The sequence below is a fragment of the Triticum urartu genome, chromosome 6A (genome assembly GCF_056163025.1).
Source record: "Triticum urartu cultivar PI428250 chromosome 6A, HENAU_Tu73, whole genome shotgun sequence".
Classification (NCBI taxonomy): domain Eukaryota; kingdom Viridiplantae; phylum Streptophyta; class Magnoliopsida; order Poales; family Poaceae; genus Triticum; species Triticum urartu.
This window is the reverse complement of record NC_141878.1, coordinates 420,318,333-420,390,421: the sequence shown is the minus strand read 5'-3', so window position 1 is coordinate 420,390,421 and position 72,089 is coordinate 420,318,333. Positions and strand designations below refer to the sequence as shown.

At 45.2% G+C, this 72,089-nt stretch overlaps 1 protein-coding gene across 3 annotated transcripts; it reads right to left on the bottom strand.

Moving 5' to 3' along the window:
• Nucleotides 1-35,493: 35,493 nt before the first annotated feature.
• Nucleotides 35,494-51,673, bottom strand: LOC125513788 (uncharacterized). 3 transcript variants are annotated; one of them, XM_087528178.1, is made up of 5 exons: nucleotides 51,444-51,671; nucleotides 46,667-49,329; nucleotides 45,734-46,255; nucleotides 44,984-45,194; nucleotides 35,494-36,093 (listed from the first exon to the last, which is right to left on the bottom strand). In XM_087528178.1, exons 2-5 carry the CDS (start codon nucleotides 49,115-49,117, stop codon nucleotides 35,903-35,905), a joined length of 3,375 nt encoding a protein of 1,124 aa, XP_087384304.1. In that variant the 5' UTR covers nucleotides 49,118-49,329; nucleotides 51,444-51,671; the 3' UTR covers nucleotides 35,494-35,902. The 3 variants fall into 3 exon arrangements, with proteins under 3 accessions (XP_087384304.1, XP_087384306.1, XP_087384305.1); XM_087528179.1 differs by lacking the exon at nucleotides 35,494-36,093 and adding an exon at nucleotides 37,298-42,933 and having other exon boundaries at nucleotides 51,444-51,673; XM_087528180.1 differs by lacking the exon at nucleotides 44,984-45,194 and having other exon boundaries at nucleotides 51,444-51,672.
• Between the last annotated feature and the right edge of the window lie 20,416 nt (nucleotides 51,674-72,089).

The window sequence follows — 72,089 nt, the reverse complement described above, 5'->3', positions numbered from 1 at the left end:
TTATACTATGCTTTCACAACTTGACTTTAAAATATTTGGTTTGGAGACCATCAAAGATCAATATGTGCATGATGCTGAATTTAAAGATGTATTGCAGAATTGTAAGGAAGGGAGAACTTGGAACAAGTTCATTCTTAACGATGGATTTGTGTTTCGTGCTAACAAGCTATGCATTCCAGCTAGCTCCGTTCATCTTTTGTTGTTGCAGGAGGCGCATGGAGGAGGACTAATGGGACACTTTTGCGTCAAGAAGACGGAGGATATACTTGCTACACATTTATTTTGGCCAAAGATGAGACGGGATGTTGAGCGTTTTGTTGCTCGCTGCACTACATGTCAAAAAGCGAAGTCACGACTCAATCCTCATGGTTTATATATGCCTTTGCCTGTACCTAGTGTTCCTTGGGAGGATATATTTATGGACTTTGTTTTAGGTTTACCTCGAACAAAGAAGGGAGGGATAGCATATTTGTTGTCGTGGATGGGTTCTCAAAAATGGCACACTTTATACCATGTCATAAAACCGATGATGTTGTTAATGTTGCTGATTTGTTCTTTCATGAAATTATTCGCTTGCATGGTGTGCAAAATACTATTGTTTCAGATCGTGATACTAAATTTCTAGCCACTTTTGGAGATGTTTATGGCCTAGTTGGGGACTAAACTGCTTTTTAGTACTACTTGTCACCCCCAAACTGATGGACAAACTGAAGTAGTCAATAGAACATTGTCTACTATGCTTAGGGCTGTTTTGAAGACTAACAAGAAAATGTGGGAAGAATGTTTGCCTCATATTGAATTTGCTTATAATCGTTCATTGCATTCTACAACTAAGATGTGCCCTTTTGAAATTGTGTATGGTTTCCTACCTCGTGCACCTATTGATTTTTTGCCTCTTCCATCTTCGGAGAAGGTTAATTTTGATGCTAAAGAACATGTTGAATTGATTTTAAAAATGCATGAGTTAACTAAGGAAAACATTGAGCGTATGAATGCTAAATATAAATTTGTTGGAGATAAGGGTAGAAAACATGTTGTGTTTGCACCTGGAGATCTTGTTTGGTTACATTTGCGTAAGGATTTCCTAATTTGCGCAAATCAAAGCTAATGCCACGTGCTGATGGTCCTTTGAAGGTGTTAGAGAAAATAAATGATAATGCATATAAACTTGAGCTGCCTGCAGATTTTGGGGTTAGTCCCACTTTTAACATTGCAGATTTGAAGCCTTATTTGGGTGAGTAGGATGAGCTTTCGTCGAGGACGACTTCATTTCAAGAAGGGGAGGATGATGAGGACATCAATACCATTGTTACACCCACAGCCCCTGCTGCTATACATACTGGACCAATTACTAGAGCTCGTGCACGCCAATTGAATTATCAGGTACTTTCGTTTCTTGGTAACGATTCTAATGTTCTTGAGAATATGATGCAACCTAAATTGGATACATTTGTTTTTCTTACAAATGAAGGGCCTAGTTTGGACAAGAAAAATGAACCTTGGAGCAAGTTCAAGCCTGGAGATGATGGCATGCACAAGCGGATCAAGAACGGAGTTACAAGTGATGATTTCAGGACTTTGAAGCCACCATAAGGAGTGCATGAAGCCTTGGACGAAATATACAAGATGCCATTTCATAAATTTCATCCAGAGGCTATTCTAGGTGCTGCATCACCTTATTATTGGGCCAAGCCCATGTATTTTGGAAATACTTAAGTATAGGCTATTTTTAGAGTCCATATGTGTGGGGAAACAAGAGTTAGGGTTGGTTTCGGACCCCCCCCCCTCCAAGGGCCACGAAATTCCCCCCTCTTCCTCCATATATACAGTCCTTAGGGCATCGTTTAGACTTTGGGTTTTGTTTAGATTAAAAGTTCGCCATAGCTGCAACTTCGCGTACTTTGTTTGTGTCCAACGACCAGACCAAGACGTCACAGAACCCCACCTTGATCAATAAAGCTTTCATCTTATATTCACAATATCCAGATTGTAATCTCAGTTTCTTGCTTGTTCTTCTTTGCTCGCAGGAAATAGACCCTCGTGGTCAGGTTGATCATGCTCCGGCGTGGTCAATAACCCCTCGAAAGTTGGTTTAGCGATTGCTAAGGCGCGACGTATCGCACGTTCGTAGTCGGATCATCAAGGTCGACTCCCACAGAAAACGATAGCCACCATCTCATCGAAACATCGAGGCACCTTTGCCTCAATCAAGTGGACTTTATTTTGACTCGATGATAGTAGGGGCCCACTAGGGCCATAGCCGTACGTACGCAAGTGCCTCCTTATTATGTACAACTATATTTGTTTTGCTTCCTCCTAGTTTCCTGACATCACGGTCCCACACCATTGTCAACCTATGTAGTCAATATAAACAAGAGAATTGCACAAGGTGCGGCCGACAGCTGGGACCAAGCAGCTCGAGCAGTATTTGTGTTTTTGAGGCATGAGCACTGTAGAGTTTTTCTTGGCGATATTTCCATTGTTGTTCACAGGAGAGCAGGGTATTAACTGGGCGGGCTGTGGCCCGTCTAGCCCAGGACAGATATCCAGCCCAGATATTATTTTTTTTTCAAGATGAAAATGGCTAGCCCAGCTATACGTTTTTTTGAGGAATACCCAGGCAAGATCAACTTGTTATTCTCTGCCCCGTTGGCTGCAAATCTTTCCTAAGAGGGATGCATTAGGCTTAACAGGAAAATGGGCTTTAAAAAATGATAAATGGGATGTAATTATAAAAACTGGGCAGTAACTATAAAAAATGCACCAAGCACGAAATTAGTTTATAAAATATTATTTATGGATTTTGAAAATCTTAATTTTTAATTGTTGCGCGCGCAATGTTTCGTTAGATTTTTATGTAATACAAATTTATATTTAATATGACTATAAATTTCGGGATAAAAATATTTCGGATCCCATCAAAATGTGGGAAATTTTATTGAATTTTGTCTTGAACAGTTGGTTGAAATTATTAATCGTTGCCCTAGCTAGAAAATGGGTTGTACTTTTAACAAACTGTAAATGGGCTGTAGTAAATTCCATTAGAATTCAAAAATGGGTTGTACATTCTTACAAATCGCAAATGGGCTATAAGTTCTCTACCACACACTTGTGGGCCTACTAAGTTGATGTGTCCCCTAAAAAAGAAGTTGACGCGTATGCAAGGCTTTGTCAGCTTATTATAGTCAACACACGGTTCTAGCAGCAGTGGCCGTTGGATGTCCATCCAACGGATGTTGTGCTTCTTCTTCAATCTCGGATATTCTAGCTTCACCCGCCCAAAAAAGATTCCTCCCCCTGACATCTGGGGCGCACCGTTTCGGAAGTTGACCTGTGGGCCTACTAAGTTGACGCGTACCAAGGGCTTTGTCAACTTAGTCAATATAAACGATTCTAGCTGAAGTGACCGTACGATGTCCATCCAACGGCGGTAGTGCTTCTTCAACCTCTGGTCTTCTTGCTCCAGCCTCCCAAAGCAGCGACGGTCGTGCCGCCTGCTCCTGCCTCCCGTGGCCGGCTGTGCTGCCGCAGAGGCCTCACCGCCCCCTACTACTCCCACCGTTGGCCAGGCCATCCCTCCACTCACCCACACCCCCTGTTATTCTGCGGCGATGGCAGCCTCACACCGCAGCCGAATCAGTGAACCCTCGTACTCCTCTTCGCGCGGGCTTCCACTGCCGCGTCTTCCCCGGCTCCGCGTCGTCCCCTTCCTAGGCCTCGCCGCTTGCCGTCATCCACCGCCCTGGTGCTCTCGGTGCAGCATGGTCAACGTGGTCAAGGAACGACTTCCATCGGAAGAGTACTGTATGTGGAGAGGCTGACAGCTGAGTCCACGGCAGCTGCAAGGAAGTGCCTCCTTATTACGCGGAAAATAATTATTCCTCCACCTGACAGCAGGGACCCACCGGACGGGCCACCGTATTTGGCGAAAAAACGTTTCCCCCTGACTACTGGGACCCACCGAACGGGCCACCGTATTTCATGAAAAAAACGTTCCCCCCGCTGTCAGCTCGGACCCACCAGAAGTGCCTCCTTATTACGCACAAAAAAATGGATACTCCCCCTACTAGTTGGGACCCACCTTGGTGGGAGGTTGACTTGTGGGCCTACTAAGTTGACGGGGACGGAGTGCTTTGACAACTTAGTCAATATGAATGATTCTAGCTCCAGTGACCGTACGATGTCTATCTAATGGCGGTAGTGCTTCTTCAACCTCTGGTCTTCTTGCTCCAGCCGCCCAAAGCAGCGCCGGTCGTGCCGCATTCTCCCGCCTCCTGTGGTCGGCTGTGCTACCGCGGAGGCCTCACCGCCCCCTACAATTCCCACCGCTGGCCAGGCCCTGCGGCGACGACATCCTCACACCGCAGCCGAACCAGTGAACCCTCGTACTCCTCTCCGCGCGGGCTTCCACTGTCGTGTCTTCCCCATCTCCGCGTCATCCCCTTCCTAGGCCTCGCCGCTCGCTGTCGTCCACCGCCCTAGTGCTCTCGGCGCGGCGTGGTTAACATGGTCAAGGAACGACTTCCATCGGAAGAGTACTATACGTCGAGAGGCTGACAGCTGGGTCCACGGCGGCCGCAAGGAAGTGCCTTCTTATTACGCGCAAAATAATTATTCCTCTACCTGACAGCAGGGACCCACCGGACGGGCCACCGTATTTCGCGAAAAAAACGTTTCCCCTTGATTGCTGGGACCCACCAGCTACATCTTCCCACGCAAGGAAGTGCGTCCGGGAAAAAAAAATGATTCGCCCCCTGACTACTGGGACCTACCAGCTACATCTTCGCACGCAAGGAAGTGCGTCCGGGCAAAAAAAATGATTGGCCCCCCTGACTGCTGGGACCCACCAGCTACATCTTCGCACGCAAGGAAGTGCCTGACAGTCGGGACCCACCTGGTCGAAGCGTACGTAGCATTGTCATTCTAGTCGCGAACGTGTACGTACATACTGGTCGATGTAGAGGCGCGCACGTGTCGTAGTAGAGGTGCGCATGTAGCATGTACACATACGTACAGTGGCCAGTGTGCAAAAAAGAAAATATGGCCATGTATGTACATACGGGCAGGCTATCGAAAGCCTACTCGCGCATACGTATGGCCAGGGCTCGTGTACATGGCTGGGTCAGAACGGAGAAACAACATTGTCGTCATGTTCATGGGGAGCTAATCGGCTGGGTCGGAACGGAATGCGTCATCGTGTTCATCGGGAGGGCTTGGACGGAACAGCCGATGGAAACGAGGCCTGGTGTACCACAGAACGGAGGAAACGGCCTTGTGTTCGACCGGCCACGGTCGAAACGGGATCCTGTTCATCGGGAGGGGTCTGGCGTACCGCAAAACGGAGGAAACGGACCTCATACGATCGAAACGGGGGTCCTGTTGATCGGGAGGGGTGTGGTGTACTGCAAAACGGAGGAAACGGACTTGTGTTGAAGCGCTACGGTTGAAACGGGGGTCCTGTTCATCGGGAGGGGTGTGGCGTACTGCAAAACGGGACTCCACGGGATACTGTTCATCTCCACCGTCGACCCCCTCCAGCCTCCACGGGCTACTGTTCATCCACCGTCGACCTCCTCCAGCCTCCACCTATGACTGTTCATCCACGTGCTCCTGTTCATCCAGCCTCCACCGCGCGCTACTCCACAAGTATAGGGGAATGTAATAAGAATTATTTTAAGTGTAAAACTTGCGGAGGATATCCACGTTCCAAGCTTTGGGATGATCTATTCCTTTGGCGAAGTTGTAGAGTCTATATGCTCCATTACGTAGGACCTTCGATATGGCAAATGGCCCCTCCCAGGGGGGCGCCAGCTTGTGAGGCTTCTGTTAATCCACTCGGAGGACTAGGTCTCCTTCTTGGAAGGCGTGCCCTCTGATGTGCTTGTCGGGGCAGTGACGCAAGTCTTGTTGGTACAACGTTGACCTTATAAGCGCTAGCTCATGCTCCTTTTCCAAAAGGTCGATACCATCTTGCCTTGCCTCTTCAGCCTCGGCTTCCGAATAAAGATCCAGTTGGAGAGAATTGTGGAGCAACTCACTCGGTAAAACTATTTCTAACCCGTGCACCATAAAGAAAGGGGTGCGATTGGTAGAGCGGTTTGGGGTCATCCGTAGGCCCCAGAGGACCGATGGTAGCTCGGTCACCCAGGCCCCTGCCGCGTGAGTTAGGTCGCGCATGAGGCGAGGTTTCAGTCCTTGAAAGATGAGCCCATTCGTTCGCTCGGCTTGCCCGTTCGACTGCGGGTGCGCCATAGAGGCGTAATCGACCCGAGTGCCTTGGGTGTAGCAAAAATCACAGAACTCATCCGAATTGAATTTAGACCCGTTGTCGGTGATGATGCTGTGAGGGACTCCGAACCTAAAGATTATCTCCTTGATGAACTGAATGGCAGTGGCCAAGTCCAACTTATTTATTGGTTTGGCCTCGATCCACTTGGTGAACTTGTCCACTGCCACCAACAGGTGTGTGAAGCCACACGCCCCGGTCCGAAGAGGGCCAACCATGTCAAGTCCCCAAACGACAAATGGCCAAGTGAGGGGGTAGTATTCAGAGCGGATGCTGGCTTGTGCGACTGATTCGCGTAAAACTGGCACCCAACGCATTAATCCACTATATCCCCGAGCAGCCTCATTTTCCCAGGGCCAATAGAACCCAGCTCTGAATGCTTTGGCGACTAGGGTCCGAGAGGATGCATGGTGTCCACAAGTTCCTGAGTGAATCTCTTACAGAATTTGTTGCCCTTCCTCCAGTGATATGCATCGTTGAGTGACTCCGACCGTGCTTTTCCTGTACAGTTGGTCTCCCATGACGGTAAAAGCCTTGGATTGGCGAATGATCTAGCGAGCTTCATCTTCATCTACCAGGAGCTCCTGCCAGAGCAGGTACGCCATGTATGGTTTAGTCCACTCGGGGTGATAACAAGAATCTCTTGGACCAGGAAAATTACTGCAGGGACGTCAACTTCAATCGGATTGGAAGGTCCGACTGGTTGCGGGGGATCTTCCACAAAGGGATCTTCCTTAATTGTGGGCGGGTGCAGGTGTTCCAGGAACACATTATTGGGTACTATCTCCGGGGTTGAACCCATCTTGGCCAAATCATCAGCTGCTTGATTCTTGAGGCGTGGCCCGTGATGGAGTTCCAGCCCTTCAAAGTGCTTCTCCAGTTTTCTGACGGCATTGCAATAGCCAGTCATCACCAGATAGCGGATATCCCACTCCTTCATGACTTGGTTGACCACCAGATCTGAGTCACCATAGACCATCAGTCGGCGAATTCCCAGAGAAATTTCCATTCGTAGCTCATACATGAGAGCTTCAAATTTGACTTCGTTGTTGGAGTCGAAGTGAATCTGAAGCACATAGCTGAGTCGGTCACCTTTAGGAGACACCAAGACCACTCCAGCCCCGGAGCCATGGAGCATCTTGGAGCCATCAAAGAACATCGTCTAGTGTTCGGGGACACTCAGGACGGGTTGCTCTTGCTCAATACATTCGGCAAGGAAATCTACTAGGGCTTGTGACTTGATGGCTTTCTTGGCTTCAAACTTGATGTCCAGCGGAAGGAGCTCGATGGCCCATTTAGCCAGTCGGCCCGTGGCATCTCTGTTGTTCATGATCTCAGACAAAGGGGCATCACTTATCACAATGGCCGAGTGTTCCTGGAAGTAGTGCGCCACCTTCTTTGTAGTTAGGTAGATTCCATATACTAGCTTCTGATAATGCTTGGAAGGGGTCGGACTTTGGAGATGTAGTAGACTGGTCGTTGGAGCTTGAAGGTTTTGCCTTGTTCTTCCTGTTCCACAGTGGGACCGTGCTAACAACTCGGCCTGTGGCCACGATGTATAAGAGCAAAGGATCTTTGCTGCTCGGAACAGCTAGCACCGGCTGGGTGGAATGTAGGGCTTTAAGTTCCTGGAACGCGGCCTACGCTTTGGGAGTCCACTCGAACCTGTCAGACTTGTTCATCAATCGGTAAAGCGGGAGGGATTTTTTGCCGAGTCTTGAGATGAATCTGCTCAAGGCTGCCAGGCAGCCTGTGAGGTGTTGTATGTCATGGAGATGCACTGGTTGCTTCATTCGGATGATGGCTTCGATCTTCTCAGGATTAGCATCGATCCCACGTTTCAAAACGAGGAAAACAAGCAATTTGCCTACGGGTATGCCGAATGTACACTTAGCTGGGTTGAGCTTGTTGGGGAATGTAGCATTCAATTTCAAAAAAATTCCTACGATCACACAAGATCTATCTAGGAGATGCATAGCAACGAGAAGGGGAGAGTGTGTCCACGTACCCTCGTAGACCGCAAGAGGAAGCGTTAGGTTAACGTGGTTGATGTAGTTGAACGTCTTCGCGATCCAACCGATCAAGTACCGGACGTACGGCACCTTCGAGTTCAGCACACATTCAGCTCGATGACGTCCCTCAAACTCTTGATCCAGCAGAGGGTCGAGGGAGAGTTCCGTCAGCACGACGGTGTGATGACGGTGATGGTGATGTGATCCGCGCAGGGCTTCGCCTAAGCACTACGACGCTATGACCAGAGGAGTAAACTGTTGAGGGGGCACCGCACACGGCTAAGAGAACAATTGATGTGCTATGGGGTGCCCCCTGCCCCCGTATATAAAGGAGGGGAGGAGGCGTGTCATGGGGGGAGTCCTACTAGGACTCCACTCCTAGTAGGATTCGCCCCACCCTTTCCTTTGTTCACCGGAGGGGAAAAGGAAGAAGGAGGAGAGGGAGAGGGAAAGAGGGGCGCCGCCCCCTCCCCTAGTCCAATTCGGAATGCCATGGGGGGCGCGGCCACCCCTTGCGGCCCTCCTCTCTCTCCACTAAGGCCCATCTAGGCCCAATACTTCCCCCGGGGGTTTCCGGTAACCCACTGGTACTCCGGTAAAATACCCGAACCACTTGGAACCATTACGATGTCCGAATACTACCTTCCAATATATGAATCTTTACCTCTCGACCATTTCAAGACTCCTCGTCATGTCCGTGATCTCATCTGGGACTCCGAACAAACTTCGGTCACCAAAACACATAACTCATAATACAAATCATCATTGAACGTTAAGCGTCCGGACCCTACGGGTTCGACAACTATGTAGACATGACCGAGACACATCTCCGGTCAATAACCAACAGCGGAACCTAGATTCTCATATTGGTTCCTACATATTGTATGAAGATCTTTATCGGTCAAACCGTAATAACAACATACATTATTCCCTTTGTCATCGGTATGTTACTTGCCCAAGATTCGATCGTTGGTATCATCATACCTAGTTCAACATCCTTACCGGCAAGTCTCTTTAATCATTTTGTAATGCATCATCCCATAACTAACTCATTAGTCACATTGCTTGCAAGGCTTATAGTGATGTGCATTACCGAGAGGGCCCAGAGATACCTCTCCGATACTTAGAGTGACAAATCCTAATCTTGATATATTCCAACCCAACAAACACCATCGGAGACACCTGTAGAGCATCTTTATAATCACCCGGTTACTTTGTGACATTTGATAGCACACAAGGTGTTCCTCCGGTATTCGGGAGTTGCATAATCTCATAGTCAGAGGAATATGTATAAGTCATGAAGAAAGCAATAGCGATAAAACTTTAACGATCATTATGCTAAGCTAACGGATAGGTCTTGTCCATCACATCATTCTCTAATGATGTGATCTCGTTCATCAAATGACAACACATGTCTATGGTCAGGAAACTTAACCATCTTTGATTAACGAGCTAGTCAAGTAGAGGCATACTAGGGACACTCTGTTTTGTCTATGTATTCACACATGTACTAAGTTTCCGGTTAATACAATTCTGGCATGAATAATAAACATTTATCATGATATAAGGAAATATAAATAACAACTTTATTATTGCCTCTAGGGCATATTTCCTTCAGCCTCCCACTTGCACTAGGGTCAATAATCTAGATTACATAGTAATGATTCTAACACCCATGGAGTCTTGGTGCTGATCATGTTTTGCTCGTGGAAGAGTCTTAGTCAATGGGTCTGCAACATTCAGTTCTGTATGTATCTTGCAAATCTCTATGTCTCCCTCCTTGACTTGATCGCAGATGGAATTGAAGCGTCTCTTGATGTGTTTGGTTCTCTTGTGAAATTTGGATTCCTTTGCAAAGGCAATTTCTCCAGTATTATCACAAAAGATTTTCATTGCACCTGGTGCACTAGGTATTACACCTAGATCGGATATGAACTCCTTCATCCAGACTCCTTCATTTGCTGCTTCCAAAGCAGCTATGTACTCCGCTTCACACGTAGATCCCGCCACGACGCTCTGCTTGGAACTTCACCAACTTACAGCTCCACCATTCAATATAAATACGTATCCGGTTTGTGACTTTGAGTCATCCGGATCAGTGTCAAAGCTTGCATCGATGTAACCATTTACGACGAGCTCTTTGTCACCTCCATAAACGAGAAACATATCCTTAGTCCTTTTTAGGTATTTCAGGATTTTCTTGACCGGTCCAGTGATCCACTCCTGGATTACTTTGGTACCTCCCTGCTAAACTTATAGAAAGGCACACATCAGGTCTGGTACACAGCATTGCATACATGATAGAACCTATGGCTGAGGCATTGGGAATGACTTTCATTTTCTCTCTATCTTCTGCAGTGGTCAGGCATTGAGTCTGACTCAATTTCACACCTTGTAACACAGGTAAGAACCCTTTCTTTGAATGATCCATTTAGAACTTCTTCAAAACTTTATCAAGGTATGTGCTTTGTGAAAGTCCAATTAAGCGTCTTGATCTATCTCTATAGATCTTGATGCCCAATATATAAGCAGCTTCACCGAGGTCTTTCATTGAAAAATTCTTATTCAAGTATCCTTTTATGCTATCCAGAAATTCTGTATTATTTCCAATCAACAATATGTCATCCACATATAATATCAGAAATTCTACAGAGCTCCCACTCACTTTCTTGTAAATACAGGCTTCTCCAAAAGTCTGTATAAAACCATATGCTTTGATCACACTATCAAAGCGTATATTCCAACTCTGAGAGGGTTGCACCAGTCCATAAATGGATCACTGGAGCTTGCACACTTTGTTAGCACCTTTAGGATCGAAAAAACTTTCTGGTTGCATCATATACAACTCTTTTTAAGAAACCTATTAAGGAATGCGGTTTTGACATCCATTTGCCAAATTTAATAATCATAGAATGCGGCAATTGCTAACATGATTCAGACAGACTTAAGCATCGGTATGGGTGAGAAGGTCTCATCGTAGTCAACTCCTTGAACTTGTCGAAAACCTTTTGCAACAAGTCGAACTTTGTAGACGGTAACATTACCGTCAGCGTCAGTCTTCTTCTTGAAGATCCATTTATTCTCTATGGATTGCCGATCATTGGGAAAGTCAACCAAAGTCCACACTTTGTTCTCATACATGGATCCCATCTCAGATTTCATGGCCTCAAGCCATTTCACGGAATCTGGGCTCATCATCGCTTCCTCATAGTTCGTAGGTTCGTCATGGTCTAGTAACATGACTTCCAGAACAGGATCACCGTACCACTCTAGTGTGGAACGTACTCTGATTGACCTACGAGGCTCAATAGTAACTTGATCTGAAGTTTCATGATCATCATCATTAACTTCCTCACTAATTGGTGTAGGCATCACTGGAACTGATTTTTGTGATGAACTACTTTCCAATTCGGGAGAAGGTACAACTACCTCATCAAGTTCTACTTTCCTCCCACTCACTTCTTTCGAGAGAAACTCCTTATCTAGAAAGGATCCATTCTTAGCAACAAATATCTTGCCTTTGGATCTGTGATAGAAGGTGTACCCAAACATTTCCTTTGGGTATCCTATGAAGACGCATTTCTCTGATTTGGGTTCGAGCTTATCAGGTTGAAGCTTTTTCACATAAGCATCGCAGCCCCAAACTTTAACAAAACAACAGTTTAGGTTTCTTGCCAAGCCATAGTTCATATGGTGTCATCTCAATGGATTTAGATGGTGCCCTATTTAACGTGAATGCAGCCGTCTCTAAAGCATAACCCCAAAACGATAGTGGTAAATCAGTAAGAGATATCATAGATCATGCCATATCTAATAAATTATGGTTACAACGTTCGGACAAACCATTACGCTGTGGTGTTCCAGGTGGCATGAGTTGCGAAACTATTCCACATTGTTTCAAATGAAGACCAAACTCGTAACTCAAATATTCACCTCCACAATCAGATCGTAGAAACTTTATTTTCTTGTTACGATGATTTTCCACTTCACTCTGAAATTCTTTGAACTTTTCAAATGTTTCAGACTTATGTTTCATTAAGTAGATATACCCATATCTGCTCAAATCATCTGTGAAGGTCAGAAAATAACGATACCCGCCATGGGCCTCAACACTCATCGGACCGCATACATCAATATGTATTATTTCCAATAAGTCAGTGGCTCACTCCATTGTTGCGGAGAACGGAGTCTTAGTCATCTTGCCCATGAGGCATGGTTCGCAAGTATCAAGTGATTCCAAAAGCCCATCAGCATGGAGTTTCTTCATGCGCTTTACACCAATATGACCTAAACGGCAGTGCCACAAATAAGTTGCACTATCATTATTAACTTTGCATATTTTGGCTTCAATATTATGAATATGTGTATCACTACGATCGAGATTCAAAAAAAATAGACCACTCATCAAGGGTGCATGACCATAAAAGATATTACTCACATAAATAGAAAAACCATTATTCTCTGATTTAAATGAATAACCGTCTTGCATCAAACAAGATCAAGATATAATGTTCATGCTTAATGCTGGCACCAAATAATAATTATTCAGGTCTAAAACTAATCTCGAAGGTAGATGTAGAGGTAGCGTGCCGACAACGATCACATCGACCTTGGAACCATTTCTGGCGCGCATCGTCACCTCGTCCTTAGCCAATCTTCGTTTAATCCGTAGCCCCTGTTTCGAGTTGCAAATATGAGCAACAGAACCAGTATCAAATACCTAGGCGCTACTACGAGCATTAGTAAGGTACACATCAATAACATATATATCAAATATACCTTTCACTTTGCCATCCTTCTTATCCGCCAAATACTTGGAGCAGTTCCGCTTCCAGTGACCAGTCCCTTTGCAGTAGAAGCACTCAGTTTCAGGATTAGGTCCAGACTTGGGCTTCTTCCCAAGAGCAGCAACTTGCTTGCTATTCTTCTTGAAGTTCCCCTTCTTCCCTTTGCCCTTTTTCTTACAACTAGTGGTCTTGTTAGCCATCAACACTTGATGCTCCTTCTTGATTTCTACCTCCGCAGCTTTAAGCATCGCGAAGAGCTCGGGAATTGTCTTTTCCATCCCTTGCATATTATAGTTCATCACGAAGCCTTTATAGCTTGGTGGCAGTGATTGACTCCCAGCTGAGTCAAGTGGTTATGGTACCTAGACATTCTGAGTATGTGTTCACTGACAGAACTGTTATCCTCCATCTTGCAGCTATAGAACTTGTTGGAGACTTCATATCTCTCAACTCGGGCATTTTCTTGAAATATTAACTTCAACTCTTGGAACATCTCATATGCTCCATGACGTTCAAAATGTCTTTGAAGTCCCGACTCTAAGCCATAAAGCATGGCACACTGAACTATTGAGTAGTCATCAGCTTTAGTCTGCCAGACGTTCATAACGTACAGAGTTGCTCCTGCAGTGGGTCTTGCACTCGCTGTGCTTATAGGACGTAATTCTTCTGTGCAGCAATGAGGATAATCCTCAAGTTACGGACCTAGTCTGTGTAGTTGCTACCATCATCTTTCAACTTAGCTTTCTCTAGAAACGCATTAAAATTCAAGGGAACGGTACCACGGGCCATTGATCTACAACACCATAGATATGCAAAAAAAAACTATCAAGACTAAGTTCATGATAAATTAAAGTTCAATTAATCATATTACTTAAGAACTCCCACTTAGATAGACATCCCTCTAGTCATCTAAATGATCACGTGATCCATATCAACTAAACCATGTCCAATCATCACGTGAGATGGAGTAGTTTTCAATGGTGAGCATCTCTATGTTGATCATATCTACTATATGATTCATGTTCGACCTTTCGGTCTGAGTGTTCCGAGGCCATATCTGCATATGCTAGGCTCGTCAAGTTTAACCCGAGTATTTTGCATGTGCAAAACTGGCTTGCATCCGTTGTATGTGAACGTAGAGCTTATCACACCCGATCATCATGTGGTGTCTCGGCACGATGAACTGTAGCAATGGTGCATACTCAGGGAGAACACTTATACGTACCTTGAGATTTAGTGAGGGAACATCTTATAATGCTACCATCGTACTAAGCAAAATAAGATGCATAAAAAGATAAACACCACATGCAATCAAAATATTGACTTGATATGGCCATCATCGTATTGTGCCTTTGATCTCCATCTCCAAAGCACTGTCATGATCTCCATCGTCACCGGCTTGACACCTTGATCTCCATCATAGCGTCGTTGTCGTCTCGCCAACTATTGCTTCTACGACTATCGCTACCGCTTAGTGATAAAGTAAAGCAATTACATGGCGATTGCATTTCATACAATAAAGCGACAACCATAAGGCTCCTGCCAGTTGCTGATAACTTTTACAAAACATGATCATATCATACAATAACTTATATCACATCATGTCTTGACCATATCACATCACAACATGTCCTGCAAAAACAAGTTATATGTCCTCTACTTTGTTGTTGCAAGTTTTACGTGGATACTAAGGGCTTCTAGCAAGAACCGTTCTTACCTACGCATCAAAACCACAACGATTTTTCATCAAGTGTGTTGTTTTAACCTTCAACAAGGACCGACCATAGTCAAATTCGATTCAACTGAAGTTGGAGAAACAGACACCCGCCAGCCACCTGTGTGCAAAAGCAAGTCAGTAGAGCCGGTATCATGAACATGGTCATGTAATGTTGGTCCGGGCCGCTTCATCCAACAATACCGCCGAATCAAAATAAGATGTTGGTGGTAAGCAGTATGACTATTATCGCCCACAACTCTTTGTGTTCTACTCGTGCATATCATCTACGCATAGACCTGGCTCGGATGCCACTGTTGGGAACTTAGCATGCAATTTCAAAAAAAATCCTATGATCACGCAAGATCTATCTAGGAGATGCATCACAACGAGAAGGGGAGACTATGTCCACGTATCCTCATAGACCGAAAGTGGAAGCGTTAGCTTAACGCGGTTGATGTAGTTGAACGTCTTCGCGATCCAACCGATCAAGTACCAAATGTACGGCACCTCCGAATTCAGCACACGTTCAGCTCGATGACGTCCCTCGAACTCTTGATCCAGCAGAGGGTCGAGGGAGAGTTTCGTCAGCACGACGGCTGATGACGATGATGGTGATGTGATTCGTGCAGGGCTTCGCCTAAGCACTACGACACTATGACCGAAGGAGTAAACTGTGGAGGAGGGCACCGCACACGGCTAAGAGAACAATTGATGTGCTATGGGGTGCCCCCTGCCCCCATATATAAAGGAGGGGAGGAGGAGGCGGTCGGCCAGGAGGAGGCGCACCATGCGGGGGAGTCCTACTAGGACTCCACTCCTAGTAGGATCCCCCCCCCTTTTTCCTTTCTTCACCGGAGGGGACAAGGAAGGAGGAGGAGAGGGAGAGCGAAAGGGGGGCGCCGCTCCCTCCCCTAGTCCAATTCGGACTGCCATGGGGGGTACGGCCACCCCTTGCAGCCCTCCTCTCTCTCCACTAAGGCCCATCTAGGCCCAATACTTCCCCCGGGGGTTTCCGGTAACCCCCCGGTACTCCGGTAAAATACCCGAACGACTTGGAACCATTCCGATGTCCGAATACTACCTTCCAATATATGAATCTTTACCTCTCGACCATTTCGAGACTCCTCGTCATGTCCGTGATCTCATATGGGACTCCGAAAAAACTTCGGTCACCAAAACACATAACTCATAATATAAATCGGCATCGAACGTTAAGCGTGCGGACCCTACGGGTTCGAGAATTATGTAGACATGATTGAGACACATCTCCGGTCAATAACCAACAGCGGAACCTGGATGCTCATATTGGTTCCTACATATTCTACGAAGATCTTTATTGGTCAAACCGCAATAACAACATACATTATTCCCTTTGTCATCGACATGTTACTTGCCCGAGATTCGATCATTGGTATCATCATACCTAGTTCAATCTCGTTACTGGCAAGTCTCTTTACTCGTTCTGTAATGCATCATCCCTTAACTAACTCATTAGTCACATTGCTTGCAAGGCTTATAGTGATGTGCATTACCGAGAGGGCCCAGAGCTACCTCTCCAATACTCGGATTGACTAATCCTGATCTTGATCTATGCCAACCCAACAAACACCTTCGGAGACACCCTTAGAGCATCTTTATAATCACCCAGTTACATTGTGACCTTTGATAGAACAAAAGGTGTTCCTCCGGTATTCGGGAGTTACATAATCTCATAGTCAGAGGAATATGTATAAGTCATGAAGAAAGCAATAGCAATAAAACTTCAACGATCATTATGCTAAGCTAACAGATGGGTCTTGTCCATCACATCATTCTCTAATGATGTGATCACATTCATCAAATGACAACACACGTCTATGGTCAAGAAACTTAACCATCTTTGATCAACGAGCCAGTCAAGTAAAGGCATACTAGTGACACTCTGTTTGTCTATGTATTCACACATGTACTAAGTTTCAGATTAATACAATTCTAGAATGAATAATAAACATTTATCTTGATATAAGGAAATATAAATAACAACTTTATTATTGCCTCTAGGGCATATTTCCTTCAGAGCTTGATTCCAAAAGTGCACAAATTCGTGAAGGTTTCGGCGAGGTTAGTCAGGAGGTCAGAACCTTTCCTGGACTTGACCACAATGTTATCCATGTAAGCCTTTGCGTTTCAACTGATCTGTTTCCGTAGGCACTTTTGAATCATACGCTGAAACGTGGCCCCAGCATTTTTCAATCCGAATGGCATAGTGATATAGCAAAAACACCCAAATGGGGTGATGAACGCTGTTTTTAATTCATCGGGACCATACATTCGGATCTGGTGGTACCCGAAGTATGCATCCAGAAACGATAACCGCTCACACCCGACAGTAGAATCTACTATCTGATCTATGCGAGGGAGAGAAAAATGATCTTTCGGGCAGGCCTGATTGATATGCTTAAAATCAATACACATTCGGAGAGAGTTATTTTTCTTCGGCACCATGGCAACGTTGGCGAGCCACTCGGAGTGGTACACTTCTCAGATGAATTCAGTGGCCAATAGTCACGCTATCTCCTCGCCAATTGCCTTGCGCTTCTCGATGGAAGATCGCCAGATGTGATCTTTGATAGGCTTCATCGTTGAGTCGACACGGAGTCTGTGCTCAACCAGCTCCCTGGGAATGAAGGAAATATGCCCTAGAGGCAATAATAAAGTTATTATTTATTTCCTTATATCATGATAAATGTTTATTATTCATGCTAGAATTGTATTAACCGGAAACATAATACATGTGTGAATACATAGACAAACAGAGTGTCACTAGTATGCCTCTACTTGACTAGCTCATTAATCAAAGATGGTTATGTTTCCTAACCATGAACAAAGAGTTGTTATTTGATTAATGGCATCACATAATTAGGTGAATGATCTGATTGACATGACCCATTCCATTAGCTTAGCACCCGATCGTTTAGTATGTTGCTATTGCTTTCTTCATGACTTATACGTGTTCCTATGACTATGAGATTATGCAACTCCCGTTTGCCGGAGGAACACTTTGTGTGCTACCAAACGTCACAAAGTAACTGGGTGATTATAAAGGTGCTCTACAGGTGTCTCCAAAGGTACATGTTGGGTTGGCGTATTTCGAGATTAGGATTTGTCACTCCGATTGTCAGAGAGGTATCTCTGGGCCCTCTCGGTAATGCACATCACATAAGCCTTGCAAGCATTGCAACTAATGAGTTAGTTGTGAGATGATGTATTACGGAATGAGTAAAGAGACTTGCCGGCAACGAGATTGAACTAGGTATTGAGATACCGACGATCGAATCTCGGGCAAGTAACATACCGATGACAAAGGGAACAACGTATGTTGTTATGCGGTCTGACCGATAAAGATCTTCGTAGAATATGTAGGAGCCAATATGAGCATCCAGGTTCCGCCATTGGTTATTGACCGGAGATGTGTCTCGGTCATGTCTACATTGTTCTCGAACCGTAGGGTCCGCACGCTTAACGTTTCAATGACAGTTATATTATGAGTTTATGAGTTTTGATGTACCGAAGGAGTTCGGAGTCCCGGATGAGATCGGGGACATGACGAGGAGTCTCGAAATGGTCGAGACATAAAGATCAATATATTGGAAGCCTATATTTGGATATCGGAATCGTTCCGGGTGAAATCGGGATTTTACCGGAGTACCGGGGGGTTACCGGAACCCCCCCGGGGGTTATTGGGCCTACATGGACCCTAAGGGAGAAGAGGAAAGGAGGCAAGAGGTGGGCCGCGCGCCCCTCCCCTCCCTAGCCCGAATAGGACAAGGAGAGGGGGGCGGCGCCCCCCTTTCCTTTCCCTCTTCCTCCTCCTTCCCCCTTCTCCTTCTCCAACTAGGAAAGAAGGGAGTCCTACCCCGGTGGGAGTAGGACTCCCCCTTGGCGCGCCCTCCTTGGCCGGCCGCCCCCTCCCCTTGGCTCCTTCATATACGGGGCCAGGGGGCACCCTAGAACACACAAGTTGATCTTCGTGATCGTTCCTTAGCCATGTGCGGTGCCCCCCTCCACCATATTCCACCTCGGTCATATTGTAGCATTGCTTAGGCGAAGCCCTGCGACGGTAGAACATCAAGATCATCACCACGCCGTTGTGCTGACGGAACTCTTCCCTGACACTTTGCTGGATCGGAGTCCGGGGATCGTCATCGAGCTGAACGTGTGCTAGAACTCGGAGGTGCCGTAGTTTCGGTGCTTGGATCGGTCGGATCGTGAAGAAGTACGACTACATCAGCCGCGTTGATATAACGCTTCCGCTGTCGGTCTACAAGAGTACATAGATCACACTCTCCCCTCATTGCTATGCATCACCATGATCTTGCGTGTGCGTAGGAAATTTTTGAAATTACTACGTTCCCCAACAGTGGTATCAGAGCCTAGGTTTTATGTGTTGATGTTATATGCACGAGTAGAACACAAGTGAGTTGTGGGTGATATAAGTCATACTGCTTACCAGCATGTCATACTTTGGTTCGGCGGTATTGTTGGATGAACCGGCCCGGACCGACATTACGCGTACGCTTACGCGAGACTGGTTCTACCGACGTGCTTTACACACAGGTGGCTGGCGGGTGTCAGTTTCTCCAACTTTAGTTGAACCGAGTGTGGCTACGCCCGGTCCTTGCAAAGGTTAAAACAGCACCAACTTGACAAACTATCGTTGTGGTTTTGATGCGTAGGTAAGATTGGTTCTTGCTAAGCCCGTAGCAGCCACGTAAAATTTGCAACAACAAAGTAGAGGACGTCTAACTTGTTTTTGCAGGGCATGTTGTGATGTGATATGGTCAAGACGTGATGAGTTATAAGTTTTTGTATAAGATGATCATGTTTTGTTGAAGTTATCGGCAACTAGCAAAAGCCTTATGGTCGTCTCTTTATTGCATAAGATGCAAGCGCCAAATAATTGCTTTACTTTATCGCTATGTGATAGCAATAGTTGCAAGAGCAATAGTTGAAGAGACGTCCACGTGACAACACATTGATATAGATCAAGATGATGAATATCACGGTGTCATGCCGGTGACGATAGAGATCATGACAGTACTTTGGAGATGGCCATATCATGTCACATATTTTGATTACATGTGATGTTTATCTTTTATGCATCTTATCTTGCTTTAATTGACAGTAGCATTATAAGATGATCTCTCACTAAATTTCAAGATAAAAGTGTTCTCCCTGAGTATGCACCGTTGCCAAAGTTCGTCGTGCCCAGACACCACGTGATGATCGGGTGTGATAAGCTCTACGTCCATCTACAACGGGTGCAAGCCAGTTTTGCACATGCAGAATACTCAGGTTAAACTTGACGAGCCTAGCATATACATATATGGCCTCGGAACACTGGAGACCGAAAGGTCGAGCGTGAATCATATAGTAGATATGATCAACATAGTGATGTTCACCATTGAAAACTACTCCATCTCACGTGATGATCGGACATGGTTTAGTTGATTTGGATCACGTGATCACTTAGAGGATTAGAGGGATGTCTATCTAAGTGGGAGTTCTTAAGTAATATGATTAATTGAACTTTAATTTATCATGAACTTAGTCCTGGTAGTATTAGCATATCTATGTTGTAGATCAATAGCTCGCGTTGTTGCTTTCATACGTTTATTTTGATATGTTCCTAGAGAAAATTGTGTTGAAAGATTTTAGTAGCAATGATGCGGATTGGATTCGTGATCTGAGGTTTATCCTCATTGCTGCACAGAAGAATTATGTACTTGATGCACCGCTAAGCGACGGACCTATTGCAGGAGCAGATGCAGACGTTATGAACGTTTGGCTAGCTCAATATGATGACTACTTGATAGTTTAGTGCACCATGCTTAACGGCTTAGAATCGGGACTTCAAAGACGTTTTGAAAGTCATGGACCATATGAGATGTTCCAGGAGTTGAATTTAATATTTCAAGCAAATACTCGAGTTGAGAGATATGAAGTCTCCAACAAGTTCTATAGCTAAAAGATGGAGGAGAATCGCTCAACTAGTGAGCATGTGCTCAGATTGTCTGGGTACTACAATCGCTTGAATCAAGTGGGAGTTAATCTTCCAGATAAAATAGTGATTGACAGAATTCTCTAGTCACCATCACCAAGTTAGTAGAACTTCGTGATGAACTATGATATGCAAGGGATAACGGAAACGATTCCCAAGCTCTTCGTAATGATGAAATTGACGAAGGTAGAAATCGAAAAAAACATCAAGTGTTGATGATAGACAAGACCACTAGTTTCAAGAAAAAGGGCAAAGGAAAAAAGGAGAACTTCAAGAAGAACAGCAAGCAAGTTGCTGCTCAAGTGAAGAAGCCCAAGTCTGGTCCTAAGCCTGAGACTAAGTGCTTCTACTGCAAAGGGACTGGTCACTGGAAGCGGAACTACCCCAAGTGATTGGCGGATAAGAAGGATGGCAAAGTGAACATAAGTATATTTGATATACATGTTATTGATGTATACTTTACTAGTGTTTATAGCAACCCCTCAGTATTTGATACTAGTTCAGTTGCTAAGATTAGTAACTCGAAACAGGAGTTGCAGAATAAACAGAGACTAGTTAAGGGTGAAGTGACGATGTGTGTTGGAAGTGGTTCCAAGATTGATATGATCATCATCGCACACTCCCTATACTTTTGGCATTAGTGTTGAACCTAAATAAGTGTTATTTGGTGTTTGCGTTGAGCATGAATATGATTTGATCATGTTTATTGTAATACAGTTATTCATTTAAGTAAGAGAATAAATTGTTGTTCTGTTTACATGAATAAAACCTTATATGGTTACACACCCAATGAAAATAGTTCATTGGATCTCGATCGTAGTGATACACATATTCATAATATTGAAACCAAAAGATGCGAAGTTAATAATGATAGTGCAACTTATTTGTGGCACTGCCGTTTAGGTCATATTGGTGTAAAGCGCATGAAGAAACTCCATGCTGATGGGATTTTGGAATCACTTGATTATGAATCACTTGATGCTTGCGAACCATGCCTCATGGGCAAGATGACTAAAGACTCCATTCTCCGGAACAATGGAGCGAGCAACTGACTTATTGGAAATAATACATACTGATGTATGCGATCCGATGGGTGTTAAGGCTCGCGGCGGGTATCATTATTTTCTGACCTTCACAGATGATTTGAGCAGATATGGGTATATCTACTTGATGAAACATAAGTTTGAAACATTTGAAAAGTTCAAAGAATTTCAGAGTGAAGTGGAAAATCATCGTGACAAGAAAATAAAGTTTCTACGATCTAATCGCAGAGACGAATATTTGAGTTACGAGTTTGGTATTCAATTAAAACAATGTGGAATAGTTTCACAAACTCATGCCACCTGGAACACCACAGCATAATGGTGTGTCCGAACGTCATAACCGTACTTTATTGGATATAGTGCAATCTATGATGTTTCTTACCGATTTACCACTATCGTTTTGGAGATATGCATTAGAGACAGCTGCATTCACGTTAAATAGGTCACCATCTAAATCCGTTGAGACGACACTATATGAACTGTGGTTTAACAAGAAACCAAAGTTGTCGTTTCTTAAAGTTTGGGGTTGTGATGTTTATGTGAAAAAGTTTCATCCTAATAAGCTCAAACCCAAATCGGAGAAATGTGTCTTCATAGGATACCCAAAGGAGACAGTTGGGTACACCTTCTATCATAGATCCGAAGGCAAGATATTCGTTGCTTAGAATGGATCCTTTCTAGAGATGGAGTTTCTCTCGAAAGAAGTGAGTGGGAGGAAAGTAGAACTTGATGAGGTAACTGTACCTGCTCCCTTATTGGAAAGTAGTTCATCACAGAAAACGGTTTATGTGACACCTACACCAATTAGTGAGGAAGTTAATGATGATGATCATGAAACTTCAAGATCAAGTTATTACCGAACCTCGTAGGTAAACCAGAGTGAGATCCGCACCAGAGTGGTACGGTAATCCTGTTCTGGAGGTCATGTTACTTGACCATGACGAACCTACGAACTATGAGGAAGCGATGATGAGCCCAGATTCCGCGAAATGGTTTGAGGCCATGAAATCTAAGATATGATCCATGTATGAGAACAAAGTATGGACTTTGATGGATTTGCCCGTTGATCGGCAAGCCATAGAAAATAAATGGTTCTTCAAGAGGAAGACGGACGCTGATAGTAGTGTTACTATCTACAAAGCTAGAATTGTCGCAAAAGGTTTTCGACAAGTTCAAGATGTTGACTACGATGAGAGTTTCTCACTCGTATCTACGCTTAAGTCTGTCCGAATCATGTTAGCAATTGCCGCATTTTATGAAATCTGGCAAATGGATAAACAAAGCTGCATTCCTTAATGGATTTCTTAAAGAAGAGTTGTATATGATGCAACCAGAAGGTTTTTGTCAATCCTAAAAGTGTTAACAAAATATGCAAGCTCCAGCGATCCATCTGTGGACTGGTGCAAGCATCTCGGAGTTGGAATATGCGCTTTGATGAGATGATCAAAGTATATAGTTTTATACAGATTTTTGGAGAAGCCTGTATTTACAAGAAAGTGAGTGGGAGCACTACAGCATATCTGATAAGTATATGTGAATGACATATTGTTGATCGGAAATAATGTAGAATTATTCTGCAAAGCATAAAGGAGTGTTTTGAAAGAAGTTTTTCAAAGAAAGACCTCAGTGAAGCTGCTTACATATTAAGCATCAAGATCTATAGAAATAGATCAAGACGCTTGAGAAGTTTTTTCAATGAGTACATACCTTGACAATATTTTGAAGTAGTTCAAAAATGGAACAGTCAAAGAAAGAGTTCTTGGCTGTGTTACAAGGTGTGAAATTGAGTAAGACTCAAAGCCTGACCACGGTAGAAGATAGAAAGAGAATGAAAGTCATTCCCTATGCCTCAGCCATAGGTTCTATAAAGTATGCCATGCTGTGTACCAAATCTATTGTATACCCTACACTGATTTTGGCAAGGGAGTACAATAGTGATCTAGGAGTAGATCACTGGACAGCGGTCAAAATTATCCTTAGTGGAATAAGGATATGTTTCTCGATTATGGAGGTGAAAAAAGGTTCGTCGTAAAAGGGTTACGTCGATAGAAGTTTTGGCACTGATCCAGATAACTCTAAGTCTTCATCTAGATACATATTGAAAGTGGGAGCAATTAGCTAGAGTAGCTCCGTGCAGAGCATTGTTGACATAGAAATTTGCAAAATACTTACGGATCTGAATATGACAGACCCGTTGACTAAAATTATCTCACAAACAAAACATGATCACACCTTAGTACTCTTTGGGTGTTAATCACATAGCGATGTGAACTAGATTACTGACTCTAGTAAATCCTTTGGGTGTTGATCACATATTGATGTGAACTATGGGTGTTAATCACATGGTGATGTGAACTATTGCTGTTAAATCACATGACGATGTGAACTAGATTATTGACTCTAGTGCAAGTGGGAGACTGAAGGAAATATGCCCTAGAGGCAATAATAAAGTTATTATTTATTTCCTTATATCATGATAAATGTTTATTATTCATGCTAGAATTGTATTAACCGAAAACATAATACATGTGTGAATACATAAAAAAACAGAGTGTCACTAGTATGCCTCTACTTGACTAGCTCGTTAATCAAAGATGGTTATGTTTCCTAACCATGAACAAAGAGTTGTTATTTGATTAACGGGATCACATCATTAGGTGAATGATCTGATTGACATGACCCATTCCATTAGCTTAGCACCCGATCGTTTAGTATGTTGCTATTGCTTTCTTCATGACTTATACATGTTCCTATGACTATGAGATTATGCAACTCCCGTTTGCCGGAGGAACACTTTGTGTGCTACCAAACGTCACAACGTAACTGGGTGATTATAAAGGTGCTCTACAGGTGTCTCCAAAGGTACATGTTGGGTTGGCGTATTTCGAGATTAGGATTTGTCACTCCGATTGTCAGAGAGGTATCTCTGGGCCCTCTCGGTAATGCACATCACATAAGCCTTGCAAGCATTGCAACTAATGAGTTAGTTGTGAGATGATGTATTACGGAATGAGTAAAGAGACTTGCCGGCAACGAGATTGAACTAGGTATTGAGATACCGATGATCGAATCTCGGGCAAGTAACATATCGATGACAAAGGGAACAACGTATGTTGTTATGCGGTCTGACTGATAAAGATCTTCGTAGAATATGTAGGAGCCAATATGAGCATCCAGGTTCCGCTATTGGTTATTGACCAGAGATGTGTCTCGGTCATGTCTACATTTTTCTCGAACCGTAGGGTCCGCACGCTTAACGTTTCGATGACAGTTATATTATGAGTTTATGAGTTTTGATGTACCGAAGGAGTTCGGAGTCCCGGATGAGATCGGGGACATGACGAGGAGTCTCGAAATGGTCGAGACATAAAGATCGATATATTGTAAGCCTATATTTGGATATCGGAATCGTTCCGGGTGAAATCGGGATTTTACCGGAGTACCGGGGGGTTACCGGAACCCCCCCCCCCGGGGGGGGGGGGGGGTTATTGGGCCTACATGGGCCCTAAGGGAGAAGAGGAAAGGAGGCAAGAGGTGGGCCGCGCGCCCCTCCCCTCCCTAGTCCGAATAGGACAAGGAGAGGGGGGCGGCGCCCCCCCCCCCCCCTTTCCTTTCCCTCTTCCTCCTCCTTCCCCCTTCTCCTTCTCCAACTAGGAAAGAAGGGAGTCCTACTCCTGGTGGGAGTAGGACTCCCCCTTGGCGCGCCCTCCTTGGCCGGCCGCCCCTCCCCTTGGCTCCTTTATATACGGGGGCAGGGGCACCCTAGAACACACAAGTTGATCTTCGTGATCGTTCCTTAGACGTGTGCGGTGCCCCCTCCACCATATTCCACCTCGGTCATATTGTAGCATTGCTTAGGCGAAGCCCTGCGACGGTAGAAAAGCAAGATCGTCACCACGCCGTCGTGCTGACGGAACTCTTCCCCAACACTTTGCTGGATCGGAGTTCGGGGATCGTCATCGAGCTGAACGTGTGCTAGAACTCGGAGGTGCCGTAGTTTCGGTGCTTGGATCGGTCGGATCATGAAGAAGTATGACTACATCAACCGCGTTGATATAACGCTTCCGCTGTCAGTCTACAAGGGTACGTAGATCACACTCTCCCCTCGTTGCTATGCATCACCATGATCTTGCGTGTGCGTAGGAAATTTTTGAAATTACTATGTTCCCCAACAGGGAACATCCAGCATGTCAGAAGGCTTCCATGAGAAGATGTCCCAATTCTCACGGAGGAACTGGATGAGCTCGGTTTCCTATTTGCTGTCAAGGGTGGTGGAGATGTTGGTTGGGGCAGCGTTCGGGTCCTCGGGATGAATGTGCACTGGCTTCGTCTCCCCTGCCGACTGGAAAGCGGATTCCACAGTCATCTTCTTGGACATCAACAACTCACTCAAGTCCACCGCCTTCTTGTACTTGTCCAACTCGTCCATCACTATTTGTTCATCAGCAATCTGAGAGCTCTTCTAGAGACACTCTTTGGCGAACTTCCGATTTCCCGTGATAATGATCACGCCTTTCGGTCAAGCTTAAGATGCACGTAACATGGAGGAGCTATGAAATGGGCGTAGGCGGGCCTACCCAGGATGGAATGGTAAGCACTTCGGAAGTCTACTACTTTGATAGTCAGTCGTTCCTTTCGGAAGTTCTTCTCTTTGCTGAATATGACATCAAGGGCGATCTTCCCGAGTGATTTGGCCTTCTTCATGGGTATTACCCCTTGGAACTACATGTTACACTTGCTGAGACGGGTCATCGGAATGCCCATTACTTCTAGCATGTTGGCGTAGATGACGTTAAGCTTGTTGCCGCCATCCCTTAGGACTTTGCGCAATCGGACTCCACCAACGACTGGGTTAACGACCAAGGCCTGCTGCCCGGGGGTTGGTATGTGGGACAGGTGATCCGACTGATCGAAGGTCACAGGCATCTTGGCCTAGTCGAGGTATTTGGTGACAGTCGGAACCGCCATGTTGACCTCTCGGTTAATGACTTTGAGGCGGCTCTTGCTTTCGACATCGGCGAAGATCATCAAGACATTCTCGACGTTGGGGTACCCGGAAGTACCCTTGCCTCTATTGTCGTCATCTTCATCCTTGTCTCCAGAGGAATCTTGCCACATTTCTTGCTTCGGGAGTCCGCACTCCTGAGTGGCATGCTTGGGCAGAATCAAATTTCCCTCCTCATCCTTCTTCATATGGATCTGGCAGGGTTGGTTGAGGATGTCACTCTTCTGGGCGACTTGCTTCTTCCCCTTCCAGTCCTTCTTCTGCTTTTGGGAGCCTTTGCTTTTGCCCTACCCAGCTAGAGCCGCAGCCTCGGCGCTCCCTCCAGCCTCGGCCTTTCGCTTGTGTTTTTTGCCATTGTTATCCGACTAATGAGCATCGCCTGTTCGGCTTTTGCCTCTTCTCATTCGGTCTTCTTCTTCACCATTGGCATATCAGTTGGCTATTTTCATAGCCTGACTAAGAGTCGGGGTCTCAGTTTGGCTAAACTTCATGTTCAGCTCCCGATACCTAACTCCGGCCTTGAAGGCACAGATTGCCTGGTGCTCGGTGATGTTCTCCACCGTGTTGTGCAAGGTGGTTCACCACAGGATGAACTCACGAAGAGTGTCATTCTGCTTCGACACATGGTGCTGCAGCTCGGCTAGACCACCCGGCCTCTTATAAGTGCCTTCAAAAGTTTTGACGAACACTCTTGCCAAGTCATCCCAATAGAATATACTACCTAGCGGGAGCTGTGTGAGCCACGCTCGAGCGGAGCCTTCCAACATCAGTGGCAAATGCTTCATGGCCACATTGTCGTTGCCATCTCCAATCTGAACTGCCACGCGGTAATCTTCCAGCCAAATCTCAGGCTTGGATTCGCTAGTGAATTTGCCGATCCCCATGGCCAACCTGAAGTTGTTGGTAATCTCAATTACTTGTATGTAATGACTGAAGCACCCGGGACCTGATGGTACGGAGCCACCCGGTACGTCGTGATCTTGGTCCTCCCGTAGGGCCCATCCTCTTTCGACCAAGCTCTTGATACGTCCATTTTTCATCATGCTTTTATGTTGATATTTATTGCATTATGGGTTGTTATTTCAAAATATGGTACAATACTTATGTCTTTTCTCTCTTATTTTACAAGGTTTACACAAAGAGGGAGAATGCTGGCAGCTGGAAATCTGGACCAGAAAGAAGCAAATCTGATATACCTATTATGCACAACTCCAAAAGTCCTGAAATTTTACAAAGAATTATTTTGGAATAAAAAAATATTGGGTGAAGAAACTAGAGAAGGGGCCCACCAGGTGGCCACAAGCCTGGGGGGCACGCCTTACCCCCCCCCCCCCCAGGGCGTGTGCCCAGGGGGTGAGCGCGCCCTGGTGCCTTGTGGGCAACAGGTGGCCCCCTCGAGTGGGTCTTTGCTCCAGTATTTTTTATATATTCCATTAAAAAATCTCCAAAAAGTTTCGTCCAATTCCGAGAACTTTTATTTCTGCACAAAAAACAACATCATGTTAGTTCTGCTGAAAACAGCATCAGTCCGGGTTAGTTTCATTCAAATCATGCAAATTATAGTCCAAAACAAGAGCAAAAAGTGTATGGAAAAGTAGATACGACGGAGACGTATCAATCATCTTGAGCTTGTGTTCCTCAAAAGAAGTGGGGTCATACTTCTCTTGTTGAGGAACATACTTCGTCTTCCGGTATTGATCTTCTTCCCATTCAACTCCATTGGCATTGAACTTTCATTCAAAACCAATACATTGGTTCTTCTGGTGTCTTCCTTGCTTGTGTACAATTTTCTCAAATTGCTTACTCCTGGCAAGGCTCTTGTAAACACCTTTCTCTATAATTCCTTTCAATAAAGTATTTACTTGCTCAAGCATAACTTGACTAAGAGAACCATTAGTGGAATCAAGAGAACTAGTAGAAGCAACAATATTGGATTTAGCATTGTTATTGTTACTACTAGATGAATAATCTTTCTTACTCTTGTTACTAGCTTGAGTAATTTTAACTTGTGGCATAAAAGTAGACAAGAGGAGACATTTGGCAATGTAAGAAGAACTCTTCTTTCGAAGATCATCAATGATTGCTTTTATAAGCTCATGCTCTTGCTCTAAATTTAACTTCTTGAGGCATAGCTTCTCATGAGTTCTTAGCGGCTCTCTATGATCTTATTGAGTTGTTTCATGAGCTAACTTAAGAGTGTTTAGTTCTTTAGTTAGACGTTCAATCTCCTTCATAGCATTGCCACTCGTTTCATCTTGACTATCATGATTATTAGCAAGTTCATTATAGATCACATCACTACTTTTATCAACAAGCAAATCATCATCACTAGTAAATCATCCTCGTCACTATTGAAATCAAGATACTTGGGGTGTGATATCTTGGGGACTTTAGCCATGAAGCATCTTCCAATTCCTGCATTTGGTGAATCAAATATGTCATGGGAGTTGTATGATACTAGAGCAAGTCCGGCAACACCTTCATCTTGACTATAGTTAGAGTCAGAGTGGTAACTTCACTCGGAGTGGTCGTCGAAGTCGGAGCCGAATACCCATTCACCAACATGAGCTTGATGTCTTCTTCTAGAGTAGCTCTTGGTTGACTTGTATTTCCCTTCCGATTCCTTGTTTCTTCAAGAAGGTCTTCGTTCATAACGATCATCTCTACTCCTCCTCTCTCTATGAGGTGATTCATCTCTTCTACTCTTCCATGTAGGTGAGTCCTCTCTTTTGTTGTGAGGTGACGTACAACCATTGGAGTGTCTGGGTCTTCCATAGTTGTAGCAATTTTGGTCATGCCTTAATGATATTTGCTCATAGTGCCTTGAGTTGGAGCTTCTCTCTTTCTTTCTATTCTTGTAGAATTTATTGAATTTCTTCACCATTAGGCTTAATTCCTCATTGGATACTTGCTTGTCACTTGAAGTTGTAAAAGCCTCACTTGAAGCTTTGTATGCACCACTTGACTTGTTGTGGAGCTCCTCCTTATCCTTGAGTGACATCTCATGAGCAACAATTCTTCCAATGACTTCCATGGGCTTGAGATCTTTGTAGTTGGGCATCATTTGGAGCAATGTGCACATAGTATCATATTTTCCATCCAAGGCTCTAAGGATCTTCTTGATGACGAACTTGTCAGTCATCTCTTCACTTCCTAAGCCGGCAATCTCATTTGTGATGAGAGCAAGCCTAGAGTACATTTCGTCGACTCCTTCACCATCCTTCATCTTGAACTTGTCAAGTTGACTTTGAAGCACATCCAACTTGGATTCCTTGATGTACTCGGTACCTTCGTGCATATCAGCCAAAGTGTCCCAAATTTCCTTTGCTTTCTTGAGGCGGCTGATTTTGTTGAACTCTTAGGGCACAAACCATTGAAGAGAATGTCACAAGGCTGAGCATTATATTGCAACATATTCAATTCTTCTGCGGTTGCCTCATGATCCGGTTTTTTACCATCCTCAAAGAATTCACCTTGCAAGCCAATAGGAACAACATCCCAAACGGCGTTGTTATGACGAAGAATATGCATTTTCATCTTATACTTCCAACTAGCAAAGTTTGTACCATCAAAATATGAACCTCTACGGTTGTAGTTTCCCTCACTAGATTCCATACTCTTCTAGGTTGTGAAACCAATGCAATGGAGACCAATGCTCTGATACCACTTGTATGATCGGAAGTACGTCTACAGGGGGGTGATTAGACTACTTGACCAAATAAAACCTAACCTTTTCCCCAATTTTAGTTGTAGGCAGATTTAGCAAATCTAACAAGTCAAGTATCACCCTACACATGCAATTCTAAGAGTATAGCAGCGGAAAGTAAAACATTGCACATGTAAGTAAAGGAGGGGTTTGGAGATTTCAAACGCAATGAAGACACAATGATTTTTGGCGTGGTTCCGATAGGTGGTGCTATTGTACGTCCATGTTGATGGAGACTTCAACCCACGAAGGTTAATGGTTGCACAAGTCCACGAAGGGATCCACCCACGAAGGGTCCATGAAGAAGCAACCTTGTCTATTCCACCATGCCTTCCGTCCACGAAGTACTAGCCCTCGAGTACACCTTCATGAAGTAGGCGATCTTCTTGCCCTTACAAACTCCTTGGTTCAACTCCACATGATCTTGGAGGCTCCCAAGTGACACCTAACCAATCTAGGAGACACCACTCTCCAAAAGGTAATAGATGTTGTGTTGGTGATGAACTCCTTGCTCTTGTGCTTCAAATAGTAGTCTCCTCAACACTCAATCTCTCTCACAGAGATTTAGCTTTGGTAGGAGAAGGATTAAAGTGGAAAGCAACTTGAAGAGGCTACAAATCAAGGTTCAAATGGTAGGAATGGAATCTCTTGATCTCAACACATGAGTAGATGGTCCTCTCTCAGAAAATGAATGGTGGAAGTGTAGCTTCACTCTGATGGCTCTCTTACTGAGTAAGAGAGGGTGGAGGGGTATAAATAGGCAGCACAAAAAATCCAACCATTACAAGCTTTTGACCCAACTCAGTGGTACCGATATGATAATCTCGGTGAGACAGACTAGTACAAAAGACTTGACATTTGGCTTTTTGGTGAGACCGATTATACCAACTCGGTGGGACCGAAGTGCAAAGGTTAGGGCAAAGCCTCGACTCGGTAATTCCAATCGATTTGTCTCGGTGATTCCGAAATGAAACGACTTCATTACAGAAGCTTGGCAAGGCCGTCTCGGTGGGACCAAGAACCATTTCGGTCAGACCTAATTGTTAGGGTTTTGGCTGTGGCAATGGAAGGATCATGTCGGTAGGTCTAGAGTGGATGATATCGTGGGACCTAAATAATGAATTAGGGTTTGGACAGATGTGTTTTTGGGAAAGTGATGGAGGGTTTTTGGAGCAATATCACAAAGCACTTTGAGCAACAACCTCATCAACAATACCTCATCCTCTTTTAATAGTGTTGGCTTTCCTAAGGGACTCGATGTGATCTTGGATCACTAAACCAAAAAGTAGAGCCTTGGGGTAGCCAATTCTTGTTCTTGGCATTTTGAGGGGTCCACATCCATTAGTCCTTGCCATGTCAATCATTGATCTTTTCTGAAATCTATCATCAATGTTCATTAGATCAATGACATATATGTTGTTATTAATTAGCAAAACCAACCGGGGATTAGTTGCACTTTCACGTGCCGTGCCCACCCGAAACCCTAGCAACCCATCGTCGTCGCCGTCGTCAAAACCCTAGGGCAGAGAGAGAAGGACCGGAGGGGATTAACTCACTAAAACCCTAGAGAGGGGAAAAGGTGGAGGGAAGATGCACATGTTACCTCAGCACCAGAAACCACCGGAAATGGCCGCCTGGATCGGCCAGCAACAAGCAATTACAGAAATGGGATCAAGAGGCAGAGAGCACCGCGTGCAGAGAGAGGGAGCAGGGGGAAAGAGAGTGAGGTGGAGCGAGAGGACCGTCGCCCCCTTAGTTTTGACCCTCCGACGTGCTTTTGGGCTTGGTCCAATACGCAAAAAAAAATTAACAAAAACAAATAAATTTCTTTAATAAAAGTAATACAGTATTTCTACTTTACTAAAAACAAATAAAAACACAAAATATAGTAAAAAATGTCAGCATTTAAGAAAATTAAAAATGTCAACATTTAATAAAATATAGTGGACCAGTAATTATTATTTTATAATTTATTAAAAGACTCAAAATAATACTACTACTTTAATAAAAAAATATTTTTACTTTCATAAAACAACTAAAAGACTAACTATATTTATAAAAAAAATGTCAGCATTTTCAATTCAAATATCCTTACTTTCATAAAGTAACTACAATATATTTTTTGACTACTATAATATAAAAATAAAAAGACTCTAAATATATTATAAAACTTCCACTATTTCTAATTAAAATATTCTAAATTTAGTAAAAATAAACTATAATATATAAAAATTCATGATGTACAATAAATAATTACAAATAAAAGTAATTCCAAAAAATAGACCACATGTCATATAGTGCTGGCGTCTGACGTGATGTTACTTCACCACTATATGACGCCTTGTACCAACTATGGGTCCCACATATAAGTGGCGCTCAATAAAAAATTTCAATGCCGCCACTATGAGTTTAGTGATGCCGTATCAAATATGCCAACGCCACCACTATTTGGAAAATATAGTGCTGGCGTTGATTCAAAATGACGCGCCGCCAACTAAAGTTGTGGCTAACTATTTCTCCACTAGTGCAAGTTGCAATGTATTTGGGGCTCCGAGCTGCAGCCCAATGATCACGCCTACGAGAATGGGGATCGAACAAGACGTCTCAATGCCCATCACATTTTGTTCATGAGAACAATATCTCGCTTACCATCCGCCTAGTGCCAACCCATTTTTCAGCACTTGTTTGTGCGTCGGTTGTGTGTTTGAATGTAGTTTTCTTTGTTTTTTCCTTTTCTTTTTGTTTCTTTGTTTCTTCTTCGGTTTTTTTGTTTTTCTTTGTGTTTTTACTGGTTCACTTCGTTTCTTTATAGGTTTTCATTGGTTAGTTTCTTTTCTTAGTTTTTCTTCTGTTTCTTTCTTGGTTTTCACTGTTTTTTTCTTTCTTTTCTTCCTTTTTCTTCAGTTTCTTTTTGTTTCTTGGTTTCATCGGTTTCCTTCATTTTTCTTTATTTCTTTCTTGATTTCCACTGTTTTTCATTCTTTTTGCAACGGTATTCTTCTTCTTCTTCTTTCCTCTTTCCATTGGTTTCCTTTGTTTCTTTTTTGGTTTCTTTGTTTTCTTCTGTTTATATGAAAAAAATGTTGATCATTTATTTTAGAAATGTCAAACATGTACAAACAAATGTTTATGGTGTATAAAAAAATGTAGATCATACATCAAATAAATGTAGACATAAAAAATATTTCAAAAAAGTTAATATTGTATTTAGAAATTGATAAACTTGTATATAAAAATGTTCCTGATGTATATGAAAAATGTACATTGTGTGTGGAAAAAACTTTATTGTCCTTAAAGAAATTTTAACACATGATCAACATATTTCATACATGTTTAAGATTTTCTAATGCATGATCAACATTTTTATACCCATTTAATATTTTATTAAATACATGGTGAACATTTTTTCATCTACATTGTATATTTTTTGTATACATGAAAAACATTCTATACACATTTAACATTTTCCAAATGCTTGACTAACATTTTTTAAAATACTTGATTAACATTGTTCAAATGTATGATCAATTTTTTTCATACACATTGTATTTTTTTATACATGAGAACTTTTTTCATTAAAAAATCAAATGCTTGATTACAATTTTTTAAATACTTGGTTAATATTTTTCAATTGCATTATCAAAATTTTCATGCGCATTATAATTTTCTTGTTTATATGTTTCTATATACATTAACATTTTTAAGTTCTTGATTAATATTTTCAAATATTTTATGTAAAGTATTTTTTAATATTTGGAAGTATAGACAAAATTAAAAAAAGAAAGCAAGAAGCAAATACAAAAGGCGTGAATAAAAACAGAACAAAAAACGAGCCTGTGGCCTCCCGCACGCTCACCCAGGCGAGGCGACCCTACGTCTCTCTATATGCGAGACATAGGCGCGCCCGATTTGGTTGGCTCTCAACGTGGATCTCAGTTCTCAGGCTGCAGGCACCGATGATCTTATTGAAATTAGGTACTCTCTTTGTAAATTAATATAAGAGCGTTTAGATCACTACTTTGCTCTTATATTAGTTTACGAAGAGAGTACTTAATTAACATGTTCTCAAAATTATGTGCAACTACTAGGCAGTAATGTAACTCTAGGTTAGCGACTACTACAGTCTTTGGTTTCGATGTGAGAAGGAAGAAATTGGGATCGAAGGGTCGCTAGCAACATCGCCTTGGGCCGTTGGCTGGTTAGTCCACTGCGTTTCCTCCATCCTCTAGGCTGAACAGTGGTCATTCCATTACTTGCTCGTCTATGCCCCACGATTTACGCATCCGATTCATCAAAGTACTACATCATTGGACGAGCCAGCAAGTTGATCTGTGCAAAAAGCTGAATAACAGAGCTACGACATGGTTACGAGCAAGAGAAAGCCTAAACGTGACAGAGCTATGACATTTATTTATTTATTTATTTTTGAAACAAGGAGCTACGACATGTCTACTTGCCAGAAGTGGTAACGTTTCCAACGGGCCGGGCAGGACCGCAGGAGTAGATCCAATTTCAGGCTGGATGGTCCATGGAAGTAGATGTGGAATCAATGTATGATGTGCTCCCGTTTATGAATAAGGATATGGGCTTATCTCAGACAAAAAAATGAATGAGGATTATTTGGGCAACAAGACAGCGTATCACCTCTGATTAACGCTCCCATCCATGATCTTGCCCATCCTGCCTCATTGATGCGACCAACGACGAGACAAGACAGTTTGGTATGACGAATGGAGGCTGATCTCTTGGTTCTGGGTGGTCCAAAGTTTGCTGGATCAAGTGACTCGGAACTGCTCTGTATGTAGCGCGCGCGCGTAGAATTTGGCATCTATGCATACTCAACCTACCGTTGTGTCGATATTTTTTACTATTTAGTAATAGCAGGTGCAATAGCAAATTGTAAGATAATCAGGATATGCCGTTATACTCTTGCACAAATTACCAGACTTTCGGGTAATGTTTGCACCAGGTAATGTTTAGAGATTACAAATGCTCATCAGATCTCTCCTGATAAAATTACGACTCTCGAGTCCAACCATAAATCCAACCAGGTTTTCAAAACGCAGATTTTAACATCAACAGACATGAATTGCTACCATCTAGTAGTCAGATAGCGCTATACCAACTGAACGAATCTCGGGTCTACTTCTCATTTAAGCAAAGCTCAGATGGAAGCTCTGAATTCCAAATGTACACACAACACAACTCCAACGGTAGGCTTACAGGCAGCATGATTTTTTCAAAGAGCAGCATCCGCTGCACTATTTCTCCAGGCTCGCAGCCCCACGGCCGGGAGGCACTTCCCGTTATGCTGGTCTATTACCCATGCCAACACTTGGATGATTCATCGAGTCCATAGCAGTGCGTTGCGCGATCGCAGGACGCTGTCTGAGGGAGGCGCCTGTTGATGTTTCGGGGGCTGAAACAGGTGCATGAATGTGGAAACTGCGCTGGTCTGCCGACCGACTAGGCCCTGCCATGGTTTCCTGGGCAGCACCTGATACATGAAAGAAAACATCAGCAAGAGTTGACAGTAAATATGCTTTCGACATACCTCCTAGGAGGATTGTAACATAAACCCTATCTTTTCAATACAAAGAAACACAAAAATCTCTGTGTTTTCTCGAAAGAAAAAAAAAACAAGTATGAGCAACACAATACCCCCTCTTCCCAAAATGTAAGGCACAGTTGACTTTTCACGGTCTTCCATGCACTACTTTGACCACTAATATATACTGTACCAAAATAGATGGATTGAACATATATGAATGTTATTGTTATATTTATCTTGCAATGTACTCCCTCTGTAAAGAAATAGTATATTTCTTTATGGAGGGAGCACTGTACTAATTTTATGGACATATTATACGCGAGAATCATAGTCAAAGTTGTATAGGTACACTAGACTAGTAGACTTCTAACTTATTAGATTATTAGATGTTTTTTGTGCTATGCAGCCTATCTAATCTATTATCAGTTAAATGCAGAAATACTTAACTACGACCTACAAAGTAATGGATCAATCAAAATCGTTGAATATCGAAATATATGGAGTAAAAGCTAAAGCAATGCATGCAGCTAAATAAGGCATTTCTGGGTGACATGATTGATACTAGAAGGAATAGAGAATAAGGCAACATACATGCATTGACATTTTTCTGAAACATTGTTATCACATATTTTTTTTTGCAGGAACGCAAGAGAAAACACTTCTTTTTTCAATAAATAGGAAACCCAGACAAGGTCCGTTGCAAGCGACAAATACAACTACAGAGCCATCACTCTCGCAATACCTACAGTTTTCCACGCCCCCACATCGCTAGCGATGGAAGACAAAAGAATAGTCAGTCTTAATTAGACTCAGAACGAAAGAGCCGGGCATTTCTTTCCAGCCAAAGGCTGCGCAAGACAGGGAGGACGAAGCCGTTTCCCGAGCTTCTAGGACAATTCCAGCCTAGGCCAGCAGTTGATAAGGCAGTCTGAGGTAGATGGGTGAAGCTCGCACGCTCCCGGGCACAAGTAGACTGGAACCAAACTCAGGGCCGGCCCTAGGCCATGGCAAAAGGTGAGCTGGCCTAAGGCCCATCCAATACATCTACATATCAGAATAAATTACAAAAGACGTGATTTGCAGAACATAACATCAACACTATTACGGGGTGTACATCCCCCCCCCCCCCCCCCCCCCCCGCGCGGACACACTTTTCACCACGTTGTATTTATTCAATAGTTGCTTATGGTTGAGCACATGTATCTTCTAATCATCATTTGCATCATATAATCATATGTATTAAGACTTTATTTGCTAATTGAAATTACAGTTTTTATGCTTATGCCTTCATATTTCCATGCTATGATGCTATGAGATATATATACCGGTAAAAGTATTCATATTACTCTGTCAATTGTACCTCACTCGCACTAAGGTCTACATGATGCTAGGGCTGGCCCTGACCAAACTTGGTGCCAGAGCAACATTGGATGAGCGGGTGATACAACAACTCCACACACCGAGAGCACAAAGGGCAAGTGTCATTATCAGCAAGGCCATGGCGCTTCCTCCGCTCCACAGCTTTCCAGCTAAAGAACTTGAACTTGAGAGGAGCGCAGGCACGCCAAATGAGCTCATGAAGTGGCCATAGTTCACGCGGTAAGCCAAAAGGACCGAGAAGCTGGCTCCAGGCTCCCAGGCCCGGCAGAAATGATCGGGCATACCAGGCACAAGCTGGACCAGGTCAGCCACACAGGCAAGCAAGAGCATCAGGGCGATGGCCAGAATAGACAACCCTCCAACGTTATCATCAATCCAGCTGTTGTTGAGGAGTGCCTGAGCTAGCATCCTAGAATCCATGATCTTGAGGGGAATGAACTCCAACAGATCCGGCGCGATGGATTTGCACAGAGTCCCTCTCAATCCATCTGTCGGTCCAGAAAAGCCAGTTTGCGCCATCCCCAATCTGCACCTTGACCAAGGCATAGAACAGGGTTTGATCTGAGCATGTCAAGCTAAGATTTTCCCACGGCCTGTCCAGAGCCACTTTGTCAAACCAAAGCCAACACATTTTCATCATCTCGTGCACAATGGAAAAATTCCAGAGATTCAGGCCACCCAAGTGCTTCGGTAAACAAACCAGGCAAAACCCACCGGACGACGAGTCCTTGAAGCACCAAAAAAAATCTACAAAGCTTTTCCAGGCAAACATTCATTTACTTCGCAAGGGAGAGTCCATCATAATGTAGCGCCTGCACAAGAAACAAGGATCAAGTGCCCAGCGTCCGACATAAGATTTCCTTTCCAGGCTGAGGCTGGGATCCTTTTGGCCACCTTGTCAATATAAGGCTGGAGCTGAGCTTTGGGAAGTTTTTCATGCGACAGCGGCAGCCAAAGGTATAGGCACGGAAATTCCACAACAACACACGGCAGCAACAAGGCAAACCCCAGATCACTGCCCTGACAACGAATCAAGGTGGCCAAGCTTTTTTGGAAATTAATCTGAAGACCAGAAGCATCCACAAAGATCTCCATAATCAGCAAGGCAGTTTGGATCTCCTGCTTCTCCACGGGCCAAATGATGAGAGCAACATCATCCACGAACAGGGAAGCCTATGTCGGATCCCCAAGTGCACCATGGGGCTCAAGAGCCCTGAATCATCCACGGCATTGAACAAAGCCCAAGGATGTTCATAACGATCACGAAGAGCAACGGCAAGAGGATCGCCTTGCCGCAACCCTTTACGATGCCAAACCCTAGCAAAGGGGTGCCCATTAACAAGGATCTTGGAGCTCGAAGAAGCAAGGATCAAGGTCACCCAAGAACACCATTACTCGCCAAATCCATGCACCCACAGAACTTCCAACAAGGTCAATTGACAGAATCAAAAGCCCGAGCCACATCCAACTCTAGAAAACGAGAAGGCACTTTGCGGCAGAGAAGGGCTTGAACAGAACTCTGAACAAGCATGAAGGTGTCAAGGATCTACCGACCACGGATGAAAGCGCTCTTGTTGATTGCCACCAGCTTAGACATACGCTTCACGAGACGAACAGCAAGTAGCACTATGCATAAGAATGATTGACCGAAAATCTCCCATGCTAGGTGCCCCCTCCTTGTTAAGGCCATGTCCTAGACCATTGAAGAGGCAGTTAAGAGCGGCTGCCATTATTGAATTCATGCTCCAGCCAACTTATCCAAAAATCCGAACCTTGGGAGAGGGCCTTTGGAGTTTATGATGTGGGCAGCGGAAGTGGGGGCAGGCTGCAATTATTTATTGTGTTTACTTCCGAACTGATGGAGAGAGGCGGGCAATATACTTCAGCACCCCCCCCTCCTCACCCATAAGCTTAAGCTATGGGAGAGGGCCTTTTTGTACTTTTGACACAAGGGGGTGAACCAATTTTGTGGTGGCGGTCTGGGCAAGAAACATATCACCATCAGCAGCTACAAGATGGGAAGGGGGCAGGAGGCGACGAGAGCATATTCGGAGATTTCCTTGCTTTGACATTTGGCCAGTGGTGCTTGCTTGGATCTATTGGTCGATCCCCAGCAACTCTGGTAACCTGCCATATCATGCTTGATCACCTGCCAGAAACTGGTAAAAGTTCATGGGGAAGTCGTCCGGCCCTAGGGATTTATCTTTTGTCTTTCGGCATGCCCCGATCACATCCCAAACTTCCTCTTCCATCCACGACACCTCTAACTCTGACAGGCCGAGTTGGGGAAGACCAAGGGCCTGCAAATTGACGGAGCATTGCCTGTCCGGAGGGGCACCGAGCTGGCTCCAGAAGAACTCAAAGGTGATATCTTCCATCTCAGGTTGGGTCGTGGTAACATGATCACCCGCACGCAATCGCTTGATGCAGTTCTTCTGACAATTAAAGGCATGGGTATGGAAGAACTTCTAGTCCACGTCACCGTCCTCGAGGCTCAGAAGCCTCGACCGCTGCCTGGCGATGGATCTCTCCGGAGAGGCAAGGCCAAGACAATGAAATTTCAACTTGTTCTTCAAGTGACACTCAAAATCCGAGAGAACGCATCAATCCTGTGCAACATCAAGTTTCGAGATGATCTCGTGGGCCATCGTAAGTTGCATCTTGATGTTTCCCACCTAGCGTCCAAAGTGAACAGGACGTTGTGTGTGGGCGACGTAGCATTCCACAACCGCGTTCCGAAAGCCATCCAGCGAGCACAAAAAAGACTCGAAATGGAATCGCCTCTTGGTGGTCGGCAGTTGAGAGGCACGGTCAACATAAGAAGCGGCAATTTTTTTTGACAAAGGGTGGATTTTATTGGCTCGAAATGGATCATCAAGATGAGACAAACACAATGAGCACACACCTGGCCTCCGCATAGCTAGGATGCACATAGCCAACACCGACGCACGCACACAGAAATACACCGGCAAATAGCAAAGTCATATAAGAGCAAAGCTATGCGTAGGCGAGGAAAAAATAAAACCCAAAGCGATCAGATCTATGACCGGTAAACTACAGCAATGACCATATCCGCACCAACCATCTCATGACACCACACGGACGACGAGGTTCTTCAACATAAGAAATGGCACATGATCCAAGGCAGATGAGGCAAGGTCATATAGTACAAGATTATTTTATTTTTCTCCACATACTATCCAATGTTTGTAGCAACATATTGATCCAACAATAATGACAAAACACAATCACGTCTCCTTTTATCCAATCAATAAATATCAGATCTAAGAAGTTTCTTGTACATTGTCACATTAAAAGTTTCTTCAATTTCCTTTCTTTGGTTCTCGATAAGCAAAAAAGAACATTCTTTCGCTTATTGCAATATGGCAGAATAGATAGTAACATTACTATCCAAATGTATCGTTCCCCTTTTTGTGTTGAACTAAATAAAAACAATTTTCTTTTCAATTAACCCACTACCTCCTAGAGAGTAAAAGGTCACCGCATCTCGGATCAAAAGGAATGGGTGGTACACAATGATTTGTGAGCGTCTCAAAACCTTCTTTATTTATATAGCTAAAATTGGAATGCCCCTACTGCGTCCACTTGTCCTGTTGAGAGGATCTTTCTCAAACTGCAGTACCTTAGCAAGGGGTAGCCAACGGTAAATTGGTAGCATCAAGGTGCAGCTTGCTATGGCAAAAGAAGTTCTTCATTCCATTGAGATTGCAAGGGACTCTAGGGCTCTTTCCACGGCTGAGGAGAAAACTCAAACTTCATTGCTCCCGATTGACTCATGTGGTGGTTTGAGTTGTTGGGGTGTCCTCCCCGAGGTCACACGCGATGTAACGGCGGTGTTGGCCGTTGATGCGGCCTTCGAGGTCCTCGACTCCACCATCGGCTCATGTGTCGGCTGCAAGCAGCAAGCCGGATGGCGCAGGATGCTGCTAAGGCAGCATGACGGGTGCAAGCGGCAGATCGGTCTGCACAAGGTGTGAAATGGCTCCAATCCGGCCATTATTAGGTTCTGCCAGCGCTGGTCCGGTGCAAGCACGTGCTGGATCCGGTGGTACAGCCCTGCCTAGGGGCTCGATCTCGTCAATAGGTGCTATGTGGTGAACACTAGGGTGGCGTCCCCGGGGACGTGGCGGGTGGATCCGTGAGATGGCTGCAACAGCGGCAACCTGCGAGGTGGTTGCAAAGGTGGCCAAATCTGGGCCAGCTTGCGTCCGTGTGTCACTCTTTCCCATCAACGGGATCGAAGGTGGTGCGACAGTGACAGGAAGGCGGACTTGGTGCTCTCCCAGGCACCAAAATCCGGTGAGCAAGACGTCGTCCACCGGTAGCGAGGTTGTTGGCATTAATAAATTTGATGACAAGTTTGCATATACTTAAGGTGAAAACCCATGATCTTCTTCGGCTAGATCAGGCAATGTCGACGCGTGAGCCTCGTGCCAGGTGTTGGCTTGAGGCTTGGCTTCGGGGATGAAAATCCCATGTTCGATCTTCGATTGGACTCCTCAACGTAGGCACTCGTATGACGATTCCTTCTTGAAGGCTTTGTCTAGGGTAGCTTATTTTTCATTTAATTCGGTCATATGTCATAGGATTATGGTAGGCTTGTGGAGATCCTGTTACAAGGCAAATCCATGTTGGATGGCCTCAAGTTTTCATTTTTATTTTTAAGCCAGTTTGTTCCGCATCAATGCTAGGCTTTGCTTATCATCGTTAACTATTCAATAATATATGGCTGTGTGCATCACTCCATGCAGAGGCCGCGGGTCATCCCCTTTTTTCGGAAAAAATGTGTCCTTGTTCAAGCTCCTGAACACAGCTTTTATCACCTTCTTACCAAAGAAAGTTGATGCCATGCAAGTTAAGGATTAGCCCATAAGCCTTATTCACGGTTTTGCCAAATCGGTCACAAAACTTATGGCGAATCGGCTCACAGCTTCCCAATATGGTTTCTATAGCCAGAGTGCATTTATTAAGGGGCAGAGTATCCAGGACAAAAAAATCTTGTTCAACAAAAGGCCAAATGTTTACACAGGAATAAAGAACCTCAAATCCTCCTGAAATTGGACTGATTCAGTTTCTTGGCCCTTTCTTATTGAAGTTCTACACCATTTGGGCTTTGGCCAGCATTGGTGCAACCTTCTGTGTTTGCTGCTATCTACCTCAACCACTGGGATTTTGGTGACTGGGGAACCGGAGAAGCAATTTATCATCGACAGGGACTTTGACAAGAGGGTCCTCTTCCACCTATGCTATTTATATTGGTTATGGATGTCTTGAATTCACTAATTATCCAAGCTTCTGTGTAAGGTCTTCTCCAACCTCTCACTCTCCAGCAAGTGCAGCATCGGGTTTCTTTCTTTGCCAATGATGCTGTCATTTTCCTCTGACCTGCAGCAAGTGACTTATCACTCATTAAAGAAATCTTGGACTCCTTTGGGCATGCTTCAGGCTTCATGACAAACATGCTTAAGATTTCAGTCATGCCTATCCAGTGCAAGGATGATGACTTGGCGGCCATCTCCAGAAATCAAGGATTTCCCATGCACCTACCTTGGCCTCCCTCTCACAGTTCAGAAACCGACTAAGCTGGAGTTAATGCCACTTATTGATAAGGTGGTGGAAAATCTTCCGGGTTGGAAGGCTTCCCTCATGAACCACGCTGGCCATCTTGTTTCAGTTTCGGGTAGTCGTAGCGACCGGGGGGGGGGGGGGGGGGGGGGGGGGGGGTCTTCGGAAAGGACAAGGCCAATGGAGGCAACTATCTTGTGAACTGCACACTTTCAACTCGTCGAATTCAGTATGGCAGTCTTGGCATCCACGATCTTGAACTTTTAGGATGGGCTCTCCGCATTCGGTGGCTCTGGTTACAAAAAACTGACACAGCCCAAGGTGCCCTTATTTTATGCGAGATTGTGATGCTTTACTTGTGCCTCGGACTATGATGAGCATGTGAGATATTTGCCATATCAAGATGACATGTTAAATAGCTTACTAGCACGAACACGATACCATGCCGCAAGGAAAGGGTGCATATATTAGCGAAACCATTTGCTGTTACCAAATTTTTTACACCTTATCAGACACAAATGTAAAACCAGATATTAAGGGCATCTGGAATGGCTAGTATATACAGCTATGCATAAATTTATCAAATTATAAGATATCAAAGACTAGTTAAATTTCTAAGATGGGCTCGAATTTAGTTTGAGACAATAAACTAGCCAAGTGGAAGATTGATTTCATGTTCCACAGTAGTTTCAAGCTGATTCTAAGCAAAGCCAGGCTGGAATCCCCTCAAATGTTTTTTTTTACCCAAGCGATGCAGACCAAAGGGCGAACCACAAGTGGCCAAGCCATATACAGGGGCTGTTTGGATCACACCCCAGTCCGCCCTGCCAATAGCAGGCTCGCCAAAAAATTGGCGAAGGAATCCGCCGCCGTGGTTTCACCAACTCGCAGGTGTAAAAACTGAACGAAGCTGCCGAAATTTTGGCGTGGTCGCGAAACGTTGGTCCCGATCCAAACGGCTGCCCGGCGTGCTAGTCAACACCGAAAAATTGGTAGGGCGCTCGTCGGCTGTATTCCAAACAGCCCTACAAACTTCACGAGAAACTTCAGTTTGAAAGGAAAAGGAGTGACAAAAAGTAAGAATTTGTTCAGCTCAATGAGGGAAATGTTGGATTTTGCCACTTCCAAGAATGAATTAATATTTGGGTCATAGGGAAAAGGTCACTGGGACATGGGGTAACAGATCGAATTCCCAGTCCCTGGAGTGGAAAATATTTCCAATAATAAGAACCTTGCACAAGACCACAAGGGCACGTGGTTATACTTAGTACTCCCTCCGTCCGGGTTTATTAGACCCAGCGGCAAAAACACTAGGACCAAGGCAGGACAATTACTCCCATAACATTTTGGTGATCTGTGTCTGATTAAAGTGGAAGGGCCTTTCTCCTTCCGTAATTAGCTACAACAGTTAATGTGGAGTTGTTCGTGGGCGTGCATGCGTTGGCTACTAATTTCTCTCCTTTTATTTATTCAACAACCTAATTAATCACCTTGAGTCACGCATAAACAGAAGAAAGATCGAGGAAGAAAACTGCACTTTTCATGCGGAGTAAATTACGGGGCCTAATAGGAAGGGACGAGGCTAAACTGCTCACGGGCCAAATAAACCCGGATGGAGGGAGTACATAATAACTATATACATGGAAAACTAAATGATAACAGAATGTACACAAGCCAGAGTGAGAACTACTAAGTAATAACGCATATAACTTGATCAATTTATCATTTATGATGTCCTTATGCTTCCCCCTATATTACCAATAATAAATTCCTTCAACTAATTGATACAAAATCAAAGAAATAATATGTCAATGCCAAGGTAGTAACTGTATCTTAACAAACTGAGTTAAGATGTATGAAAGATATTTACCTCTAGGACTGTCTGGAACAACTCTAGCAGAAGCCTTAAATATAACCTGTAATACCTCAGCCAATATCTGCTGTTTGTAAATTTTATCAGCTTTTATCTTAAGTTCTCTCTTTCGCTGTAATGTTTCTACCTCTAAATTATATTCCAGCTCGTCATACTTCCTTTTAGCTTGAGCCAACTCTATTTCACGTGCCAAATTAAGCCGTTCTATCTGGCAAAACACAACCGGAGATTCATGAGTAATACCTAAATAGGCGGAAGTACCTTTCTACACCCAGGAGCAAATGCTCCTGGTATGAATAGTAAAATTAAAAAACTAGAAAAAATGTTCAAAAAATTCTGAAATTTTTTTGTGACATACTTTCACAAATGTTTGATGTGCACGCAAAATTTCATTGCGAAATCACATTGGTGGAAGGCGTGCCAAAAAAAACAAAATCAGAGCTCCAAAATGCTTTTGTAAGTAACATTTTCAGAGCATTGATTTTGTTTTTTTTACCACGCCTTCCATCAATGTGATTTTGCGATGAAATTTTGTAGGCACAACAAACATTTGTGAAAGTATGGCACAAAAAAAATTCAGAATTTTTTGAATTGTTTTTGAATTTATTTGATTTTACTGTTCACACCAGGAGCATTTGCTCCTGGGTGTAGAAACTCCACGTCCCTAAATAGGGTGCAATCGTTGTGCACGTGCTTCTTGAAATAAGATAAAAATACAAAAGTAGAAGAGGAATTCAAGAAAGAGACCTTCTCTTGATGCCTCTTTGTCATCAGATCAGCCAACTTTTGTAATCGACTCAACTCAATGGTAAATAGATTCAAGTCAAGCCCATCTTCAGCCAAAGATGGCCCAGGAGGGGAGCCTGTTGGCACCTGATTGGCTGAAGCTGGATGAACATGTGATGCCCCAGGACTGTGATTTGAATCAAACACATCTTCAGCCAGACGAAGCCCAGGAGTGGAGCCTGTTGGCACCTGATTGGCTGACGTTGGATGAACATGTGATACCCCAACACTCTCAGCCTCAATTCTTGCTGAATGCGTATCCCTACAAGGTGGTTGATATGGAGGACTAGCAAACTGGCAAGTTGAACCGAAATGGTGATGGTTTATCACACTTTGGGTATTGAAGTGCATGTTTGGCTGCTCGGTAACTTGGGCAAAGGAAGGTACTTGACTACTAGGTACTTCCTCGCCGCTTATATCCTCGGCTTGAACCACTTGTCTATTATCACTTGAAGGTGGAGGTGATCTTGCAGCTGGAGGTTCCTGCAGATAAACAATGCCAAATATGTCAATGGCAATTTATAAGCGGCCACAAGTAAGGACGATGAGACACTATTAATAGTTCTTATAAGTTCACCTAGAGACCATTTTAAAAAATACAACTAAAATGAGATGTAATCTGACAGTTCTTGTGAATGTATTTATAGCCTCCAATCATGGTTGAATTACTTATAAATTTAATAATTTAACACTGAGCAGATGATGTTAGGATACAAAACAAACAAGAAATTTATTGTTCACTGTTTATCCTTCCTAATGATAACTAGCTTCTTTTTGATAATTTTCAGTTTACTTAGGTTCAACATAAGTTCTCCTGTTGTCGCAAGCCAATCCATAAAAAAACAATTGTTGAGACAACACTAAACTATAACTAAAAGACATGAGCTAAAATACCTCTTGAGGCAATGTTGTTCTGAAAAGGTTCGAGGTAGGCATTATCTCGGACCTAGAACATGAACCTTCTGAAATATTATTGCCTGAATTTATGTGCTTTTGCTTTTCATTAGAACCAGATGGAGCATTTTGTGAATCAGTGTTCACTGTCATCACAAGTTTTAGTGCCGTATCTGCGTCAGAATGAGAAGCACAACATCTCTCCATGTCTCCCCCCTCATTTTGTGTTGCTAGTGATAAGGTGATTTGTGTCCCATCTTTTTCACCAGACTTTCTCCCTGGCCTGCAACATGAACCTTCTGAAATATCATCATTGCCTGAACCGATGCGCCTTCGTTTTTCTCTATAAATCGAGGCAGCATTTTCTGTACCATTGCTCGCTGCAATAGTAGGTTCTGATGCTAAACTCATGACAGACTGAGAACCACAGGGGCTCTCCATGGTTTCCCCCTCGTTTTGTGCTGCTATTGAGAAGGCAATTTGTGTTGCTGGTGAGAAGGAGATGTGTGTCCCATCTTTTTCACCTAACTTTCTCCCTGACCTACATGGACCTTCTGAAATATCATTGCTAGAACACATGTACCTTCGTTTTTCTCTAGAAATCGGGGCAGCATTTTCTGTATCAGCGCTCACTGCAATAGCAAGTCCTGATGCTGAACTCATGACAAACCGAGAAGCACAGGGGCTCTCCGTGTTTCGCTCCTCATTGCTGTCAGCTGCTGAGAAGATAATTTGGGTCCCATCTTTTTCACGAAACTCCATTCCTGACACACTGGTTACCTGCAAGGAGCTGCTTTCTAAGGTAGCCATTTCTTTTGATACACCAACTGAAAACCCAGGCTTTGTAGCTTCATTCGTTACAAGCAGCAATTGCGAGTGTTCTAGAATAGGCTCACAATCATCACTTGCCTTACCTGTTGTCAGTGTCTCAGCAGGTTCTAGTGCTGCACTCACGTCAAGCTGGCAAGCAGAGGGTTTCTCCACATCTCCTCCCTCGTTTTTATCTGCTGCCGGGAAGGTAGTTTGTGTCTGATTTTCATGACAAAACTCCATGGAGGGAGCACAGGTGTACTGTGAAGTCCTGCTTTCTAAGGTGGCCATTTCTTCTGCTGTACCAACTGAAAACCCGAGCTTTGTATGTTCATTTGTTTCAAGCGATGATGGTGAATTTTCTAGATTGGGCACAGTAATACCAGTTGCAAAGGTGCCTCTAGGTTCTTTATTAGAGGCAATTGCTTCAATTTGAGTGGTTATAGATTGCATGTCAAAATATTTTAGATGCTGTTCACCATCTGAATAGTCAACCATACAGCTTTCTAGTTCCTCTGGCTTGAATTTAGAATATGACAAGTTAGTCACATAAAACCATTTCTTAAGGTAGCCAGCTTTGGCCTCAAATATCCAGCGCTCTTTTATTCTGTTCTCTTTGTCCCTGTCACATATAAGCTGTTTATAAAATTTTATCAGCTGAGATATCATATGTCGATGAAATCTGTAGTGCAACATGCTGGAATGTAGCTTAGGCAACATCATCCTGCAATATCTTATAGTTGGTGCAACATGTGCATGATGGAATTTATAAGAATTCACATGTTTTTGGAAGAATTCTATCTTCTTCTTTTTTTGCTCATTGTTGAATTTCTTCCGATCTACAGTCTGCCGTGACAGTAGTGTTTTGGACCTTTCTGAACAAACTTCCTCAATCATTTTCGTGACCCAATGGGAATCATAGTATCTAAAACATCCTTCCTTCCTTTTCTTATGCCTTTCTTTTGAACTACTATAGATAGATGGTGAATAGCTTCGACGGTGGTTCCCACATTTTCTATGCAAAGTTGACTGACTCACATTAACATATCGGCCCTCAGATGCAGCATACTTAGATTGTTGCACAACAGCAGTACATGCAGTCCCTCCAAGGCGAGAACCTCTTTCAGCTGAAGTTGATGACTCCTCTTCAACCACCACTTGAGAAGATGTGCTCGACTCTTTAAGACTTGCAGCCATGTTCTCGTGGATTGCACTACACTTACACTGCTGCACAAAATTAATACCTGCAGTCCTGCCTTCACAGGAAGCTCTTTCAGGTGAAGTTGATGGCCTCATAAGGGCCTGCTCCTTTTCAATCGTATCTTGCACAAATGAGCGTACAATGCTTGGAGGCATGTGTTCGTGGATCACTCTGTGTTGCAAAACCACAATACCTGCAGTCTCTACATTATGAGAAGCTCTTTGCGGTGAAGCTGATTGCCTTATACGGACCTGCTGCTGTTCAGCATTTGCAGCTGTGCCATTCTGGATAGGGCTTTCTAATCCGGATGCCTCATCTGCCTCTCTGATCTCACCTTCTTCTAGTTCAGATTCATAATGTTCAATTTTTGCCACTCCAATCTTGCCAATCTCACAACTTTCAGATTCGAATGATCCCTTGCAAGCTTCGTTGTAATCCATAATATCTCAATTTAGTTGGGTGACTATCTGACTGAGGTGGAAATTTTATGCTGTTTGTAGAACAGAAAAAAACACTGGAACTTTCCTCGCAGAGATAGTAATTCCACCTTAGCTAAGTTGATTCTCTTCTGTGCAACTGATTAAGGATCATTTCGTGATGCAAGCACCAGCTAACTGGCTCATATATGTGCTATGCGGAAGATCAAGTAGGCCTAAACAATGATAAGGATAGACATTTCAAGACCATGCATTTAAACACAGTGAGATTTGTATCATTGGTCAAGGAAGGATGCAAAATTCTTCTATATTTATGTGATCAGGTGAGGAGAACTGCAAAAATGCCTCCAAATTCTCGGTTAAAGATCATGATACAGAAATTTCTTATGATACTTCATGAACATAGAAATAAATCAAAGTTCAAAGTTTTAACCAATTTCTTCAATAACATAATAGTTCCACATTTCAGGCGTAATTTATAATGAAAATATCTCTAATACTTCCATTGGCAGGTTGTTGGATTTGTGGGCCAACAGTCTATAAGGAAAAATCTGATGGTATCTTCTACAATTTATTGCCCGCACTAAGTAATTTAAGTAATAATAGAAGGACCAACAAGGAAACACGGGTTGAGTGCACTACTCCCATATCATAGGCACTAACCATAACAAAATATTCATATTTTGATGCCTCTAGTCTGTTAAAATCAGGGCCAAAAATCTCCTGTGTAGTACCTTGCAGCTATCAATTATAAATGCTATTCCACATTTAGGGCCATTTTTCCAACATGTTGCAAAGCGCAAAGAAATTGCCCGCTTCTGCATTAATCACATCCTCGAATAGGTTTCCAAGCTGACGAAGGAGCGCAGATTAGCTGTTCGTGTATAGCCGAACCAAACCTTCCCCGTCAGTTGGTCAGCTGTGGAGACCTGGTTCGGCTAAATTGGTGCAACCCAAAAGGTTAAAAGGTGCACCTTCGCCAACTAAGAAGCGAATTCGATTAATACATCTTTACATGGCAAGCCTCATCAGTTCGACATGTACAGCTGCTCTGCTCTGTCAGTTTGGAGACAAATTGTTCAATGGAGTGTGTTTTGTCAGGAGGGTTTTTTATTGGTGTTAGGAGGTTTCTTGAATGGGGACATTGGTGAAAAGAACATTAAATGACGTACTCACTGTCATAAAAGTGATCTTTGGGGGGACAAAAAGGAATATTTTGCGAAGCAAAAAGGAATTTATTGATGAACAGCACTATGGCACAAGCCACTTGATGCTTCTCATGTCAACTTGTGTCGTCACCTTAGGACACAGCCTCATGTCCTCATGGCACACAGACCATCACGCCTTAGGACACAGCCTCATATTCGCATGTTATAAAATTGGTTTATTCATTTATTGTTTACAAGGCGGTAAGGCGACCTGACCAACCGCCCTGACGTCTAAGCGCCTAAAGCGGGCATAACTGTAAGGCACTGCAGGGCGCCTTGCCACCTAAGCGTCCAAGGCGGGACGCCTTATAAACAATGATAAGCACCCCAGCACAAGTTGAATAAGACATGAACCTGGGTGGTGGGGGTGTACATCCACACTTCCTACCAAGCAAGCTAGGCTCATTCGTATTAGACGTAATAAAGAATTGAAAGCACCTTTTTAAAGAAGAAGCTGAATTGAAAGCACCTGCCAATAACAAGTACTCCCTCCGTTCCATAATATCAGAGCGTTTTTTGGCATGGAGGGAGTAGTTTCCAACAGACAGAGTTTTATTTTTTTACATTTTCCAACAAACAGAGTTAGATGTGACGTAAATGGCTAAATTGGTAACACGAATGTGAGAAGGAATTGAAGGGGGTGGTAAAACATGGCAACTTCTAAGGCAATCGGTGTTCGTATCTACATTAGATGCTCAAAATCGATTACCTCGAATTAAAAGGAAAATAAAATCCATACTGGAATCTAGAGGTGAGACCGAGAGTAATAAAAGGAAAACCGCTGAACTGAACGTCGCCCTCATCGATAAGGCGCAACCGTCCGACTTGCATGCACAGTTGGGAATCTAATAATCGGGTCGCCTTCGAAGCCAACACAGGCAGGCAGCGACCCCGCTGCATGCCGGAATGGCGGAATCGATGGGCATGAACCTCGCCAAAACCTCTGGCCTGGGCAAAACCCACCGCCCAAAGCCCCGAACCCACGGAGCGCGACCCTTTCCCCCCCGAATCGACCGCGATCCCACCGTAACTCGAAACGAAAATCAAGCGTACGCGACGACAGACAATTAATCGGGTCGCGCAGGAAAAAAGAACATCAGTGGTTGAAGAGTAATGCTTACCCCACGACGGCCGGAATCGAGCGCTCCCCGGCGGCACGCGGAGGAGATGGGGAATCGCCGCGGATGAAACGAGTGTTTTGGGTTGGGAACGGGGGGATTGTGAGGGAGGACGGCGGTGGGTTGGGCTTGGGCGCGTGGGGCGTGAGCGAACCGCTCTGCGCCGAAAACTGAATGAAAAGCAGGGGGGTTGGCGTGTTCGAAGCAGGGCGCGACAGTCGTCTCGTCAAGTCGTGGTGAGTCGGAGTGGGAGTGGTCATTCATTGCGCTGTGTGAGTTGGCTTGCGCTGGACCAGGGGAGGATGTAGGGGGCCGCACTGTGCTCGCGTGATCGCGTCTGGTCCCTCGGTCTTGGTCTCCGTCGACCGTGCAAACGTGCCAGGGTTGACCTTTGTTGTGTCACGCGGTTGTACTGCAGCGCACTGTACGAGTCCTCACACTTTCCTTTTGCCTTTTTTTTCGGGGGGCCTCCTCACACTTAATTTTCATTGGAGAAAATCTAGTGGATTCGCATGCAAAATTATCTACCATACGAATGCGGTGGTTTTCAATGAGATTTTTCCGTGAGAGAGGACACATCTATGCATGGAGAACCTTTCACCCAGTATTAACGTCATCACATTAACCGACGCTACCGGTCACGATATTTGGCCATGCTTTGCCATGTTAGTGGTTAAAATAATTGTATATAGTTACCAGCCAATGGTTTTGTTATTGTCTTTAGACATTGTGATGTTATGCATGGCTCAATTTGGGATTTTTTTTGGGAAATTTCAGGTAGAAATAGGAATGGACATAGGATGTGTTGTGGTAGTGCACCCTATGGAGTTATACAAAGTCATCAACCGTTTTGGGGCGTAAGCATAGGCAACACATGAGAATGACTGATGACAAGGGTGAGACGCACACCAAACTGGGTTTCTAACAAAATTGAGAGATCTGGCCAAAGAAGGTGATAACCATGTTCATTCGTTCCCATGATTCAATCCTTCCCAGTATAACGTGATGTGTTCGAATGATGATCGCTTTTATGCGAGAAAGGGGACTAGGGAGTGGATGATCAAGTGTTAAAAACAATTAACGAGTGAATCAACTCATGCAAGTATCACGAAGTAAGTTATGTCGGATAATTAGCTGGTTGATCGCCTTGTGACATTGCAGGTATGATTTTTTTTCAAGCTTGTTGATATGGAATCTATAAAAAAACTCACCGCAATGAAGCCAACGATGAAAGTGGATCAGCAATTGGATTAGCGGTTTGAAATGTAAAAATCTACAAAGAGGGGGATATTTGATAATGCCATTCTATTGGACATGCGCATCCTACATTCTTAAGAAGTTGATCGCCACTACTACCAATTCTCTCAGCATACATACACTCCACATCAGCATGCATGCCACATCACCTTTTTAGTTCCCACTACCACTAATCCTCTCACCATGCGGCATTCCACATTACCAAATATGCTATGTCAGCAAAAAAAGTTCCATTAAAATCCTGTACAAGAAACTCATCTCTTATTATAGCGCATCAACTAATTGATTTCCTGCTTGCTCCTCGTCTTCTCCCAACCTGCTCCCATTCCGCTTAGTTATCTCAGCTCTTAATTTCTTATAAATGTCTCCTTCCCAGTCCCATTCCTCCCTTCCTCCCGTCCTCCCAATTGAGGTTGACGCATAAACTTCCCCTTCAACAGCCCCTCTCGTCTAGTCCTTCCAATTGAGGTTGACATTTCCATGGCCGTATTCTTGGTTTCTTGATCTGTAGTCGCCGTTGCAAGGATGGATAACCAAGGACTCCTAAGGAAATCTCATGCCCCGGCGAGCGACCTGCTGCTGAACACCTATTGCAACTTCAAGATCTTCCACTTCCATCTAGCGCGACCATCGTCGAAGAGTGACATGATGACAGTGTATGTGGTACCTGCCCCGGAGCTGCTTCTCAACTCCATCAATTACTCCGCCGCCATCGATGTATGGTCCGCTGGTAGCATCTTCATGGAGCCCATCAACCATGCCCTGCTCTTCCCGGTGAGAAACCATGATTCAGGGTTGGACCCATAGTTGTGCCAAATGTGCAACCCGCACAGGCCCAATAATTTGGAGGGGGGGCAAATTTTTTATACATGGCTAGTTTCTCAAAAAAAACTCCTAGGCGCCGTCGACGCACTAGGTTGCTGGGCGCTGGAGCTGGGCCTGAGTCGAGGCCATCGAGCACTATGCTCGATTGATCTTTCTCTGAAAAAAGAAACTGCTCAATCGTAAGATGGAAACGGGATCGTCCATAAAAAATGGGATCGCTACAACAGTCGATCGGGAATCACGATCGTCTTGATCGGGAAACCTCCTCGGTTAAAGATCACAGTTGTGACACCCCGACTTAATCGTGCACTAATCATACACGCAAATGCACATGATCAAGATCCGAGACTCACGGGAAGATATCACAACACAACTGTAGACACAAATTAAAGTAATATATAAGATCGAATACACAATAGTCGGCGGAAGCAACAATATCTGAGTACAAACATAAATTAAACAAGTTTGCCTTAAGAAGGCTAGCAAAACAATGACATCTAGATCAAAAAGGCGTAGGCTTCCTGCCTGGGAGCCTCCTAACTACTCCTGGTCGTGGGCAGGCTCCACATAGTAGTAGGTTCCGTTGGGGTAGTAGTAGTCCTCGGCGGCATCAGCTGGCTCCTGGACTCCGTCATCTAATCGCATCATTCGGGTGGAGGGGAAAAGAGATAGCAAAGCAACCGTGAGTACTCATCCAAATTACTCGCAAGACTTACATCAGATCTATGCTAAGTATGCATCAGTATCAATGGGAAGGGGGTTGTATCTGTGGACTATACTGCAGAAATGCTAGAATGGAAGGAAGGCCTGGTGATGTAGGGTGGAACCCTAGGGGCCGATCTTTTATGATTGGAGCAGATCCCGCGAAGAACACAAAGAACACACTAGGAGAACGAGAGGAAAACACTCAAATCAACGAGATTCGATTACACATGTGCTAGATCTGAGTACACAACGAGACACACAATCCAAACACAACAAGGGACGATACAAACGGTCGGTAGTTCTTCCCAATCCGTGAGGATATGTGGCTTGAATCCATGAGGGGATCTTCCCTTAACGTGGTCTTGAATCTACTTGGGGGATCTAAAGGAAATATGCCCTAGAGGCAATAATAAAATTATTATTTATTTCCTTATATCATGATAAATGTTTATTATTCATGCTAGAATTGTATTAACCGGAAACGTAATACTTGTGTACGGAAACGTAATACTTGTGTGAATACATAGAGAAACAAAGTGTCACTAGTATGCCTCTACTTGACTAGCTCGTTCATCGAAGATGGTTATGTTTCCTAACCATAGACATGAGTTGTCATTTGATTAACGGGATCACATCATTAGGAGAATGATGTGATTGACATGACCCATTCCATTAGCTTAGCACCCGATCGTTTAGTATGTTGCTATTGCTTTCTTCATGACTTATACATGTTCCTATGACTATGAGATTATGCAACTCCCGTTTACCGGAGGAACACTTTGTGTGCTACCAAACGTCACAACGTAACTGGGTGATTATAAAGGTGCTCTACAGGTGTCTCCAAAGGTACATGTTGGGTTGGCGTATTTCGAGATTAGGATTTGTCGCTCCGATTATCGGAGAGGTATCGCTGGGCCCTCTCGGTAATGCACATCACTTAAGCCTTGCAAGCAATGCAACTAATAAGTTAGTTACAAGATGATGTATTACAAAACGAGTAAAGAGACTTGCCGGTAACGAGATTGAACTAGGCATTGAGATACCGACGATCGAATCTCGGGCAAGTAACATACCAATGACAAAGGGAACAACGTATGTTGTTATGCGGTCTGACCGATAAAGATCTTCGTAGAATATGTAGGAGCCAATATGAGCATCCAGGTTCCGCTATTGGTTATTGACCGGAGACGTGTCTCGGTTATGTCTACATTGTTCTCGAACCCATAGGGTCCGCACGCTTAACGTTACGATGACAGTTTCATTATGAGTTTGTATATTTTGATGTACCGAAGGTTGTTCAGAGTCCCGGATGTGATCACGGACTTGACGAGGAGTCTCGAAATGGTCGAGACATAAAGATCAATATATTGGACGACTATATTTGGACACCGGAAAGGTTCCAGGTGAGATTGGGACAATACCGGATCACCGAGAGGTTATCGGAACCCCCCGGGAGGTATATGGGCCTTATTGGGCCTTAGTGGAAAGGAGGGGAAAGGAGCAAGGGAGGGGGCGCCCCCAAGCCCAATACAAATTGGGAGGGGCGGCGGCCCCCCTTTCCTTCCTCCCTCCTTCCTCTTCCTTCCCTCTCCTACTCCTAATAGGAAAAAGGGGAGTCCTACTCCCGATGGGAGTTGGACTCCCCCCCTTAGGCGCGCCACCCTCCTTGGTCGGCCCCCTCCTCCACTCCTTTATATACGGGGGCAGGGGCACCCCATAGACACAACAATTGATCATTGATCTCTTAGCCGTGTGCGGTGCCCCCCTCCACCATAATCCTCGATAATATTGTAGCGGTGCTTAGGCGAAGCCCTGCGACGGTAGAACATCAAGATCGTCACCACGCTGTCGTGCTGACGGAACTCATCCCCGACACTTTGCTGGATCGGAGTCCGGGGATCGTCATCGAGCTGAACGTGTGCTAGAACTCGGAGGTGCCGTAGTTTCGGTGCTTGATCGGTCGGGCCGTGAAGACGTACGACTACATCAACCGCGTTGTGCTAACGCTTCCGCTTCTGGTCTACGAGGGTACATAGACAACACTATCCCCTCTTGTTGCTATGCATCACCATGATCTTGCATGTGCGTAGGAATTTTTTTGAAATTACTACGTTCCCCAACAGTGGCATCCGAGCCTAGGTTTTATGCGTTGATGTTATATGCACGAGTAGAACACAAGTGAGTTGTGGGCGATATAAGTCATACTGCTTACCAGCATGTCATACTTTGGTTCGGCGGTATTGTTGGATGAAGCGGCCCGGACCGACATTACATGTACGCTTACGCGAGACTGGTTCTACCGACGTGCTTTGCACATAGGTGGCTGGCGGTGTCAGTTTCTCCAACTTTAGTTGAACCGAGTGTGGCTACGCCCGGTCCTTGCGAAGGTTAAAACAGCACCAACTTGACAAACTATCGTTGTGGTTTTGATGCGTAGGTAAGAACGGTTCTTGCTAAGCCCGTAGCAGCCACGTAAAACTTGCAACAACAAAGTAGAGGACGTCTAACTTGTTTTTGCATGGCATGTTGTGATGTGATATGGTCAAGACATGATGCTAAATTTTATTGTATGAGATGATCATGTTTTGTAACCGAGTTATCGGCAACTGGCAGGAGCCATATGGTTGTCGCTTTATTGTATGCAATGCAATTGCGCTGTAATGCTTTACTTTATCACTAAGCGGTAGCGATAGTCGTGGAAGCATAAGATTGGCGAGACGACAACGATGCTACGATGGAGATCAAGGTGTCGCACCGGTGACGATGGTGATCATGACGATGCTTCGGAGATGGAGATCACAAGCACAAGATGATGATGGCCATATCATATCACTTATATTGATTGCATGTGATGTTTATCTTTTATGCATCTTATCTTGCTTTGATTGACGGTAGCATTATAAGATGATCTCTCACTAAATTTCAATATAAAAATGTTCTCCCTGAGTATGCACCGTTGCCAAAGTTTGCCGTGCCCAGACACCACGTGATGATCGGGTGTGATAAGCTCTACGTCCATCTACAACGGGCGCAAGCCAGTTTTGCACACGCAGAATACTCAGGTTAAACTTGACGAGCCTAGCATATGCAGATATGGCCTCGGAACACTGAGACTGAAAGGTCGAGCGTGAATCATATAGTAGATATGATCAACATAGTGATGTTCACCATTGAAAACTACTCCATTTCACGTGATGATCGGTTATGGTTTAGTTGATTTGGATCATGTGATCACTTAGAAGATTAGAGGGATGTCTTTCTAAGTGGGAGTTCTTAAGTAATATGATTAACTGAACTTAAATTTATCATGAACTTAGTACCTGATAATATCTTGCTTGTTTATGTTTGATTGTAGATAGATGGCCCGTGCTGTTGTTCCGTTGAATTTTAATGCGTTCCTTGAGAAAGCAAAGTTGAAAGATGATGGTGGCAATTATACGGACTGGGTCCGTAACTTGAGGATTATCCTCATTGCTGCACAGAAGAATTACGTCCTGGAAGCACCGCTGGGTGCCAGGCCTGCTGCTGATGCAACTGACGACGTTAAGAACGTCTGGCAGAGCAAAACTGATGACTACTCGATAGTTCAATGTGCCATGCCTTACGGCTTAGAACCGGGTCTTCAACGATGTTTTGAACGTCATGGAGCATATGAGATGTTCCAGGAGTTGAAGCTAATATTTCAAGCAAATGCCTGGATTGAGAGATATGAAGTCTCCAATAAGTTCTATAGCTGCAAGATGGAGGAGAACAGTTCTGTCAGTGAGCATATACTCAAGATGTCTGGGTATTGTAATCACTTGATTCAACTGGGAGTTAATCTTCCGGATGATAGCGTCATTGACAGAATTCTCCAATCACTTCCACCAAGCTACAAGAGCTTCGTGATGAACTATAATATGCAAGGGATGAATAAGACTATTCCCGAGCTCTTCGCAATGCTGAAAGCTGCGGAGGTAGAAATCAAGAAGGAGCATCAAGTGTTGATGGTCAACAAGACCACTAGTTTCAAGAAAAAGGGCAAAGGGAAGAAGAAGGGGAACTTCAAGAAGAACAGCAAGCAAGTTGCTGCTCGAGAGAAGAAACCCAAGTCTGGACCTAAGCCTGAAACTGAGTGCTTCTACTACAAGCAGACTGGTCACTGGAAGCGGAACTGCCCCAAGTATTTGGCGGATAAGAAAGATGGCAAGGTGAACAAAGGTATATGTGATATACATGTTATTGATGTGTACCTTACTAATGCTCGCAGTAGCACCTGGGTATTTGATACTGGTTCTATTACTAATATTTGCAACTCGAAACAGGGACTACGGATTAAGCGAAGATTGGCTAAGGACGAGGTGACGATGCGCGTGGGAAACGGTTCCAAAGTCGATGTGATCGCGGTCGGCGCGCTACCTCTACATCTACCTTCGGGATTAATATTAGACCTAAATAATTATTATTTGGTGCCAGCATTAAGCATGAACATTATATCTAGACCTTGTTTGATGCGAGACGGTTATTCATTTAAATCAGAGAATAATGGTTGTTCTATTTATATGAGTAATATCTTTTATGGTCATGCACCCTTGAAGAATGGTCTATTCTTATTGAATCTCGATAGTAGTGACACACATATTCATAATGTTGAAGCCAAAAGATGCAGAGTTGATAATGATAGTGCAACTTATTTGTGGCACTGCCGTTTAGGTCATATCAGTGTAAAGCGCATGAAGAAACTCCATACTGATGGACTTTTGGAACCACTTGATTATGAATCACTTGGTACTTGCGAACTGTGCCTCATGGGCAAGATGACTAAAACGCCGTTCTCCAGTACTATGGAGGGAGCAATGGATTTGTTGGAAATCATACATACAGATGTATGTGGCCCAATGAATGTTGAAGCTCGTGGCGGATATCGTTATTTTCTCACCTTCACAGATGATTTAAGCAGATATTGATATATCTACTTAATGAAACATAAGTCTGAAACATTTGAAAAGTTCAAAGAATTTCAGAGTGAAGTTGAAAATCATCGTAACAAGAAAATAAAGTTTCTACAATCTGATCGTGGAGGAGAATATTTGAGTTACGAGTTTGGTTTACATTTGAAACATTGCAGAATAGTTTCGCAACTCACGCCACCCGGAACACCACAGCGTAATGGTGTGTCCGAACGTCGTAATCGTACTTTACTTGATATGGTGCGATCTATGATGTCTCTTACAGATTTACCACTATCGTTTTGGGGTTATGCTTTAGAGACGACCGCATTCACGTTAAATAGGGCACCATCAAAATCCGTTGAGACGACACCTTATGAACTATGGTTTGGCAAGAAACCAAAGTTGTCGTTTCTGAAAGTTTGGGGCTGCGATGCTTATGTGAAAAAGCTTCAACCTGATAAGCTCGAACCCAAATCGGAGAAATGTGTCTTCATAGGATACCCGAAGGAGACTTTTGGGTACACCTTCTATCACAGATCCGAAGGCAAGATATTTGTTGCTAAGTGAGGGAGTCCTGGATTAGGGGGTGTCCGGATAGCCGGACTATATCTTTGGCCAGACTCCTGGACTATGAAGATACAAGATTGAAGACTTCGTCCCGTGTCCAGAAGGGACTTTCCTTGGCGTGGAAGGCAAGCATTAGCGATACGGATATGTAGATCTCCTACCATTATAACCGACTCTGTGTAACCCTAGCCCTCTCCAGTGTCTATATAAACCGAAGGGTTTTAGTCCATAGGACAAACAACAATCATACCATAGGCTAGCTTCTAGGGTTTAGCCTCTCTGATCTCGTGGTAGATCTACTCTTGTACTACCCATATCATCAATATTAATCAAGCAGGACGTAGGGTTTTACCTCCATCAAGAGGGCCCGAACCTGGGTAAAACATCATGTTCCCTGCCTCCTGTTACCATCCGGCCTAGACGCACAGTTCGGGACCCCCTACCCTAGATCCGCCGGTTTTGACAGCGACATTGGTGCTTTCATTGAGAGTTCCTCTGTGTCGTCACTTTTGGGCCCGATGGCTTCTCCGATCATCAACAGCGATGCGATCCAGGGTGAGACTTTTCTCCCCGGACAGATCTTCGTATTCGGCGGCTTTGCACTGCGGGCCAATTCGCTTGGTCATCTGGAGAAGATCGAAAGCTACGCCCCTGGCCATCAGGTCAGATTTGGAAGTTTGAACTACACGGCCGACATCCGCGGAGACTTGATCATCGACAGATTCGAGCCACAGCCGAGCGTGCCGCACTGTCACGATGGGCATGATTTAGCTCGGCAGCCGAACAGTGCCCTGGAAGCCGCACCTGTGTCCGCTCCGACCCCTAGCTCGAAGCCGATCACACCAATCGAGGATGGGTGGTTAGACACCGCCTCGGGGGCTGCAATCTCTACGAGGATCGAGCCGAACACCAGCCCTATTCTCTGCGAAGCCCATGACTCCAAGGAGCCGGACTCCTCTCCAGACTCCGAGCCCTCCGCGCCCCGACCGATCGAACCCGATTGGGCGCCGATCATGGAGTTCACCGCCGCAGACATCTTTCAGCACTCGCCCTTCGGCGATATTCTGAATTCACTAAAGTCTCTCTCTTTGTCAGGAGAGCCCTGGCTGGATTATGGTCAGCAAGGTTGGGATGCGGATGATGAAGAAATTCAAAGCCCACCCACCACCCACTTCGTAGCCACTGTCGATGATTTAACCGACATGCTCGACTTCGACTCCGAAGACATCGACGGTATGGACGCCGATGCAGGAGACGATCAAGAACCAGCACCTATAGGGCACTGAAAAGCCACCTCGTCGTATGATATATACATGGTGGACACCCCAAAAGAAGGCAATGGCGATGGAACAACAGATGATGACCCCTCTAAGAAGCAGCCTAAGCGCCGGCGTCAGCGGCGTCGCTCTAAATCCCGCCAAAACAAAAATGGTGATTCCAGCACGGGAGATAATAACACCCCGGACAGTGCCGAAGACAACCACCTCCAGCAAGATTCAGCACAGGAGGATAGAGAAGCCAGCCCTCATGAGAGAGCGGTAGACAGAGAGGTCGAGGACGATAATTATATGCCTCCCTCCGAAGACGAGGCAAGCCTCGACGACGACGAATTTGTCGTGCCGGAGGATCCCGTCGAACAAGAGCGTTTCAAACGCAGGCTTATGGCCACGGCAAGTAGCCTCAAGAAAAAGCAGCAACAGCTTAGAGCTGATCAAGATTTGCTAGCCAACAGATGGACTGAAGTCCTTGCGGCCGAAGAGTATGAACTCGAACACCCCTCCAAGAGCTACCCAAAGCGCAGGTTTCTACTCCAATTAGAGGAGGAAGCACCTAAATCACCAGCGCATGATGCGGCCGACCGGCCACCCAGTGGCCGCGATAGAGAGGCCTCTCGGCCCTCCACTCAAGCCGCACCCCGGTGCCGCTCAAAAAATACCAAGGCATGGGAAAATGCGCCAGACCTGCGAGACATATTGGAGGACAAGGCAAGGCAAACAAGATCGATCTACGGATCATGTGGGCGCCCCACGGCACGAGACGGTACTCGTCACGCCGGATATAGTAAATCCGGCCGGGCCGAACACAGTAGACAAAGCTCGTTTGAGCTGCGTCGTGATATAGCCTAGTACAGAGGCGCCGCACACCCACTATGCTTCACAGATGAAGTAATGGATCATCAAATCCCCGAGGGTTTCAAACCCGTGAACATCGAATCATATGACGGCACAACAGATCCTGCGGTATGTATCGAGGACTATCTCCTTCATATCCACATGGCCCGCGGTGATGACCTACACACCATCAAATACCTCCCACTCAAGCTTAAAGGACCAGCTCGACATTGGCTTAATAGCTTGCCGGCAGAATCAATTGGCTGTTGGGAGGACCTGGAAGCCGCATTCCTCGACAATTTCCAGGGCACTTATGTGCGACCACCAGACGCCGATGACCTAAGCCACATAATTCAGCAGCCAGAGAAATCGGCCAGACAATTCTGGACACGGTTCCTAACCAAGAAAAATCAAATCGTCGACTGTCCGGATGTAGAGGCCCTAGCATCCTTCAAGCATAACATCCGCGATGAGTGGCTTGCACGGCACCTAGGACAGGAAAAGCCGAAATCCATGGCAGCACTCACGACACTCATGACCCGCTTTTGCGCAGGAGAAGACAGCTGGCTAGCTCGCAGCAATAACATGACCAAGAGCCCTGGTAATTCAGATACCAAGGGCAGCAGTGGCAAGTTGCGTCGCAACAAGCAAAAGCGCCGCATTAACGGCGACAATGCTGAGGATACGACAGTTAATGCCGGATTCAGAGGCTCTAAATCCGGTCAGCGGAAAAAGCCATTCAAAAGAAATACTCTGGGCCCGTCTAGTTTGGACCGAATACTCGACCGCTCATGCCAAATACATGGCACCCCCGAAAAACCAGCCAATCACACCAACAGAGATTGTTGGGTGTTCAAGCAGGTAGGCAAGTTAAATGCCGAAAGCAGAGACAAGGGGCTGCATAGCGGTGACGAGGAGGAGCCCCGGCCGCCGAACAATAGTGGACAGAAAGGTTTTCCCCCACAAGTGCGGACGGTGAACATGATATACGCAACCCACGTCCCCAAGAGGGAGCGGAAGCGTGTGCTAAGGGACGTATACGCGATGGAGCCAGTCGCCCCAAAGTTCAACCCATGGTCTTCCTGCCCGATCACTTTTGTTCAAAGGGACCACCCCACTAGCATCCATCATGGCGGATTCGCCGCATTGGTTCTAGACCCAATTATTGACGGATTTCACCTCACTAGAGTCCTTATGGACGGCGGCAGCAGCCTGAACCTGCTTTATCAGGATACAGTGCGGAAAATGGGCATCGATCCCTCGAGGATTAAACCCACCAGAACGACCTTTAAAGGCGTCATACCAGGTGTAGAAGCCAATTGTACAGGCTCAGTTACACTTGAAGTGGTCTTCGGATCTCCGGATAATTTCTGAAGCGAGGAGTTAATCTTCGACATAGTCCCGTTCCGCAGTGGCTATCACGCACTGCTCGGGCGAACCGCATTTGCCAAATTCAATGCGGTGCCGCACTACGCATACCTCAAGCTCAAGATGCCAGGCCCTCGAGGCGTCATCACGGTCAATGGAAACACCGAACGCTCTCTCCGAACGGAGGAGCATACGGTGGCTATCGCAGCGGAAGTACAAAGCAGCCTCTTAAGGCAATTCTCTAGTCCGGCCATTAAACGTCTGGACACCGTCAAGCGCGCCCGGAGTAACCTACACCAAGACCGTCCGGCACGTTCAGAGCAAGCGTAACAATGCGGCCCCAACCCCAGCCCTCGCGAACTTGCGAAACCAGTGCTGCGCGTACATAACTACGCTCTGGAAATACCATGGGCACAGGGGGAGGGGCACCATCACGGCACGCCCGAAACGCGGCTTAAACCGCACTAGGGGCTGCCGATTTCTTAATTTTCTCTTATTTTCAGGACTCCATTCTTCGGAAGGCTTGTCCGGCAGCACAATTGTCGCACAAACGATACAACCAGGGAAGCAGAAAGCTACGCCGCACTATGGAACTCTAAGGTGGTCTCTATAATGAGCAGTATACCTGTTTCGCATAACATTCTGCAGCTCGCCCCTGGAAAGGACATATTTGATAGTCCCATCTTTTGCTTATCACACTATTTGTATCGTCCTACTTTGATCGCAGCCTTTTTTAAACAAACAATGCATAGCTTCCGTCTATTATTGCATTACTCTTTTTTACGAATATATGTTCATTAATGACATGCTGCACCCGTACACTTTGGTACAGCCAATACGCCAGGGGCTTAAGTACCCCACAACATGGTGTGAGAAGTCCGAACACTTTCACAAGTGCGGCACCCCGAACTTATAGCATTATATGCATCGGCTCCGAATCATGTCTTGGGTCAATAGTTGGGTTTACCCGTCTCCTATGTTTTGGTACCTTACGTTCCGTTATATCGGCTAAGGTAGCACTAGGAGAACTACTGCGATTGTGCCCCAGTTGAGCTGGGCTAAGCACCTCAATAGAGAAAGCTAAAACTGACCGTCATGATGAGGCAAGAGTTGGCCACTGTTCGAGAGGTTTTCGAGTCCCTAAAGACTTATGCCGCTTAGAGCGAGGAGCCGGCTTTGTCCGGCCTAGGCGTGGATAGCGCCCCGAACTCGGTCTTCCGAACACTAGGGGCTTCGCCGAAATTTAAAATTATAGAATTCTATGGCTAAGTGAGAGTGTTCAAGCATTATAGTCTGATTGCCTTGTTCGTTGTGTTGAGCGCCTCCCTCGAAGGACCCAAGAATGGGAAAAAGAGCGCTCATGTTTATCCCGAACACCCCAACACTCGTGGCATGGGGGCAGAAGCCGATGACTCGTCATCTCTCAAATTTGATAAACGACCGCACAGAAGGTAATATTTTAAATTCAAAAGCGTTGCTTAGCGCATATGAACAAGTTTTCAGCGTACAGGATCACAAATGCGAGTTTACTCAAAAATTACATCTTTGGAGCATTCATCCGCTATAAGGCGGGCACCCTTTAGGACGCCCTCATAATACGCTTCCGGGACGCGATGCTCCTTGCCCGGTGGCAGCCCGTCCTTCACCAGCTTCTCCGCATCCATCTTGCCCCAGTGCACTTTCGCATGGGCAAGCGCCCTACGGGCACCTTCGATGCAGACGGAGCGCTTGATTACTTCAAGCCATGGACAGGCATCCACCAGCTGCCTCACCAGCCTGAAGTAGCTCCCAGGCAGAGCCTCTCCAGGCCAAAGCCGAACTATGAGGCCCTTTATGGCCTGTTCGGCCACCTTGTGGAGCTCGACCATTTGCTTCAGCTGGTCGCTCAGAGGCACCAGGTGTCCAGCCTCAGCATACTGAGACCAGAACACCTTCTCCGTCGAGCTCCCTTCCTCGGCTCGGTAGTAGGCGGCGGCATCAGACGCACTGCGGGGCAAATCTGCGAATGCTCCTGGAGAGCTCCGGACTCGGGTAAGTAACAAGTAATTCACTTTCACGTTCTTGCTTTTCATAATGAATGCCTTACCCGCCGCTATCTTCTTCATCGCGTCAATTTCTTTGAGGGCTTTCTGGGCTTCGGCCTTGGCAGACTTCGCGCTTTTGAGGGCTGCCGCAAGCTCGGACGCTTGCGTCTTTGAGTCAAGCTCCAAACTCTGGTGTTTTTTCACGAGAGCCTGGAGCTCTTTCTGCACCTCCTCCACCCACGCCTCCTGCTTCTCTCTCTCCGTGCGCTCCGCGGCCGCTCTGTTTTCGGCCTCGGACAGCGCTTGCATAAGGGTTGCCACCTCGGTCGTGGCCCCTATAATAGCACGTTGATCCTGTCATTTTTTGCAACCACATCTTCTCTATATAATTGCACCTTTCACATATTTCAATAAGGTATTTCTTGCCTTCCTTCTCCTCGAGCTGCTGCTTGGCTAGGCCGAGCTCTTGCTCGGACCGCTCGAGGTTCTGCTTCAGCATATCCACCTCCGCAATTAGTGCGGCGGAGGCCAGCAGCGAAGCCTGCATACGCATATTGACTTGATCATGTTAGACTCCTGCGAATGTTATTAGATCCTCTATTCAGCTTTTCTTTCTGAACGCCGAATAGAGCATCAGGGGCTACTGTCTATGCGGTAATATTTTTATTATTTACTTACCTCAAAGCCTGTTAGAAGGCTGGCACAGGCTTCAGTCAGTCCGCTCTTGACGGACCGAACCTTCTCGATCACTGCACTCATAATAGTGCGGTGCTCCTCGTCGATGGAGGCGCCTTTAAGCACCTCCAGCAAATTGTCCGGTGCCTCCGGTTGGACGGAGGTCACCGGCTCGGTAGGCTTGCCCCTCTTGGAAGGAGGCTGCCTACCGGAGTCCGGAATCGTTGAAGGTTCCGGCGCGGTACCCTTGGGGGTTCTATCCCCTCTATGCCTGGAGTCCGGGAGGTCGCCTTGCGGCGCCTCCAGGACCACCTCCTCCTGGCTTGGAACCTATTGGGACGCCACCTCGGCGTCATCCGTAGGGTGGGGGGAGGAAGCCGTCGGGAGTGAATTCACATCCGACGAGTCCAGGGAGCCGCTCGACGACTCGTCGAGCCCGGCCTTGGGCGGACTACATAAACATGCTCGACATAAGGAAAAGTTGTGCAATGGAGGAATACTATGAATCACTCTGGTATCCGGACACTTACGATCTCGCCAGGGGCTTGGCCCTGTGCGGCCACTCCTCTTCGCCGTCGTCGGCGTTGGTGGGGCCGTCTGGAGGAAGGGTTTTCCCCTTATTGGACCCTTCGGCCTCCCCAGTTGGGGCGGCCTTCCTTTTCTTCTCTCCCCCCGCTGGAGGGGGAGAGGTCTCTTCTTCCTCCTCCTCGTCTTCACGGGAGGAGTGCGTCTTGGAGTCATCGGATGATGAATCCGACGCCCCCAGGCGCCGGGCACTCTTTCGAGTCCCCATGGCCTTCTTCTTGGCCTTCTTCTCCGGCACCACATAGGGTGCCGGAACCAGCAACTTCGCTAAGCGAGCGTCCGCTCAGCCTTCGGGCAAAGGAGCCGGACAGTTGATCTGTCTGGACGTCTCCTGCCAATCCTGTCAAAGGTAAGGGAGCTTAGATCCCGCATAGAGTCAAAATATGAAGAACTAATACCCTGTAAAAGGTAAAAACAGCTTACCGCACGAGCGCGATGCTGCGTGCTGAATCTGCGATCCTCGGTAGCGGATGCGGGGGGCTCGGCGCCCTTGAAAAGCACCTTCCAGGCATCTTCGTACATCGTGTCGAAGAGCCTGCTCAGAGTTCGGTGTTGCGCCGGGTCGAACTCCCACTGGTTGAAAGCCCGTTGTTGACACGGGAGGATCCGACGGATGAGCATAACCTGGACTACGTTGACAAGTTTGAGCTTCTTATCCACCAGGGTTTGGACGCATGTTTGGAGTCCGGTCAGCTCTCCTTCTTTACCCCACGACAGGCCCGTCTCTTTCCAGGAGGTGAGCCGCGTAGGGGGTCCGGATCGGAACTCGGGGGCTGCGACCCATTCAGGGTCGCGCGGCTCGGTGATGTAAAACCACCCTGATTGCCACCCCTTTAGGGACTCCACAAAGGAGCCCTCGGGCCATAGGACGTTGGGCATCTTGCCCACCATGGCGCCTCCGCACTCCGCCTGAGTGCCGCGCACCACCTTCGGCTTGACGTTGAAAGTCTTGAGCCATAGGCCGAAATGGGGGCGGATGCAGAAGAAAGCCTCGCACCTGACGATAAACGCCGAGATATTGAGGACAAAGTTCGGGGCCAGATCGTGGAAATCCAGGCCATAGTAGAACATGAGCCACCGGACAAATGGGTGGAGAGGGAAGCCCAGTCCGCGGAGGAAATAGGGGAGGAACACCACCCTCTCATGGGGCCAAGGGGTGGGGATGAGCTGCCCCTCTTCGGGAAGCCGGTGCGCAATGTCGTTAGACAAGTATCCGGCCTTCCTCAGTTTTTTGATGTGTCCCTCCGTGACGGAGGAGACCATCCACTTGCCTCCCACTCTGGACATGGCTGGAGAAGGTTGAGGTGGGGTGTGCGGACTTGGGCGCTGGAGCTCGAGTGCGCGGAAATGGATAGGCAAAGGAGGAAGAAGGCGTGGATGAAAAGGTGGATCCTTATCCCCTTATATGGGCGGACGCGACTATGCGCCCTCACCAGCCTGGTAAAACTCGCTTATCTCCCAAGCGCTGTAGTCAATGGCACGGTTGGGTTACCCACACCCATATTGATGAGAATCCCGGAATAAGGGAACACGATCTCTGCTTTAACAAGACGTGCCAAGGAAACCGCCTCGCTAAACGCGCTGAGGTGGGACAGTAAAACGATTCGAATAAAGACTTAGCTGTGGTGTGATGTCATGCTACGGAATACGTCAGCAGATTAGATTTGTGTAAATATTATTCTCTCTATGGCAATATGTGGAAACTTATTTTGCAGAGCCGGACACTACCTTTGTGTTCAAAATCTTCTATGAAGTACTTGGAGGAGGAACCCGCCTTGCAATGCCGAAGACAATCTGCGCGCCAGACTCGTCATCATTGAAGTCTGGTTCAGGGGCTACTGAGGGAGTCCTGGATTAGGGGGTGTCCGGATAGCCGGACTGTACCTTCGGCCGGACTCTTGGACTATGAAGATACAAGATTGAAGACTTCGTCCCGTGTCCGGAAGGGACTTTCCTTGGCGTGGAAGGCAAGCATTAGCGATACGGATATGTAGATCTCCTACCATTGTAACCGACTCTGTGTAACCCTAGCCCTCTCCGGTGTCTATATAAACCAGAGGGTTTTAGTCCATAGGACGAACAACAATCATACCATAGGCTAGCTTCTAGGGTTTAGCCTCTCTGATCTCGTGGTAGATCTACTCTTGTACTACCCATATCATCAATATTAATCAAGCAGGACGTAGGGTTTTACCTCCATCAAGAGGGCCCGAACCTGGGTAAAACATCATGTTCCCTGCCTCCTGTTACCATCCGGCCTAGACGCACAGTTCGGGACCCCCTACCCGAGATCTGCCGGTTTTGACACCGACACTAAGAATGGATCCTTTCTAGAGAAGGAGTTTCTCTCGAAAGAAGTGAGTGGGAGGAAAGTCGAACTTGATGAGGTAACTATACCTGCTCCCTTATTGGAAAGTAGTACATCACAGAAACCGGTTTCTGTGACACCTACACCAATTAGTGAGGAAGCTAATGATGATGATCATGAAACTTCAGAACAAGTTACTACTGAACCTCGTAGATCAACCAGAGTAAGATCCGCACCAGAGTGGTACGGTAATCCTGTTCTGGAAGTCATGCTACTAGATCATGATGAACCTACGAACTATGAAGAAGCAATGGTGAGCCCAGATTCTGCAAAATGGCTTGAAGCCATGAAACCTGAGATGGGATCCATGTATGAGAACAAAGTGTGGACTTTGGTTGACTTGCCCAATGATCGGCAAGCAATTGAAAATAAATGGATCTTCAAGAAGAAGACTGACGCTGACGGTAATGTTACTGTCTACAAAGCTCGACTTGTCACAAAAGGTTTTCGACAAGTTCAAGGGATTGACTACGATGAGACCTTCTCACCCGTAGCGATGCTTAAGTCTGTCCGAATCATGTTAGCAATTGCCGCATTTTATGATTATGAAATTTGGCAGATGGATGTCAAAACTACATTCCTGAATGGATTTCTGGAAGAAGAGTTGTATATGATGCAGCCGGAAGGTTTTGTCGATCCAAAGGGAGCTAACAAAGTGTGCAAGCTCCAGCGATCCATTTATGGACTAGTGCAAGCATCTCAGAGTTGGAATAAACGCTTTGATAGTGTGATCAAGGCATTTGGTTTTGTACAGACTTTTGGAGAAGCCTGTATTTACAAGAAAGTGAGTGAGAGCTCTGTAGCATTTCTGATATTATATGTGGATGACATATTGCTAATCGGAAATGATATAGAATTTCTGGATAGCATAAGGGGATACTTGAATCAGAGTTTTTCAATGAAAGACCTCGGTGAAGCTGCTTACATATTGGGCATTAAGATCTATAGAGATAGATCAAGACGCTTAATTGGACTTTCACAAAGCACATACCTTGACAAAGTTTTGAAGAAGTTCAAAATGGATCAAGCAAAGAAAGGATTCTTGCCTGTGTTACAAGGTGTGAAGTTGAGTAAGACTCAATGCCCGACCATTGCAGAAGATAGAGAGAAAATGAAAGATGTTCCCTATGCTTCAGCCATAGGCTCTATCATGTATGCAATGCTGTGTACCAGACCTGATGTGTGCCTTGCTATAAGTCTAGCAGGGAGGTACCAAAGTAATCCAGGAGTGGATCACTGGACAGCGGTCAAGAACATCCTGAAATACCTAAAAAGGACTAAGGATATGTTTCTCGTATATGGAGGTGACAAAGAGCTCATCGTAAATGGTTACGTTGATGCAAGCTTTGACACTGATCCGGACGATTCTAAATCGCAAACCGGATACGTATTTACATTAAACGGTGGAGCTGTCAGTTGGTGCAGTTCTAAACAAAGCATCATGGTGGGATCTACATGTGAAGCGGAGTACATAGCTGCTTCGGAAGCAGCAAACGAAGGAGTCTGGATGAAGGAGTTCATATCCGATCTAGGTGTCATACCTAGTGCATCGGGTCCAATGAAAATCTTTTGTGGCAATACTGGTGCAATTGCCTTGGCAAAGGAATCCAGATTTCATAAGAGAACCAAGCACATCAAGAGATGCTTCAATTTCATCCGGGATCTAGTCCAGGTGGGAGACATAGAGATTTGCAAGATACATACGGATCTGAATGTAGCAGACCCATTGACTAAGCCTCTTCCACGAGCAAAACATGATCAGCACCAAGGCTCCAAGGGTGTTAGAATCATTACTGTGTAATCTAGATTATTGACTCTAGTGCAAGTGGGAGACTGAAGGAAATATGCCCTAGAGGCAATAATAAAGTTATTATTTATTTCCTTATATCATGATAAATGTTTATTATTCATGCTAGAATTGTATTAACTGGAAACGTAATACTTGTGTGAATACATAGACAAACAAAGTGTCACTAGTATGCCTCTACTTGACTAGCTCGTTCATCGAAGATGGTTATGTTTCCTAACCATAGAAATGAGTTGTCATTTGATTAACGAGATCACATCATTAGGAGAATGATTTGATAGACATGACCCATTCCATTAGCTTAGCACCCGATCGTTTAGTATGTTGCTATTGCTTTCTTCATGACTTATACATGTTCCTATGACTATGAGATTATGCAACTCCCGTTTACCGGAGGAACACTTTGTGTGCTACCAAATGTCACAACGTAACTGGGTGATTATAAAGGTGCTCTACAGGTGTCTCCAAAGGTACATGTTGGGTTGGCGTATTTCGAGATTAGGATTTGTCGCTCCGATTGTCGGAGAGGTATCTCTGGGCCCTCTCGGTAATGCACATCACTTAAGCCTTGCAAGCAATGCAACTAATAAGTTAGTTACAAGATGATGTATTACGGAACGAGTAAAGAGACTTGCCGGTAACGAGATTGAATTAGGTATTGAGATACCGACAATCGAATCTCGGGCAAGTAACATACCGATGACAAAGGGAACAACGTATGTTGTTATGCGGTCTGACCGATAAAGATCTTCGTAGAATATGTAGGAGCCAATATGAGCATCTAGGTTCCGCTATTGGTTATTGACCGGAGACGTGTCTCAATCATGTCTACATTGTTCTCGAACCCGTAGGGTCCGCACGCTTAACGTTACGAAGACAGTTTCATTATGAGTTTATATATTTTGATGTACCGAAGGTTGTTCGGAGCCCCGGATGTGATCACGGACTTGACGAGGAGTCTCGAAATGGTTGAGACATAAAGATTGATATATTGGACGACTATATTTTGACACCGGAAAGGTTCCGGGTGAGATTGGGACAATACCAGATCACCGGGAGGTTATCGGAACCCCCCGGAAGGTATATGGGCCTTATTGGGCCTTAGTGGAAAGGAGGGGAAAGGAGCAAGGGATGGGGCGCGCCCCCCCAAGCCCAATCCGAATTGGGAGGGGGGCCGGCCCCCCTTTCCTTCCTCCCTCCTTCCTCTTCCTTCCCTCTCCTACTCCTAATAGGAAAAAGGGGAGTCCTACTCCCGGTGGGAGTTGGACTCCCCCCCTTGGGCATGCCACCCTCCTTGGCCGGCCCCCTCCTCCACTCCTTTATATACGGGGGCAGGGGGCACCCCATAGACACACCAATTGATCATTGATCTCTTAGCCACGTGCGGTGCCCCCCTCCATCATAATCCTCGATAATATTATAGCGG

Bases quoted from the DNA above. Each gene is read 5' to 3' on its own strand.
- LOC125513788 (XM_087528178.1), bottom strand. From the start codon at position 49,117: ATGGATTACAACGAAGCTTGCAAGGGATCATTCGAATCTGAAAGTTGT. The intron at 46,256-46,666 runs GTATTTTAGCTC...GTTTATCTGCAG, and splicing joins GAACAACATTGCCTCAAGAG to GAACCTCCAGCTGCAAGATC. The intron at 36,094-44,983 runs GTAAATATCTTT...TTCATGTATCAG, and splicing joins TGTTCCAGACAGTCCTAGAG to GTGCTGCCCAGGAAACCATG.